At 63.7% G+C, this 70084-nt stretch overlaps 3 protein-coding genes across 3 annotated transcripts; all 3 read right to left on the bottom strand.

The window, feature by feature from the left end:
* Positions 1-23449: 23449 nt before the first annotated feature.
* On the bottom strand, positions 23450-24613 carry LSCM1_07046 (uncharacterized protein; the record flags this gene model as incomplete). The annotated part of the gene is made up of 1 exon (XM_067324436.1): positions 23450-24613. One exon carries the CDS (start codon positions 24611-24613, stop codon positions 23450-23452), a length of 1164 nt encoding a protein of 387 aa, XP_067180640.1.
* A 4597-nt stretch (positions 24614-29210) lies between these two features.
* LSCM1_07045 (uncharacterized protein) lies at positions 29211-33029 on the bottom strand (the record flags this gene model as incomplete). Its single annotated transcript, XM_067324435.1, has 1 exon — positions 29211-33029. One exon carries the CDS (start codon positions 33027-33029, stop codon positions 29211-29213), a length of 3819 nt encoding a protein of 1272 aa, XP_067180639.1.
* A 14193-nt stretch (positions 33030-47222) lies between these two features.
* LSCM1_07044 (uncharacterized protein) lies at positions 47223-48983 on the bottom strand (the record flags this gene model as incomplete). The annotated part of the gene is made up of 1 exon (XM_067324434.1): positions 47223-48983. The coding sequence occupies one exon, from the start codon at positions 48981-48983 to the stop codon at positions 47223-47225; it is 1761 nt and encodes a 586-aa protein (XP_067180638.1).
* Positions 48984-70084: the final 21101 nt, after the last annotated feature.

The following is a 70084-nucleotide window of genomic DNA, read 5'->3' as shown; positions in this document are numbered from 1 at the left end:
CATGGTGGGACCCAATACTTCTTCTGTGGCATCATTGTTGCTGCGGCTACGGCGAGAGCTACCAAGGACCGTGTCGGGCACATCTAAGCCTCCGGGCACGGCGAGCCCCGACGTGCTGTGATGCAGGTGCTGATATGGGCCGGAGGAGGGCGTGGGTGCGGCCATCGTCGATGCCTGCATAATGGCCAGAGGCGGCGGCGGCGGAAGTGGGGGTAAGTTCTTTGCCGTGCCCACTGCTGGCGTGCTGCCGGCATGCCGAGGGCTCTCAACCAACCCGGAGATTGAAGACGGCATGGGCCCAGTGTTGTTCGGTGGTGTGACGGATGGCAGCGGCGGCAGCGGAGGCACGAGTTGCAGACTCTGTGCACCACTCGCTTCAGTGAGGGAGCTGGAGTCCGACAAGCGCGGTGACGACGACGCAGAGGGGCGGGGGGCAGCGTGTGCAGAGTTCGAAGGGGGCTGCTGCCGCGGTGGGTTGTCGCCGCTCGCGCTGCGACTACCACGAGGGCGGTGACGGTGACGCCTTCCCATCGTTGCCGGTGTGGAAACGCCGCCACTGCTGCTGCCGCTGGAGTAGATCACCGACGCCGTCGTACCGGGACTCGTTTTCGACCGCAAGGCGCGTGGCGAGACGTTTCCAGTTTTGTCACTCTCACGAATGTTGATGCGAATTCGTGTGCGGCTGTCCGGCTGCTGCTCTTGCGGTTGCGGCGCGGCCGGCGTCGGAGATGATGGCGGCGGCGGTGGCGGCGCCAGCAGTGCTGGCGGCGGCGGTGGCTTGTCGACAGGGCGGAGCACGTACCGGTTGTTCGCACGCGGCGGCATGTACACGCTATGGCTGGCGCCCCCGGCCGCGGAGGCGGTCGTAAGCATTCTGGTCGGCGTCTGCTGCACGATGCGGCACTCCTCATCCACGAAGTGGTTTTCGTCGGCCTCCTCGCGGCTGCAGAAGATGCACCACAGAAGAATCATCAGCAGGACGAACAGAATGACTAAGAGAACAACACCGACAATCAGCAGCGCTAAATCGTCCCCCGTCCACCGAATGACTGAGGAGTCGCCCGGCTCCGGGGTCCACTGCGTCGCTAAAAGCGGCTGCAGCGCTGTGCGCGCGTCCTGAGGGGCGAAGCAGATAATAAAGACGGTGCTCGGCACCTCAAAGGTCAGGACGAGCTGGCCCGCCGCGCTGCTCTCTGCTGCCTTTGCCTCCGACAGCACGGTGGCGCAGTGGGGGACGGCCCCAAGCGCGTAGCGGTGCACCGTCTCCAACCCAACACCCGCAAACGTCACACTGACCGTCGCCTTCTGCTGCAGTGTGGGTACTGCGCCCACGACACTTGTGACGTACACGAAGTTACCCGTGTACGCCGCGATGCCGGTGAGGGTTGGCTTGTAGACAACTTCTATACTGAAGCTCCGTGGCGCTGCAGCAGCGAGGGTGCCGATGGAGGGACGCACTACATTTGACCCCTGCTCCTGTTGCTGCTGCTGCTGCTGCCGCCACAGCGCCTTCATCGACTTTCCTGACGCGGCTGACGACGGAGGTGGTGGGGCAGTGATGTTCCACGCCAGACTCGAGCCCCACGCCGATGCGCTAGAGCCCGATACGCTCCCTCCATCCGGCAGCAGCACACGGAAATCGCTCTGCACGCCGTTCACTGGCCCCTGCGGGTTCGCGAGAGTCACCGTGCACTGCAACGGCTCGACCGGCGTGTACCACAAGAGCGACCTCGTCCGCGTCGACACACACGTCAGCCGTGATGCCGCGGCCGTTGGCACGCCTATCAGGAGGAACGTCTGGGGGCTGTTCACCATCGCCTTCCAGGCCGGCGCGGCGGGGGCGGTACCCGAAACATCGGTGCTTTCCGTGGCAAAGACGCTGCCGGCGACAGTGATGTTCAGGCCGGTCGTCGGTCTTACCGTGAAGTCGTACTGGCCATTGACGTCCAACGGGTAGGCGCCCAGGTTCACCGCCGCACTCGTGCTCGTGTCGCCGTTGTAGTAGGTCGTCACATTAAGATCCTGCGGCCGGGCCACAATGTTGCTCGGATGGCCACGAATCGTCGCAAAGCCTTGCACAAAGCACATCAGTGTTCCGCCAACGCGCACCATGTTCTCCAGCGGAAGCGGCGTGCCACCGGCGCTGCAGCCCATCGTCGTCAGCGCGCTCGGAGACGTTGCCAGCCGCACCGTTACGGGCGAGTTCTGGACGGGCAATGCCTCGTATGGCGGGATGGGTGAGACCAAAATATCGATGGCGTTCACCAGCCCCGCCGCTGGTGATGATACTGGCGGTGCAGTCACATAAAAGCTGTACGTCGGGAGCCCAGAGACAGCCGTGCCGTTCTGTGTAACCACGCTGGCGGTGCCGGCGTTCAACAGCACCGTGAAGCCGTCCGGCGCACCGCTTGTCAGGGTTGTGATCATGCAGTCGATCATGTCCGTGGAGGACCCCATCGTTCGGTCAAGGATGCCGATGGGGAGGCACGACACCGCCGCCACGTACACCACCGGCCCGCTGCCCGCTGACACCGTCAGCAGGTTCGATGTCGCCACCAGCGTGGCATTGTCTGGCAGCGTCACCACTGCCTTCATGACGTAGCTCCCTGCGGTCGATATCCGCAGCGCCCAGAATGTGAAGTTGGTGAAGTTCACGTGTGAGTAGGAGGCGCCGCCTGAAAGGTAGGCAGCTGGCGCGGGGGTGGCGCCGTCGCTAAGGTACAGCACCATGTGCACAGTGCTGTACGGCGCTGATGTGGCCAAGCCGGATGCGTCGAGTAGCGTGACGGTGGGTTGCACCGTGCACACCAGCAAGACGGTACACCCGCCTGGCTGCACCGTGAAGACGGCTCGCTCCGCTGTCCGCACGCCGATGCTGAGTTCGGCCGGAAATAGGATGGGGGTGCCCGACAGCGACTTGCGGAAGCAGACTCTGTGGATGCCTGGGGCCCTCGGAGTGGCGCTGTAGTCGGCTGTGGTGCTGTCTGCGCTGGCGGATGCCATGGTGGTGTAGGTGGGATCGCTGTCGAGGCACACAGCCGCCACCGTCGGCGAGCCTGTGGTGCCGCCCGTGTACACCAGCGCCGCCATGTCGGACACGGTCAGCCCGCTGCCGGTGAAGCGGATGCTCAGTTCAACACCCACCTCGAGCACGGCACTCGTGACGGCCATGCTGATCACACTTGGCGACACCGTGAAAGGTGTCGGGGTGATGAGAACGGGTGTCCCCCCCGTCACCGACCCGCTCCCGCTGCTGTCGCTCGTCGTGAGGCCGTAGGTCGCGGTGTAGCACAGCACGTAGTCCCCGGCCGCTGTGAAGACCAGGTTGCGCGGCATGGATGTCATACCTGTGCCCTTCGTCAGGCTCGGATTCGTCGAGTTCACCCGAGGTACGTAGGTGTCGTTCGTGCAGATGTCGCTCGGCACCACAGTCGCGGCGGACGCCGACGCTGACATGGCCGAGGAAGGGAGCCCCACGGCCATCACCACGTCCGTAATCGACAAGCCACCGCCCGTGATCACCACCGTGTTGACGTTTGACACCGTCATCGAGGGTGGAAGATGGACTCCCGTCACGGTGCTCGCCAGAACTATCGGTCCAGCTTGGCGGACTGGACCGAAAAGATGCAGAGGCGAAGAGGTCGTCGGCTGCGAAGTGTAGCACAGGGCGTACGGGCCAGATCGCGTTAGGATGTGATCAGTGTTCCATGCGCCGCTCGCGTTGGTGTACGTCAAACTGTACCGCAGCGACATCTCTATCTGCGATTGCGCGCACGCGACCCATACATCCCGCATGGTGAGTGGCGTATCCCCGGCGGCCATGGCAGACAGCCACGCCGCCGCTGTCACCCCTTGCGCTGACGCATCGACGCTGCTCGCAAACGTTAGCGTGACGGCCAAACGACTTGACACGTACACCGGTGCCGGTTGGCCGCTCCAGCTCCCTGGGCTCGCGGCTGTTGCCTCCACCATCGCCACCACGCGCGCACACTCGCGCCCCGCACTGGCGGCACACAAGCCCGTTTGATGCGAGTAGCATACGTAGTAGAACCCAGCGTGAGGAACCGATGCTGTGATGGTGGTCACGGACGTGGCCGCATCGTAGCGCATGCTTGTGAAGTACGCGGCGTCGGCCGGGGGTTGGACGCCGACGCAGTGGGCCGGATCCTCAACCAACACGATCCAGTCCGTCACCGTTGGCAACACGGCCAGATCGAAGCTGAACACTTTCTGCGCCGTCACCAGCAGTGTCATGTCGAGCGGCGGCGGCACACCTGGGCTGAGGGCGATGGTGTTGTTCGACAGCACGGAGACGGCACCGTTGCCAGCACTCCAGTAGCACAGGGAAAGGGGCACTGCCGATGACGATGCCGCAGCGCTCGTCGAGTCGACACGAAATGGGTACGTCCATGGCACACGCAGCTGCGTCATGCCACTGCAGTTCAACACAACTGCCGCCCCGGCTGGGAACGTGGCCGCTATGGACGTGCTCGACAACAGTATCGCGGACACGCTGACGTAGTAGCGCACATCGGCGCAGTTATGGTCGCTGAAGAAGAGAAGGGCCGCACTGTCGGCGCAGGACTGCGAGTCTGCGCCAACCAACGACCACGACATCGACTCCCCAGAGGAGAGCGGCGTGCTGCTGCCGCTGAGCTTCGTCGATGTGGCCCCGCTCGGGCTCGCCGTCCCGGTGATGGTCAGCTCTTCGCCAATGACGTGGTACTGCCCACCACTCAGCTTGTAGCACACTGCGTACGACCCTTTGATTTCGGAGGGCAACACCACCAGCACCTGCTCCGCGTACGTCCCATTCGCGTAGAGTGGGTAAGAGGCTACCCCCGCTGCGGTTGGGGTCTGCTGGCACATCGCGTCGGTGGCCGTGCCCTCCGCACTGACATGGATTAGCTTTACCGCATCCGCCTGTTCCGGCGTCGCCACAAGCCCCCATCCAAGAAACACGAGCGTCAGCAGCTCCGATGGCCTGTGTACGCTCGGCACACGAGCTGGGAAGAGCGTCACATCCTGTGGATTTGACGCGATCATCACGACATCGTAGCCCCACACCGTCACGTACCCGCCTGGCACGCTCGAGATGGCAACCCGGTAGCAAAGAGTGTAGTGGCCGCGCGTGCCGACGTCCAACTGAAACGCGATCGACTGCGGAAGCGTGTCGGTGCGTGAGGGAGCAGCCGTCACGGATGGCGCCGTCTCGGCTGCCGACGGGGCAAGGCAGTTCACGTTTGAGCCAAAGTACAGCACTACGCGATCGTTGACGGAAAGCGAAGACGAGCCTTCCTTAGACGCTGTGAAGTTCAGTGTGAAGAGTTCGCCCTCGAGTGTGGTGACCGGTGTGCGGGTGACGACAGGCGGGTTGCGCTCGTAGATGACGAGGTCGGCGTACACCAGTGTCCATACTGCATCTTGCGCCAGCCGGTAGCACACACTGAACACTCCAGTCGCGCTAGCCGTGAAGTTCAGCGTCGCCATCGACCCATCTCTGCTCACCTCCGTCACTGTCCACCCCTTCGATGTGCCCGGGGTGGCTCTGGTTGGTGCGCTCACACTGAAGACTGCGAAGGTCGAAGGCGGCACCGAGTCCTCGCTGCAATTCAGGGAGTGCGTGATGAGCTTCACCCGGTCGCTGCTGCCAAGACCCATTCCGTAGAAGCGGATAAAGTTCACCCCATTCACCCTAGCCGAGCTCGGCGTCGTATCGAAGCGTGCGGGGTTGGCAGCGAGCACCTTTGCCACACCGTTCGGCACCTCTGACCAGCCGCCCTTGCCGAGCATGTAACAGCTACGCGTGGTCGTCGTCGAGGCGAGCCCTGGATCCTGCGCGTGGAAGATGGTCGTGAAGTGCGTTAGGTCTGGCGTACCTTGCACCACCTCGCCAGAGGTGGTGGCGAGGGCCCAGCAGGAGGCGAGATTGGTCACCTTGGCGCCGCGATCCGCTCCAGGTGCCAGCGCCACCGCTCCAGGCGTCGACGCATCTCGCTCGAACAGCACTTTCATCAGCTGCCCCCGCCGAGGCGCCTTGACGTCAGTGTAGACGTTGGACGGGTTCGCGTTGAAGACGCGGAACGGGTGGCCGCTGTCCACCACGCCGCACGTTGAGAGCTGGTAGCATGCAATGTAGTGCTGCCCGACTGTTGGGTCATAGTTGCCGATGGTGTACGGAGCATAGCTGCCACTGTTCTGCGCCGGTGGGCCGTAGACACCTAGGAATTCGGTAGGGGAGAGGATTCCGGTGCGCAGCGCGACACTGCAGCGGCCATCGAGATAGGCAGAGCTGCTCGGCACTGACAGCAGCGTTACTGCGTCGAAAGTGCCGTTGAATGCGGGGCCTGGGGTGTAGGGCTGCGGCAGTGCGGCGAACGGGAGTAGCGAGGGCGTCACAGAGGGACTGGCAGAGGTGAAGTTCAGAAACAACCGCTGCCCAGCCTGAATGTGATCGTGCGAAAGGTAGACAGTGCTCGGCTGGCGGTCCTGTACGGGAAAGAGCGACTTGCCCGGGCTACTGGTGTAGGTCAAGGGCACGGCGAACTGGTTGCCCGCAGCATCGGTGTAGCACAGTCGTACAGCCGTGGTACTCGTGCGGAAAAAGACGGGCTGCATTTCGTAGGTTGTCTGCTCCACCGTTACACCAGAGAGCGCGGTGCCGTTGGGAGGCTGCACCTCGTCGTCCACCGTCACCGTCGCCAAGGACGTCGTTAGCGAGCCATCCGAGAGAAGACACGGAGACGCGCCATGGATGAAGCGCAAGCTGTCCATCGGTGTAAAAAGGTAACCGGTGATGACGTGCCTCACCGTCACGTCTATTGCCTGCCCGACGTTCCAGCACCCCGCCGCCGCCCCGATCGGGGTCGGGCTCGCCACATTTAGGTCCGTGCACGCCGGGCTCCAGTTTGTGATGGCTTCGAAGCGGTAGCACACTTTGTATGTGCCCGGCAGCGGCGCGAAGAACACTGCTGCGACGCTGCCGCTGCTCGAGTTGGAGGAAGAGTCGGAGGCGACGGGAATGGTAAAGACAGCCGCCGCATCGTTCGCGCACCACTCGCTTTGCGGTACGACCCGCACCGCATCCACCGACGGCGTCGCCAGGGACCCGAAGAGGGCCGTGCCGAGGATTCGGGTCGGGGCGTACAGCATGGCGCGCAGCGAGCCCTCATTACTGGTCGTCGAGCCGCTTGGCCCGCCGTCGTCGCCGTTGGAAGGGATCAGCGCACCTGTGATGGAGCAGCCGTTGATGAGGGCGTCTGCTATCTCCAGGCCTGGCAGCACCGGCGCCCACGTACCGTCCGTCAACTTATAGCAGACGTAGTGGAGGCCGTGACCGGCCTCGCTGTCGGCGAAGGTGACGAGGGTTCGGGTGAGGAAGAGCGACACGTTGGCGCTCAGCACCGTCGCCGGCAGCGTCAGGAAGGCTGTGTCTGGGAGGTAGAACATCTCCATGAGCGTGGGCGGGTCCTGGGCCTCGATGTAGGACGCGACGCAGTTGTACGGGTCACGGACGACCGTGATGCGGTCGTGCGGGCTCACCACGTCGTCGCTTTCCTGGCTCGCCATGGTGAAGGTCAGGCTCAGCGTCTGCATCGCGCGCAAAAATTTCGCCTCGGAGGGGAATGTGATGAGGGCGACGTAGGGCCGAAGCCATAGTGTGTTGTTCGTCGTTGGCGACGATGGCACCACCGTGGAGGCGACGCGGGTGTACGACGTCGACAACTCCGTCAGCGCGCACACCACCAGCGTGGCAGAGCCGAGGGCATAGTCGTGCTGAAAGACATACTGGTACAACAACGGGCTGATCCGTGTCAGGCTGGCCTCTAGCGGGGGAAAGGCGGGCGGGCTGTCACAGAGCGTCAGCTCATCCGTGTACGTGACAAACTTGATAGCGGTGGGCGGGTAGGCCGCCATGGACGCGTTCACCGTCAGGTTGAGTGTGATTCTCTGCCCGACATATGTCGGCTGCGGCGATGGCGTGAAGCTCTGTGGCGACCCGGGTGTGCCAGTGATGTAGCACTCACCGGTATTCGCGTCGATCTGCCCGCACGTGCACACTGTCCCCGCTCGTCCGTTGTGCGTGTAGCAAATAGTGTACCTGTCGGCTGTGATACCAAGCCCAGCCGGCCACAGTACCCAGTACGTCGCGGATGTGCTCGTCGTCGAGTCCAGCTGCGCGGACCCGGGGACAAAGCTTTGAACGTAGCGCTCGTGACAGTTCAGCGCCGTGGTCGCGTAGAAGGCGAGGCGCCAGCTGTCGCTGGTGACGTCGGTTCCAGCTTCCAGGCGGAACGTCACCCGCTGCCGTTGCCCTGAGATGAAGGAGTCCTCCTCCACGCACTGGATGGGGCCTGTCGTGATGCTCAGGGGGCCGGGCACCAGCGCTGGCGAGGCCTGAAAGAGGCGGTAGCACAGGTTCATCTTGTCCACGCGCACGGAGACGTTGGAGGCCGTGACAGCCGTCGTGGGGCTGCTAAGTGACGCATCCCATTCAAAGATGATGCAGCCGCCGCACTTGTACGGGTCCTCGTCGCAGCGCATGTTGGACGGCGCCGCCCACGCGAGGTCTTTGCCGGAGCTTGGCTGAAGAAGACCGAGCTCGTCGTGGAACACGAGGGCGAAGGCCTGACCAACGGTGGTGCTGCCCGAACTGACGTCCCACGACTGCGGCACCGGCTCCTCCACCGTGATGGAGCCGGCGGCGAGCGTGCCACCCACCACTCCCCACACCAGCTCTGTTGCGCTGTAGTAGCACACACGGTACGTACCAGTGACGTTGAAGCTGCGGTAAAGCAGCGGATCTGTTGAGTCGACCAGCGTGAGGACCGTCGTGGCTTCGTCCTTGACGGTGACCGCCATGGCAGCAGGGAAGCCGACAATGCTCTGGGCCACCTCGCACGGCTCGTAGTCCGGCGCCGTGATTTTCACCACATCCGCCGGGCTCGACGACACCAGCAGGACGAACGTCAGCGTAACGCTCTGCCCGACGCGCGGCGGACGAGGGAAGACGTTCATGGAGGACGGGTTCGCCGGGTCAATGTAGATGCTCAATGCATCAACGGTGGTGGCCACGTCAGCCCACGGTGTGTTGGCGGCGGTGAGGACGCACAACCGCGCGTGCCCCGGCACCTGCCACACGGATACGTCCAGTATCGCCGCCGACCATATACTCAGAAAGGGTTCCTGCACGTGCTCCGCAGTAAAGTTGTGACACCACGTTCCTACCCCCGTCTCCTCCACTCTCAGAACCGCGGCACCGATAGGCACCGTCGATGCACCCTCGATCAGATGCAGGTACAGGTGCTGCCCCGCGCGGGGAGTTGCCTGCATCCCGCCTGAGGAAACCAACGACACTGTCAGGGGCTGCGGCGCGTTCAGCGTTAGCGCTTCGCCAACCTCACGCCACACCGACTTGTGCCGGAAGCATACGTAGATGTCAAGCGGGCTCCTCGGCGCAATGAATTGCGTGACCACCACGTACGCTGTGCCGTTGGAGGTGGCGTCGCCGAGGCGCGAGAGGTGGATGCTTGATTTGAACGGGCGCGGCGCAATCGCACACGGCACATCGGTGAAGACGACTGCATCCTCCGCGACACTCAGGCCAGAGCCGACGATGGTGAACTCGATGTACTGCCGCTCGCGCGGCACCTCCCCAAGTGTGACGTTCGTCAAGTAGCCGCTCGGATTGCTCTCTGCCACCATCAGCAGCTGCGGCACCTCTGCCACCGTCCCTCCTGCGCGGACGTAGCAGACGGCCGTGTTGTTGCTGCCCGCGGTCGCGCCGCCTGACATGCTCAGCATGTACGTCGGGTACGCGTCTCCGCGCGGCGCGACAACCATGGACTCGGGATCGTCGCAGACCGTGTCTGTCAGCTTCGTGAACTGTACCACATACGCCTCGTCGCCGCACTGCCCTGCGTCGACATAGGAAAACGTCATGTTCACTTCCAACACGCCCTTTTCGACGGTGCTCGGCTCCGTCGTGAAGACCGCCGGGTCGGCCGCCTTCATCAGCGCTGCCTGCGTCCCATACGGCACGCTCACGTACTCCGCCTGCGGGAACTGGCGGTAGCACAGCAGGTAGGAGAGCGGGAACAGCGTGGCGGCGGTCGGAGGCACACCAGGCCCCAGCGAAGGCACGTGCGCCTCCCACTCACCGATGCCGAGGGACGAGAGGGTGCCCGTCAGCGGACTGGAGTCCACCACCACACCGCTTGGGTCGATCTCCAGGTTGTCCCAGCAGTTGCGGGACTCGTGCACCATCATGACGTGGTCGCTGCTGCTTAGCGGCGCGGCCGAGGTGTAGCTCGAAAAGTTGTAGTACAGCCGCTCGCCTTGGTACTGCACGGCGGGGGGAAGCCGCGCCAACGTGCTTGGCGCGTTTGGCACCGGGGTGACAAAGTATTGGGTGCCCCCAACTTGCGCGTACCCGCTGTCGCTGCGGCGATAGCAAATCGGGTAACTCTGCGTATTGCCGAAGCCGACACGCAGCGAGATGGAAGCCGTGCCGGAGGAGGAGGCGATACCCTCGGTGAGATGCGCCGTCGCGTGCACATCACCGTACGGCACGACAGCCTCTACTTCGTCGAAGCAACTGCACCCAGCGCAGGCAATGTACATCTCGTCCCCTAACTGTGGATCGGCCACGGTCAGCACCGTGGCGCGGCCGCGCATCGGCTTGTTGCTCGACATGACGCTCGATGGACCCCCTTCCAACACGAGAAGCTCCGGCGCTACCTCCACATAGGCGCCGATGGTCGACACCTCGTAGCACACGGTGTAGTGCTGCGCCAATACGGCACTGCCGACCAGCGCGAGAAGGAAGTGACTTGTGGCGTTGCTGCTGACCGACACGAGAGTGCCGGTGGCGACGGCGTTATGCGCAAGGCACGCGTCTCCGGGCCGTACAATCATCACCGCGTCCGTGCTCGTCAGCTTCGTTCCGGTGAACGTCAACGTCGGCCGCGTTCCGACGCGCGGCACGAAGCTGACCGTGTAGGAGACCGGATTCGGTTCCCGGACGTGGATGTCCACCAACCGTGTAAGGTAGCGCCCGGTGCGGCGGTAGCACACGCCGAGGGAGACGACGGTGCCGATGGGCTTCGAGAAGGTCGCCAGCATCGTCGTTGAGTTCACGTACTCGGTGGTGTGCGTGCCGCCAGGCCACTCGGTCGGCGTTAGCGGGTGGTCACACGTCTCCGCACACGACTCGGAGGCGGAGACGATGTACAGGTGGTCTGTCGGCAGCAGCCCAGATCCTTTAATGTGGATCCGCACCGGTTTCGAGCTGGGCAGGACGACCGGCGGGGTGGTGGCGACCTCGTAGGGGTTCTCCATCTTCACCGTCTGCAGCGCGTCTGATATGTTGCGGAAGAGCACGTCGTCCTTCAGCTTGAAGCACCAGCTGTAGTTCACCGTCGCCGCCTGACTCGCGAAGGTAAGGCGCCAGTTGGAGTAACCGCTGCCGTACGTGTCCAGAGTCGCCAGCTGCACTTGGCCGCCCGAGTCCGCCACGAGGGTGTCCACGTCGGTGATGCTGCTGCAGCCGCCGCCAATGGCACTGCTCTGCACATCAGACGGCACCACGACGAGGACATCCGAGTCAGTGAAGGGAACATCCGGATACATCGCTTCGTCGCGCGCCGTCACCTTGAATGCGACTGTCTCGAGCGCGTACATCGGCGACGCGGGGCACACGGTGGCGGTGAGGAGGTCGGGCGGGTAGACAGAGAAAGTGGAGGCTGTGCCATCGTTCTCAGCCACAACGGCGAAGTTCGATGTCGAGCGGGCAGCGCTGGTGGAGGACACGATCGCCTTGCGGTAGCACACGTAGTACACTCCGAGGTACGTGTTCTCCGTCTCTGCGCCCGTTGTCACGTTGAAGACTGTCGCATCGCTTGTGCTCAGCTCCTTGATAGGGGTGAGAGTGACACTGGCGTACGGCCCTGTCGTCGCCTCACACGGTCGCCCTCCCAGCCCCTGGGACACTGGAAAGAGTCGCACCTCGTCTGTGTTGCTGAGGGAGCTGCCAACGCTGCTGGGGAAAGACAGCAGCGCGTACCCGCCAGCGAGTGCGTGCCTCGGCGCGAAGTTGCACGGGTCGCACTTCCCCACCACGAGCGGAGTGTCATGCGTGATGTTCGGCGCCGACGCTGTCGCGTAGGGGCCGAGAAAGACTGTGTAGTTGCCTGCGTACGGCAGAGACACCGTGAAGGTGCTCAGATGACTAACATCCTTCTTGTAGAAAAGCGGTGCCACGTAGCTCGCGTCCACGGCGCACACGACCACCGGCGCCAGCGCAAAGGCGACGCGCTGCACCTCCAGCTCTACCACATCCGTTGTGAAGTAGAACGTAAAAGGTTCGTATGGCCGTGGCTCCACCCAGCTAGTAACGCTCGACGATGTGCTGCTGCGCGAGCCACGCAGCGGCCCTACAAATGGGCCGGCCTCGACCGAGACACCCGAAAAGATGTACGCCGGTGGCGGGGACCGAAGCGGAACCTCCGCCCAGCTCGGTGCCGCCCCCGCAGCCCCTGCAAGCGCGTAGCAGACTGTCACGCTCGCCACGGCGGAGCCGCAGATCTGGTACACGTGCAGGCTGTTATTGCTCTGCGCCTTTACGTAGCTGATAAAACCAATAGAACGGCTGTTGGTTGCGCTCGCTGTGCAATCAAACCCATTGACTCCGGTGCCGCGATCAACCAGCATCAGCTTGTCCATATCCTGAAGTCGCCCTGGGCTGCCGCTGTCACCGCTGTCGTGCACGTAGAGGAGAAGCACCTCCGTCTCGTACGGTGGTGCCACGGAGAGGCTGTAGTGCGTCGGATGCGCTGGGCCGACGGTGAAGTGGTGCACGTCTGTCACCCAAATCCACGTGCTGTTCAGCACGGCGCTCTCGTAGCACAGGATGAACGTTCCGGTTTCGTTCAAGCGGGGACGGTAGTGCGCCACAGTCTCGCTGAAGCTGTCCACCTTGCTGCCCGCTGCGCCGGCAGGCTCACTGGCGTCGGCGTTTGCGGCGCCCGGCGTGCACTGGGTTGGGTAGCTTCCCCCCTCACTGCTCGTGGTGCTGTCGCTGCTGCTCAGCTCATCCTGCGAGACGCGAACAATCTTGATGTGGTCGCTGCTGCTGAGCTCGCTGCCGGTAATCACAATATTCAGGAGTTGGCCGAGGAACGCAGGCGACGGCGTCACCGTATACTTCTGCGCGCCTATCAGACCAACGGAGAAGACGTAGCCGCCTGCAGCGTTCGCGACGGGAAAGTCACGCAGCTGACCGTACGTGAGGAAGCATACAAAGTAGTAGCCAGACGCCAGAAGGGTCGGCATCACACTGGCAAGCGTTGCGTTCGTCGCGGTGAAGCTCGTAAAATGCGTCGTGCCGCCGCTCGGCGGCGTCGCATCCGAGCAGTTTGGCATCGCCATCACGTCAGCCGCGACGTATATTTGCGCGGTGTGATTGGCGCCCGAGACAAAGATGGGGTCGATCGCCACAAAGCTCATCGTGAAGGCGTGCTGAATGGTGAGCAAGCTCGGCACCACGTAGGCGACCGGGCTCGGGTTCGCCACCGTCAGGGCGCTCGGGTACACGGAGGCGATGTTGTGGCCATCGATTTGATAGCAGAGGAGGTACGTACCCGCCTCGCCAAAGCTGTGCTTCGTAAACATGGGGTCTGCCAGGTAAACCTGCAGTGTCCGGTTCACAAGTGGCACGGGTCCCGACGACGTCTCCTTGCTGGAGGCGGGGAGGTAGCAATGGTCATGGTCGATCTCGTCCTTGTCGGCCACGCTGCCGGTGCCCGTGTAGGCCACGAAGAAGAACTGCGTCACGCTCCCCATACCAGAGCCGGCGCCGTAGTCCGCCAACACCACCGTGTGCGGTACCCACACCCGTGGCGTTGTTGGATTCGTCGTGAACGACGACACAGCGGCGGCCGAGACCTCCAGCAGAGCCGGGTGCACAAACAGCCCGCCTACCGCCTCAAAGTCAGCGTACGCCTGCCAGCTCTCCCGATCGCGGCGGCGCATACAGACGTAGTAACGGCCTACTGTGGCGCGGACGCGCAGGTTCAGGTTCGGCACCACAAGACCGGTGCTCTTGTCCACGACGCCGAGAGGCGCGTAACCGAAAGCCGAAGGAATCGCGTCGACCACACCGGCAGCAAGCAGCACACGGCAGGCGCTGTCCTCCGTGATGCGAACCACGTCGTGGATCCAGAGGGATGAAGACGAATCCTGGCCGTTATCCAGCACCACATCCAACGCTACGGTTGTGTTGAAGAGGAGATACACCCGTTCACCCTGCATAACGTTCAGGTTATCCACGAGGGATGTGGCACTGCGAGCAAGGTAGGCGCCGCTCGGTGACTGTGTTGGATACACGAGGAGCGTCGCTGGCGAGCTCACGTACACCGGCTGCCCGTTGTTGTAGGCGGTGTAGCAGACGACGAAGGTCCCTTCGACGAGTACCTTTGATGGAATGGACCACTGCGTGTTGACAGGGTCCACCTTCTGCATGGAGCCTTCAGTGATGACCGTGCGGCGCGTACTGCTGCCACTAACGCTGCCACTGCTGTCCCCAGTCGCACGACACAGGTGAGGGCCCAGCTCCTCACCATCATCCACTGACACGAGAAACGCGACGTCGGATGTGGTGAGGTAGTCCTCCGCTGCCTTGTCCCCGTAGAAGGTAATGTTGATAGGCGCGCTCACCTGGGCCTGCTGCGGCAACGCTGTCCACTTGGTCGGTACCGCCTCCATCACGCGGAGGTTCCGGTCGACAGCCCCGCCGACGAGCGGGGAAGTGGCGAAGGTGCTGCCCTGCTTCTGGTAGCAAATCGTGTAGCTCTTCCCCGCCACCGGCACGGTCACACCGGCCACCTCGTAGGTGGTGGGGAGGGTGAGAGAGACCGTTGTCGACCCGCCGCCGCTCTCTGACACGACGCCGGCCGCCAGCACGGTCGCGTTGGTAAAGCCGCACTCGTACAGGCTGCCATCGATAACCTCCACCACGTCTCCTGCCTTCAGGTCGGCGGAGGCCGGGTCAACGTTACTGCCGCTGATGCGGTTCACCGACGCTTTGAAGAACGTCAGCGCCACCACCTGCCCCGATATCACACTCTTGGGGACGGAGGTGTAGGTGTTGGGCACGGGGTCGTAAACGGTGACCGCGCTACTGCCGGCCATGCCATTACCAACGAGGGGGGGCGTGCTGACGACACGGAACAGTCCAGCCGTGGTGCTCATGCACAGCGCGTAATCCCCTGTCTTGACGTGGAGGCGGCCCTGAAACCAGTCGCCTGGGCCACGGGACGACACCTTTGACAGCGTCAGCGCAATCGGAAACGGTGGAAAGCCGGCCACAACTGACTGAAAGGGCCCATAGTTGCACTCGGCGACGCTTGTGTCGGCCACGATGAGCTGCACGTAGCTCAGTGCCGCCGCAACGGTGCCCTCGTGGTTGAAGCTGGCGCCGACGATGAGCTGCTCCAACTGCGTTAGCGGTATCCGAGACGACGTGAAGTTGGACGGACTTAGCAGGTAGTAGAGTGGTGTGCTGAGTATCAATATGGTCGACACCTCTGGCTCACCAGTGAAGGTGACAGTGGCCACCTCGGTCGACGACCCGGAGCGCCAGTAGCACACGGCATAGCTGCTCGAAGCTTTCGTGACACGCAATACGCCAAGCCACTCTGTCCCCGCCTCGTTCACGTGTACAGCGCCCGCCACGGAAACGGTCACGGCGTCCCCGTCGCAATCGGCTGCGTGGATGGTGACCACGTCTGCTTTGAGAAGACCAGCACCCTGCACTGTGGCCATCACGTACATGTCGATCACCAGCGGGTAGCGATCGAAGTTCACCGTGGACGGGTTCGAGGCCGCCAGCGAAATGCCGGGCGGTGCCGACGACGAGGTTCCCAGAGTGACGGAGGCCCACGAGGTACCGGAGCGCATGTAGCACAGCTTCAGCGGGCACGGCTCCCCGCCCCCTGGGCAAAGGCCCGCGTCAAGGAGTAAACCGGCGCCGAAGCGCTTACTTTCGTTTGAGACGACCCACGACACCCCTGTCGGGGTCAGCTGCAGCGGGTACGGCTCCACACTCGGCTCCAGCCACTTCGATAGCGTGCCGTCGCTCTGCACCTCGCCGTCGCGGAGGTCGTGGCAGCTGTACCCCATCTCCGGCAGCACAAATGCGGCGTCGGCGAGGGAGAGGCCCGCGCCGATGATATCCAGCGTGTAGTTCATGATTTGATTCGTGAAGACGGTGTACCCGCTCGACACGGTCGGGGCATAGCTCGACGGGTTGGCGGAGGCCACTGCAAAGCTTCCAGGGACTCGACGCGACGTGGTGTAGCTGCTGCCGTAGCACACTGTGTAGACGCCCTCCGCGAAGTACTGATTCGGGAACTGCACAGAAGTCGTCGTCAGGCACGAGTCGCTGCTATGGGTCCCCACCACCTCTTCCCAGCAGCTTGCGCGCCTCCCTGGAACAATCCGCAGCAGGGTGCACGTGCTGCACAGTGCGGTGGATCTGCATGTCAGGTTCATGATGACAAACTGCCCGGCGGAGGGAGCGCTCGGCATCGGGGTGACTTGCTGCGGATTCGCCTCCACAACCGTCAGCGTAGAGCGCACAAAGTTGGCAGAGAAGACAACGTCATTGTAGGTTGCGTCGCGCGCGAGGCGGTAGCACACGCGGTACGCTCCCGCGGTATCCACGACGAAGGTGCGCGCAAGGGAGAGCGCACCAGGGCTCAGGACTGGGTCGCCCACGGTCTCCACGGTTGCCTCATCCGCAGGCGACGAGCTGTCGGTAGAGCTGCCATGCAATAGCTCAAAGCAGTGTACGCTGCTGGGCACTAGGCGAAGCGAGTCCTGCAACGTCAGCGCGCACGCCGCCGTCATGCACCGGCGAAGAACCGTAATGGTAATGGGCGCGCCGGCGCGGTTGCGAGGCGCCGCAACGCTCGAGACGGTGTAGTACGTAGGGTTCGCCGTCTCTACGGCTACACGGCCCATGTAGGTATCTGCAGATTGCCCAAAGGCGGTGTAGCAGATGACGTAGATGGCGCCGTAGCCGTAGTTGTTGAAGCCGAGAGGCGCGGTGTAGATGGTGGTGTCCCCTGTCACGCTCACTGTCGACGATGTGAAGGTGATGTTGGACGTGTAGGCAACGCGCATCCCGATCGCACACGCCGTTGGGTCACAGTAGCAGTCCGGGCTCGGGCTCGCCGACTGCGCATACCTGTAAAAGTAGACGGCGTCCTTGCTGACGGAGAGGCTTGTGAGGTTGCTGGTAAAGCTGAGCTGAACCGGCTGCCCAGCGCGCAAGCCCATCGTCTCCGTCGGCATCAACCATGTGAAGGAGGACGGGATCGCTGCGGAAACGCTCACCGAGCCAGCCATCGTGACGTGCGAGTCCCTGCTGCCGACGGACCATGAGTAGCACAGGTACACGCTCTCGCCATCGTGCAGCCTGTCTGCGCGAGTGTAGATCGCTGTGGTCGAGGTGGTGGTGCTGCTGTTTGTGTCCATAGCGGACACCAGAGCCGTCGCCGGGGTCTGGGAGACCGGCGGGCACACTGCCACTAGGGTACCATCGCTTGTCGTGTAGAGAGCCAGCAGCGAGCTCGCCTTCACGGCGTACACGACGTTTGTCCTCGCGTCGAGGCTGACGCCTCTGAAGGTTGTCCGAAGCGTGCTCATCGCCACACGCCACGTGCGGGGCGTGTTCGACACGAGCGTTGGGTTCTGAAGAGTCGTCTCGAAGCCGAAAGAGGTGCTCGTCGCCGACTTCTCGGCAGAGGGCAAGACCGCTACGTACACTCCCGAGCTGCTCGAGGTCGCCACACATATTATGTAGCGCGTCTCTGCTTCATGCACCTGCATGGAGGCGAAGAATGCAGTGCTGCCACTCCCTGTAAGAGAGCTGGTGTAATCGGCGGCAAGCTGCTCGTTTGCGCACGCAGCACGCAGGATCGTGCCGCACGGTACCGTCACGCACCTGTCCGGAGCCTGCACCACCTTGATGGCCACCGGCGTGGTGCTTGGGGAGAGCGGCTGACCGCTTGTGGTGGTCAGGCGCACCGTCGCCGTTTCACCAACACTGAGGAGGGTGCCGACAGTGGTGTTGCCGCTGCCACTCGTTTCCAGGTTTGTAATGCTGTATCGCACTGGAAAGGCAGCGATGTAAATGTTTGACGCCGCGCAGGTTGACGACACGGCAGACCTGCTGTCGCTGCTGCGCGCCACCACCCACACACGTGACCCCTGCTGACGGTAGCAGACGACGATGCACGTCTCGGCCGAGCCGACGAGGGTGTATGCGTACATCACTTTGGGCGTAATCTCTATCACCGAGTAGATGCTGGCGGCGGTCGAGGTGGAGCTGCTGTCACCGCACGTCCCGCCCGGCAAGACCAGCTGCACTTCATCGTCAGCGGATAGGCCCGTGCCTGTGAAGATCAGCTTCACAGACTCGCCAGCAAACATGGGGTACGGCGTTACGGCATACGTTGGGTTTCGCGCCTGCAGTGCTACACTGCCGTTGATGTGCGCGAAGTTCCGCTGGTCACTGTTGCCGCTTTTCAGGTAGCACACGCTCAGCGTCATGGCTGCGTTCGCGTCTTCGGGGTCGACCGTGACAGTACACGTGGTGGCTGTGCTGCCGTCTCCCATCATGTCGCAGGTGAAGTACATGTTGCCGCTTCCTGCCTCTGAGCCGCTGCTGTAGCTCGACGAGCCCCCGCTGCTGTCTCGGTCGCACGGGCTTCTGCTGCTGCTGGAGGAGAGGTACGCCCTGTCTGCGGACCCGCCGAGGCCGCTTCCCTCAAAGGCCAGGGTCAGGGTCTCGCCGACGGTGGGACTTGTGACCGGGCTGGTGATAGTAAATCCGGTCGGCTGCAGCACGTCGATTGTGAAGTCCGCCGCCTGCTTCGAGGCGGAGAGGTAAGCGCTGGACCACAGGCCGCTGCTGGCGCGCCGGTAGCAGACGCGGCCCACCGCCGGGGTCTTGACGAGGTCCGGCGCCACAAATGACACCTGCGCCGAGAAGGTGCCGTTGGGCGCGGCCGTCACCTGCAGAGACCCAAGCTCAAGGTTGGGTAGCAGCGCCGCCGTAGAGAGGGTGCAGCTGTCGGAGCTGCGAATAACTTTGACGGCGTCCTGCACGCTCAAGCCAGTGCTGGTGAAGTAGATGAGGCCGCTTTCGCGCGCCTGTGGATGCTCTGGCGCGCGCGTGTACACGCCTGGGTCCGCGCTGCCGAAGTGGAGCGTGTAGCTGCTGATGGTCGGTGAGGCGGACGTCACGACGGTAAAGGACATCGCCGTCACCGGGCTGCCGCAGTAGGCAGAGGCGCTATAGCAGTACGGCACGCATATGTAGTAGCCCTCCTCGTTAGGGGTGTAGGGCACTGTGAAGCTGCCGGTCACGTTCCCGGTGGGCTGGCCTTGCAGACTCGAGAGAGCGATGACGCTGGCTGGAGCCGCGCCGGCCGCCCCTACCGTGGCACACGCCGTCACCAGCGCGTTCAGGTCGGTGCAGTCACTCTGGACGGTACTGCCGCTCACCGAGATGTCCCCGCACGGCACAAGCAGGGTCGTATACCGTCCCGTCAGGCCCTCGTTGATCGGGCGGCCGCTCTGCGCAGCCTGTACAATGGACAGACTCACAGGACCTTCGCCACCGCTGGCGATCGCGGGGTTCATGCTAAAACTTGCGTAGATGGGAGGCCACACCGTCAGTGCATCGCTCAGACCCGGTGCGACGTAGCTGCGCCGGAGAACCGTCGCTGAATGCCCTGCGCGTGAGAGGTAGCACGGGTAGTATGCCGCGTCTACGGCGAACATTGTCGACGCCACGGCAAAGATGATCTGGCCAGTAAAACCGCCGCTGCCGGTGGCTGTGACAGCGTAGTAGCCGGGAGTGCTCTCAGTAGGGGTGCTGCTGTACACGCAACGCGCCACGTCGGACGACAGAACAAAGAAAACCAAGTCGCCGGTGGTGATGCTCGGCTCCTGCGCTAAAGGGTTGGACTCCAAGTGCAGCTGCACCGTTTGGTACAGGGAAGGATCTTGCACATTGGCTGTGGTGAACGTCATGGCCGCGCACACGGGTGACATGGCCGTAAGCGCCGCCCCAATGCACGCGAGGCGCAGCAAAAGCAGTCCGCACTTTCCTCCCCAGTTCGCAGCGGGGCTTCTACACCGCCGAGGCCTGTCGCCATAGAGTGTTGGCGCCATTGCCGCGCTGAGTTTCAAGGTTGCTCTGCGCTCACCTGCTGACTTCAGCTCTGAGACGCTCCTGACGATGGTGGCGGGCCGCCGAAATCCCTCCTAATGCCGCTCCTCTGCCGTCCTGGGCTGCGCACAGGTCTCTTTCACTGATACAATGACAAACAGACCGAGAGAGAGAGAGGTAAACAAGAAAGAGCGCGTGTATATATGCAGGTGTGTCTCTCTGTCTGTGTGTGGGCAACTGTTGCGGGAGGGAGGGGCGTGCGTGCGTGAGTGACCGTTTTCTCTATCGTTGCCGTCCTTTTTCGGAATGCTCAACAAAAGATACTTTTAGAGAGAGGTAAAAAAAAAAGAGGTGACCGCCCGCCCCCCTTTTTTGTTCCGCCGCTGTCGTCTCCCCCGAGACTCACTGACAGTCGCCGTTAAAGCGCAGGGAGCGATAGACAGGGAGTCGCAACCAACTGTATCGAAAGCGGTGCGCTAAAAAAAATAATATGCGGGGGATTCCTCGAAAAAAAATATATATGTGTGTGTACGGAATGAAAACTAAAAGAGAATAGCGATTCGGGCGGAGTCACACACGCACGCACTCTCTCTCGATCCTGTAGAAGTTATGATGAACAGAGGGTGAAAACGACAGCGAACAGATCGGATGGTGATATTTAAACAGCTCCCCTCCCCTCGTCCCCCCTCGCTGCGCTGGCGTACGCACGTGCGTACGAGTGGGTATGTGTGACCTGTACGGTAACCGCGCCTGGATGCACATGCACAGATATGTAGGAGGTCCAGCGTAGGGTGGTTGGGGATATATATGTGCGTGTGTGTGTGTGTGTGTGAAGCCAGCGCCCCTGATGAGCTGCGAGGATACCACACACACACACACACACACTTAAACCAACGAGGGCAAAAAATAGAAACACCAATAGTGATCGCACCAAAAAAAAGGTGGAGCGTTCCCCCCTCCCCGATGCGCGTGATGGATGACCTGTTATCGCCTCGTTGTGTGTTCCAATGTGCTCTGGAAGCTATCGATGTAAGGAATATATATGTATATGTATAGATGTGTGCGTGCGTGCGCGCTACCGCTCGACTAAGGGATGATTTCTAACTGACACCGTTACAGGAAGGCCTCACACACACACAGACACAGACAGAGGGAGGGAGACTGAGGCTCCGAAGAGAAGCCTCGTGTGCGAGTCGTCTGACACACTTTCCTACGAGCACACTGTCTTTGTTTTTCTTTGCCAGCATATATATGTATATACATATACACACATATATATATATATACGTGTGTGTGTGTGAGGGCCGGTGTTTGTCGGTGGGCGGATGCGTGGGTGAATCAAAGAAGAGGGGGAGGAGAGGTGGTGGGTGGAAGAGGGCGGAGGAGGCAGCGGCGGGTTTACACACCCACACACCGTTACGCACATGGATTCGGCCTCACGCAGAGGGGCGAGCGAGGAGAGGAGAGGAGAGGGGGGGGGAAGGGAGGAATGACGCCAAAAGATGGGCAGCAGAATACACCGCCATGCGTGGCTCCCCACTCGCCCAAAACTGGCGCGTTTACTCTTGCCGTGTGTGTGTGTGGGCGGGGGGGGAACCACCGGTCTGCGATTCCCTTCCACCATGCGCCCCTCTCTGTCTGTCTGGAGGAAGTGGTGACGCCCTCTCCATACGGATTCTGTCGCTTCCAAGTCATCCATGGGGATGGTGATACGCTTCACGGATGGGTGCACAGACGCAGTCCCCCTCCCCTCACCCCACACCCCCACAGGACCCTTTCTTCTTCTTGTCACCTTACAAATATCTCTGCCGTGGTGGGCAATCAGGAGAAAAGAAAAAAAGGGAGGGAAGGGGGGGTGACGCGGTGAGATGGGGCGCGGAGAAGACGCAAACACTGACAATGACTCCATCCATCGAGACGTACAGTGAGCAGAGGAACTCATTGTGTGTGTGTGCGCGCGTCTGTGTCTGTGTGTAGCTGTTTAAGTAGAGGGAATCAGCGGTTGGGGAGGCGTATAAGGGGAGCTGCGGAGGGCATCGATTCATGCACTCGCCTCCTCCTCCTCGTCCTCCCCGTCACCTGATAGCTTTGGTCACCCCTGCACTCCTTCGCTCCTGTCGCACACGTTCCGAAACACACCGACACAGTGACTTAGAGAGCACATAGGCGACAGACGGACGAGGGGCCCGCGGAAACAGACACAGAGAGAGAGAGGGGGGGAACAAAGACCGAGGGAGAAGACGGGCGTGTACACCGATGGCCGACCACGCGCAGGGACGGGGCAGGCCAAGTGGCACGAACAGAGAAAAAAATGCTTCTGGATGGCCTCCCCGCTTTCCCTCTCCCTCCTCTCCAGGTCGTTTTTCCTTCATGGGCGTGATTACGCAAAGGCGCGCCGCTGGAAAGAAGTGGAAAGGGGAAGGGGAAGGGTGGTGGCGGTGGTGAGAGGGCAGGAGGGGTATGTACATGCGCAACAGTCGCAACAGAAAAATCCAACGTGAATAGAGAGGGAAAGAGACAGAGAGCACAAGGGGGAGAGAGGAGGAGGAGGGGGGTAAGGGACAGCCGCGCATCTCTGCACGCACAGGAACACAGGCGAACTCTGCATGGCCAAAGAACAAAAAAACCAACAGCGAACACGGAGCGCCGAGGGCGATGACTGTGTTCCCATCATCACCTTTCCGGCTGATGAGACCACCTTTTGATCCCTCTCTTTCGATTCTGCGCCCCAAGTCGCCGAGGAGGACGACAGCGGCGGCAACAGCGTTGGCACGCGAACGAGTCCACGCAGAACACTCAAGGCGGGGGGGAAAGAGGAGAGGAGGTCCATCATAGAAGACAACGAGGGCTGCCGTATTGCTGAAGAGTGGGCGGGGGGGGCACATGAAAACATGCTGACACGGTCAGACTGGGATACCCGTGCGTGGGCGTATATGTTGTCAGCTTGCAGACGGCGATAATGTGTTCTCCCTCATCCTCCTCCCTCCATCTCTCCTTCCCGGTGCCGAGCACCTGTCTCGTCTCGCCCTGCACCCCCCCTCTCTCTCTTCCTCCCCCTCTTTCACCCACAGCTGGCGCCACGCTGCACGTCGCGCGTGCTCCTTTCGGGGAAACGGCTGCGCTTGCCGGCTCGAGCCGGGGCGAAAAGCCGCCAAGAAGCAAATTGAGGCAGCGGCGGGGGAAAGGGGGGCAGAGGGGAGGCCTGCATCAGTGGTGGCCGCCGCCATTCTTTGAGTCGCTGCCGCTGCGCATCGTCACCGGAGGCGTCTCCTGCGCCAGGGACGGATTGTAGTCGACGATGTCGGCCCAGAAGGCGCGGCGAAGCTCCGGGACGCCCATCGGGGTGTTCTCGTGCGCCCACAGGAAGGGGCAGGGACAGACCGGCTCATCCTCCTCGTCGTGCAGATGGGACAGGTACGGATGGGCGAGCATGTCCGCCGCGGTCGGGCGCTTGCTCGGGTCTAGCGTCCACATCTTTGCAAGGAAGTCCATGCCCTCCTTGTTCCCAGCCAGACCAGGGACGAGTTTCGGAATGTTAAGAGACCCCTCCGGCAGCTCGTTCAGTTTATCAAGCGCCTCGCGGTGCTCGACGATGCTGGCCGGCGGCTTGCCGATGTGCTGCGCGATCATACGCAGCTGGTCCATGGTGTTTCGACCTGGAAAGACGGGCTTGCGGTTGTACATCTCGGCAAAGATGCACCCCACCGACCAGATGTCCACCGCGGTGGAGTAGTTTGTATTCTCTAGCAGCAGCTCTGGCGGGCGGTACCAGCGCGTGATCACGTAATCGGTCAGCTCCGAGTACGGCACGTCGACGCTGCGGCTCAGCCCGAAGTCAATGATTTTTAGCTCACAAGAGATGTTCGTGACGAGGTTCGCCGGCTTCAAGTCGCGGTGCGCGACGTTTGCGCTGTGTAGGTACTTGAGGCCGCGCAGGATCTGGTAGACAAAGTACTGCATGTGTGACTCCTCGAGCACCTGGCGCGAGCGCAGCACCACGTTCATGTCTACATCCATGAGCGGGGTGACAACGTACACGTCTTCGAAGCTGTTGTACTCGCGCTTCAGCGGCGGTAAAATATTCACCACATTGAGCAGGTTTTCGTGGTGAAAGAAGCGCATCATGTCAATCTCGCGCAGCACTCGCTTGCCGTCCTCCACATCGCGGAACACATCCCGGCACTTCTTGATCGACACCTTTTCACCTGTCTCGCTATCCAAGCAGCTGCATGCAATACCGTAAGCACCCATACCGAGGATCTTCAGCAGTGTGTACTTGGCCGGGACCTCGAATGGGGAGCCGCTCACGTTGTAAACCTTGAAGTCCCCCACAATCTTGGGGACGCTCAGCTCCTGGTTGCTCTTGTGCATGTTGTCTACCGCGGTGCTGGTGCTTGCGCACGGCCGTGCGACTGCTTTCGCTTACCGTGGTGTGACGGGAGGCGTCGCGGAAAAAGAAAGGGGGTCGGAAGCTGGTGATGACGGTGGTGGCTGAAACCGTTGGCGCTTGGCGATGGAGCTCGAGATGAGGATCGCTTGATGACTGGATGCTGAAGAAGGAAAGTTCGAGGAACGGGGGAAGAAAATCGGTTACGGTGGTTGCAATCACCATCAACGAGGGGGGAGGAGAGAGAGAGGGGAGGGGAGGGGTGGTGTGCTGATGCTGTTCGACGAACAAGCAACAGCCACCACAAAGGGAAGAGATACGTGTACTTCAAATTACACGCAGTGCGTGTCTGTGTGGGCTGTGTGCGCGTTAGGGGGAAGAAAGAAAAGAGGGGAGGGGAGGTAGAGAAAAAAGCGGCGGACCACGCACACACATCTACACTGTCGAGGAAGATGACGCCAAGCGCGGTCTGTGTCTGGATGGTCTTTCCTCTTAACTAATACGGCGTGTGACTTGTCCCAATCCTTTTCTGTGTGTATCACACCTCGTCGAGTTTCCGCAACTCCGCAACTCCGCACCTCCGCGCGCGCGCACGCACACACGCGAAAAAAAGAAGAGAGCAAAAAAAACCAAATGTTGGTGTCTCACCCCACAGCCCCCTTCCAAGAAACCAAAAGAAAAAAGGATGGGCAGAGGGAGTGCGAGGGTGGCGGTGTGTGTGTGTGTGTGTGTAACGAACGGGCGCGGAATGAAGGTGGGGAGGAAGGCAGTGGTGATGTCTGGCTATGACTGCTGTACCTCTACACCACACGTACACAAGCGCAGACACCCGACTCGATGCCGCGCGAATAAACACGTTAGAGAGGGAGAGAACACACGCCAAAAAAATGAGCGACACACCGCTAAATCCGAAACCAAAGCAATCAAAGACGGGTGCGACACCAAATCAAGCACACAACTATATATGTATATGTATATGTATATATGTGTGCGCGCGAATGTATGTGTATATGCAGGGTCGTGTGTATCACCGACGTTGTGGTGCCCTTGCCCTTTCACGCCCCGCAGAGAAGCGCTTCTTCCTTTATCCTGCCTCCCCTCCCGCACGTCCCTGTGCCACGTCGCTGCGCGTGTGGCTCCCCACCACCCCCACCCACTCTCTGCCGCACGGCTTGCCGCGGTACGTTGTGACGGCTTTCGATGAAAAAGGCACAGCAGGTGTTGCAGCGATGGGGATGGTGGTGGTGATGGTGGAGGCGCTAATACGCACACACACACACACACACAGACAGATGGAGAGAGGCAGACAGAGAAAGAGAGGGAGATGGACGCTGTCGAGTCTGCGTGCGTTTCCGAGTGCGGTCTGTAAGGGGCGACACACTTTTTTCCTCTTTCGGCTTCTTTTGCGGGTGGCAGGTGGGCGCGTCGAGTGTCTGTGTGTGTGGACGGCGGACAATGCTGAAGGAATGGAGGAGGAGGAGGAGGTCAAGAGAGCGAGGGAGTGACGTCGAGACCATGATCCGATCAGCATCGTCGCTGTAGGCGCTCCGACTCCTGCTGAGAGTGCATGTGCATGAGTGTGTGTGCGTGCGTGTTTGGCGCTTTCACGATGGACATATGAGCGGCAGGGATGGCGCCCACATCTGACACAGGGGCCTCCCGTCAGCGAATACACTCCATGTGTCTGTGAGTGCGGGAGCGATGGCGCGGCGCCGCCCCCGCACGTGCAGACACTCGCCTCGCTTCCCCCGGTGCGGTTCCATTCGCCTCCTCAAATTTGGCCCCAGAATAGCGGCTGCCTTCCCCCCCTCCCCCGAGGCGGGCTTCCCTCGCCGGGCTGCGTGCAGCGGGCCGTGCATCGTTTATGGCAAGCGTGTGTAACTGATCTCCTCTTGGAGTGCATGAGTGTGAAGATCCCTTGCGGGAAGCAGCGAGGGCGGACGTGCTGCCGGCGTGAAGATCAGGCCGCAGCTGCAACGAGATGAACGAAAAAAAGAAGGAAAAGGCCGCATCAGCGTCGCGCACTGCTCCGCGTTCCGCTGCATTCGCATTGGCGGAGGCGGCGCCTACAGCCATTCAGTGTCGCGTCGGTGCGGGAAGGGCCGTGCGCCGCGTCGGCGTGATGTGCCCGTGCTGCGTACTTGCCTACAGCCCCGTCAGCGATGAGCCGCACGGCAAGCAGCGCCACCGCATCGAGAGGAGTCGCCGTGCCCCATTGCAGCACCCCCCCCCAAACCGGTGAGCCGGCATCATCGCGAATCGCGCCGACAGCCGCGCAGTCGCCGCAGGAGACGCTCGAGATGGCCCCATCGTCCAGTATCGCCCTGCTTCCGTGCACCGTTACGTGGCGGTCTTTTCCTCCACGAAGCTAACCGACCTCGCCCTGCCGTCGCACGCGGCCCCGTCAACCCCACAATACTGGGCAAGGAGGGGTGGGCGGCGGCGGAGTAGGGCCCTCGGCTCTGGCGTGGCTGGAACTGACGCTGAGCCGGCCAGCTGTCTCCACCGCCCCCGGCTGCGCTTCTCGGCATGCGCCTGTAAGCTGCATGCCGCCCATCCCCACATCAAGCTCAGCATTCGCGGCAGGTCTCGAGGCGTGGGGGAGGGGTGGCCGGAGAGCACCGGTAGCCGCCATACGCATCGCCTCAGGGCTCGCTCAAAGCCCTGCCGGCACAACGCTGTTCACGTCCCTCACTCCCCGCCTGCACTGCACAGAGCGCTCGGCCGGTCTACTTGCCCCCCCACCGTGGCCACAAGATGAGTCGTCTCCGAATGTGACCGCATTTTTTACCTACCACGGACAGGGGCGGAGCCCGCAGCACCCTGCGCTGCCTGCCGCCTCGATTGCTGCAGCGTCCACTCCTGCAACACGGCCGCGGGGTTCTGTGACGCGGGTAGGCCGCGTGGGCACGCGCATTAGAGTCCCTGCAGCTGGGCCGCCTCATGCCTTCGTTGCAGCCGCCGAGCAGTGCAAACGGAGGGGCTGCTTCTTCCCTCACGCTGCGCTCTGACTACGCAAACCGTGCCGAAGTGTCCCTTATTAGGAAAGAAGGGGAGGGGGAGGTGGCTGCGGGACGGGGCCCTCGAGATGATGGGCGTACTCCTCGAACACCCGCGCCCACTCCCCATCAGCAGCCTGGTGGCTTCCCCATCCGCGATCAGAATCCGCACGCCCGTAGGACGCCCTCCTCTCCTCCCGTCCCAAAAGCCTATGGGGCGCGACTGACTACCGGTGCTATCCTCGTCCAGTGTCGCCAACGCGGGGCTGCAGGAGGCTCGGGAAACACACACGAGAAGCCCACACAGAGCCTCTATTTTTTTTTTTGGAGACGACCCCATCGTTACGCAGCGGAAGGGGGGATCGCTTCGGAGTTATGAGGAGCATAGCTGCATGCGGCGTATCCCCCGTCTGGCATGGACCCTACACCGCGAGCGATGGATAGGCCGGACGTGGGATCTGTGCAATGTGGCATGGCGCATTTGAGCACATCCCAAAGGTTTTACCGCGGTGACTGGCGCACGGACGTAGCGAGAGGAGGAGGGGGGGCGAGGAGAGCATGAGTGCCGGTGCCTGCTGTCAAGATGTCGTACACTGCACACACCTTTACCAGAGAACATACACACACATATATATATATGTGTGTGTGTATGTGTGTGTACTTGTGCGTGTGGGTGATTGTTACCCGATGCTGAAGAGGAGAGGTGAGAGGGAGGTCGGTGGGTAGGCGAAGGGTGAAGAGCGGATAGAGAGAGAGGCGGCGACTCCATCGGACTGGTGTCAGCATGCCGCTCACACAACTACCCACCCGAGTTGAGCTTATCGAACATGCGGCTGAGGTGTGGTGCAATGCGTAAGAGAACGCGACGTTGCCGCTGTCCCCCTTCCCGCGCGACGCCTGTGGCTATCATGGAGGAGGGCGAAGAGGCGTAAGGCGAGTGCTTCTGTGTGGTTTCAGATCGGCTTCGTGCATGCACGTCGGCACGCTCATGACGACGGAGGGAGTGAAGAAACGGCACGATGCCGTCGTGTGCGGGCGTTGGCGGCCACACACACACACGCACAAGGGGGAGTGCACCGAGATCGACGTGGTCCTGACCAGCGTGGGATGGGCAGGGTCAGCAGGGTGGTTGGGTAGCAGTGAGTGGAGGTTACAGCAGAAAGAAACAAAAATGCAGCAGAAGCGAAAGGAAGGGCACATGAGGGGAGGCACGGCGCGTAGATGGGCGGTGGCGATGGCCGAACAACCGCAAAGCGAGGCGGGCACTGACTCCTCCCGCCGGGCACACACACACACACACAAAAGGTGAAATCCACTGCTGAGGCTGACGTCACGAGGCGACAGAAGAAACCGCACGACGGAAGAACGCCATAGCAGGGGAAGACGTGCCTTGTAGGAGAGGGCAGAGACCGCAGTCTCCCTTCCACGACGCTACGAAGTGACAAGAGCAGCCACAGCAACAAAAACGCATGCGGTACTTCGGAGGGTGAGCGCGCGCGCGCCCGTGTCTGGGGCCGCGTCGCCCTAGACTGCAGACCCCCCCCGCTACGGACGTCTCTACGCGAGGTCGCCTCTGTGACTTTCACCTGCTCTCGCACGCGTCCCGTTCCAGTGCTTCGTAGAAACGCTTCACCTCCGGTGAGGCGGTCACCGCTATCGAATCGAAATGAAGGATGGTGAGTTGGTCCAGCGACGGGGCTCGACTCAGCGCAACGTAGGCCTGCCCAGGTGTGCGCATGTTGGCCATGTCGACCTGCACTGAGTGCAGCGTGAGGCCCTGTGACTTGTGAACTGTGAGTGCCCACGCGTGTCGAAGGGGTATCTGTGTGCGGCACGAGGTGCTCATGGCAGAGACGGGAGCATTGTCATGTGCACCCCATCCTGCTCTCTCACCACTACCCGAAACATCGTCACGACCTCCGTCCACAGCGCACGCCGATGCCCCGCTCAGATCTTGCGTAATGGGAGACACAAGCGCGTAGACAACGGCTGGGCGCTGCTGCTGCTGCTGCTGCGAGGCGGAAGTGCCGACTGCAGGTAAACCGGCAGGCAGCTCAAACCGCACAACAGGCAATCGCTCTAGTGCGAGCTCCGCCTCGGTAAGGTCGTGCAGACAGCGTTGCGATAGCCTCGGCTGCCAGGCCTTGCTTGAAGGCCAACTTGACGACTGCGAGAGATCTGCAGCTTCTGAGGACGGCGACGACCCTGGCGGCGTTTCGCGGTACACGACGCGGCGCCAATACGCGTAGTGATAGGAAGGAAAGAATGCGCTGTACGGAATGCGCCGCGGCTGCTGCTGTGCCTGGTCTTCTGCGGAGCCGCAAAACGCACTCAGATAAGGGTGCGAGACCTTGCCGACCCCCACATCCGCACGGCAGCTGGTTGCGACCGCGCGGCTGTCGCGATGGCTCGGCGGTGGCGGAGCTTTGCGACTGCCGTTCCGCCATCGAAGTTGCCTGCGCATACGCCACCACAGAGATTCAACGTCGGCCGCCTGAGAGGTCTCTACGCAGGTCAGCACATCAGAGCCGCTGCCGAACCCGCCGCGGCGAAGCAGCTGCTGTACCCACGAGGGCGGTGGTGGCGGGCCGACCGGGCCAGCGGTGACGGGTGGCGTAGACGCGGCAGGGAGCGCGAGCTCTGCTGTCGTGTGTGCCGCAGCACTGTTGCGCCGGGACTTACATCCAGCAAAGTAGTCCGTTACGGCAAGCAGCTCGAGCGGGTGCAGGAAGCCTGTCACGATTCCAACGGAGCCGTTCACGAGACGGTAGCGCGACGCCACGTTGCTCTGCAGCAACACGCGGGTGCCAACCTTTAACGGCAGTATCCGCACGAGCTGTGTGTCGTTCAGCGCGTCCGAAACGTAAGAGGACGCGACATCGACGGTGGAGGGTAACCGATGAGTGCCGAACGTGGCCTCTGCTGTTTGCGTGTCGTAAGCGCGGTACGTGTAGCACCGTGGCCACTCGGTGCTACACGCAGCCGGCGCACACGGCCCTTTCGCAGTGCTGACGTGCATCAGAGGATGCTCGGGCGGCAACCGAGCATAGAAGTGGGCGTTGCGCGCGTCTACCTCGCTATTTGTGGCACAGAGGCGTATGCTTGTCGGTGCGGGGACGCCTGCTGCTGTGGCTGCTGTCGACTCCACCGCCAAACTGCTTGCAGATGCGCCGGCTTGCCCGCAGGTTTCGTTCGAGCTATGCACGCAGCGGGATGCCAAGGCGCGATATCCACTCATCGACAGAGCACCCCAACGCACCTCGTCGAGAACCTGGCGAAACAAAGCGTCAGAGGCCTGCCGGTGGGAACGCTCCAGCACGACAACGCGTAGACCGAGTTTCCTCCACGCTACTGTCTGGAAGCAGAAAGCGCAGGCCGCGGCATGGTCGAGGCTCTCTTCCGGATAGAACACCTGCGAGGGGCGCGACGCTGGCGCCGTGCACCTTCTCGCCTCAGCTGTCGTGGAAACTGATCCGCTCTTCACGCTTCGCACCCCTGCCGGAGACCCGGATGCCGCATCTCCGGGAGACGCAGGAAGAGAAGAGAGATACGCATCGAGGTCGTCGACCTCAAAAAGCTTCGACACGCGCGCCGCAGCAGCGGCGGTTGGCGCGGCGGCCCCTCTGCCTTCCCGCGCCATGGGCAGAGAAGAGGAGGGCGAGGCGAAGAGAGACGCAACCGGTGCCAAGGCCCCTAAAGGGCCGTCTACATAACCGGTGGGGTGAGACGGTTCGGTAGCACCGCGGCCGCTACTACCGCGACTGCGGAGGACGACTGGAGGCCCCGCGCGGCTGGCGATCGGTGGTAATTGAAAGAAGTCGCCGCACAAGATCACCTGAATGCCACCAAAGGGGAGGCTCGCGCACCGACGCACTCGACGGGCGATGTAGTCGAGCGTCTCGAAGAGAGAGGCTTCCAACATGCTGACCTCATCAATGAGGAGGACGCGGCATCGACGCCAGCGCTGCGCTGCCTTTGAGTTCTTCTGCACCTTGCGAAACAGCTGCTCCGGGGTTCCACGGCCAAGTCCAATGCCGGCAAACGTGTTGATCGTCATGCCGTGAATCTGTACCGCTGCCAGGCCCGTTGTGGCAGTGACAAAGACGTTGCTAAACGGGGGCGCGGCACCGACAGCCGAAGAGGGGTACGGCTTTGACTTCGAAGCAGATTTGATGGCGCACGCAGGTTCTGACGTGCGAAGGTGCGAGCTTCTGCACTGCGATGGTGAAGGGGACGGCGCTGGGTCACGTTGCTTCCACTGCGTCTTCTCTCCCGCCATCGCCCGCTCTGTTGAGCTTTCCCCATACGCGACCGCGCGCAGGGTTTCTTCCCAATCGTGAGCCTCGCAATGCCGCAACGCTGCAATGATCGCACGCACCGTCTGCGATTTGCCCGTTCCAGCGCCACCAGTCACGAAGATGTTGCAACCACGCAGGGCCAAGTCGAGCGCTTTCGCTTGCTTGGGATCCAACATCACAGACGATGACTGATTTGGCTGGTCGTGCGGCCCCTTCCCACTATCCACGCGCGGATCGAAACCGCTTCCGCTAGCCCCGCTGGAGGCCGTCTCAAGCGACGCCGAGGGACGCTCTGCGGCGAGGACATTCGATGTGGTGCACCTGGGCGTGATGCGCCTTCGCACGGCCCGAGATGCGGTCCGACCGACCGCCGATTCCTCCGCTGCTTGCGCAGACGGAAGTTTGTCGTGCTCTGAAGCGGAGTCGAGCAAACGACAGAGAGCCCCCTCTTCGCCTTCCGTATTGTCGGCTCCAGCGCACAGCTCTGTCTCTTGATGCACCGCTGCACCACGTGCCGTGAAGTAGGCTCCCTGCGCAGAGCCGGTACCTTGCGCGTGCGCTGCGGCGTGGGGCGCTCCTCGAATGATCTGAATGCCATCAGTGGCGCGCCTGGTGTCTCCGCGGAGGCTTCTCAGGGGTTTCTTCCACTGCCGCTGCCCCGGTACCTTCTTCGAGACGCGCCTCTCGCTGCGGAGGGAGAGGGAGGCGCGCTGTACACCATACGGAGAGGATAGCGGGGGGAGGTCGCCATTGCCGAAACCGCAGCTGATGCGGCGCCTCCGAACCAGACTGGGCTCTGCAACGACGTTGTATGCGGTCGGGACCCATGCGCGCTTTTTATCCTTCGCACCTCCGGTTGGGGGTACCCTTCGAAGCACCCTCGCCGTGAAGCGCTGCCATCGCCGAGCGAGCTGGGGGAGAGGCCGAGAACACGATGCACCATGCAGGCGCGGGGCCGAGGGCGCTATACAGGAGCCTTTGTGCGGAGCGATCCTTCCACGAAAGGACGCCGTGCACCCACGAGAGGCCCATTGAGAGGGAGTCACGCTGCACAACACAACACACGAGACCGCACGGCAGAGAGAAAGAGAGGGGCCCTCCATTCCTTACTCCTCATATCTCCATTGATGCGTCGTCTCGCGTCCGCCCAGTGCACGCCTGACGCCAATGCTGCTGTCAACTCCCGGCGCGACAAGGTTTTCACTTCGGTGAGCCGAGAAACAAGAAAAAAAAGTGCGAAGAGAAGGTGTACGCGCGCAGAGGAACGGCGCCGTAAGCAATGTAAGAGCGTGCGGGGCTCCTCTGACCTGCCGTTGGTGTGGTGACCTGAGCACTGTAAGCAGAACGAAAAAAAAGGTAGCGTGACAATGATCGGCGCACGCCCAGGAAGCACGGCTAAGAGCCCCTCTGCGACGATGCACACGCGCGCCCCCGCCTTCCACGCTCACTGCGCCACTCCCTCTTCCAACCAGAGCGCCTAAAGTAAGTGCACAAGCAAAACTGAGGGTGCAGCGCCTCTTGTCTCCCACCCCGTGCACGCAAAGCGGAAGCCCCAATGACAGCGCCGCCAGTAAGCGCCCTCAGCCTGCCGCTTTCCCTCTCTTGCCTTCAAAGACTTCGCTCTCCTGCGCACCAGAACGAGCCCGCAGGTGTGCGCCACCCTTCCCATGCAGCACACTCCCTCAAGCAGGAGGAAGTGAAGGATGGGCGCACAAAGCAGACATCGGTATTTGCGCGCTCGAGGACAGTAAGTGCGCGTGGGCCACAAGTGAAAGGGGGAAGGTGAGGGGGGAGGGGGGAAGGGGAGGGATGCAGCGGTGCGATCGTGACATGGCAACAGGGGGAGGGGGGAGGAAAGCGGCGTCCTTCCCTGTGCCTTGGCGCCACTGAGGAGGCGGCCGCGCCAGCCGAGTGAGGTCGCGCCACCTCACGCCTTCGCTGTACGCCTCTCGCGGGGCCAGCCCGGAGGATACCGCTGACTCCGCGATGCGCAGGGTGGCAGAGGCGCACGGCTGGAACCACAGAGACACCGGGAGGATGCACGCGCACGGCATAGGGGAGGAGCATGAGAAGAAGAGGAGAGGAGAGGGGGACAGGGGCCGCCCTCGGCAAGTGCGCTGTCTCGATTTGTTCTCGCAGTTCTGCTGTCCGCGGCAGTGCTCCGTCCGGCAGGCGCCTCCCCGTCACTGGGCGAGCACACACACCGCCGCCCTCAGCCTGGCGTGGCACAGCAGCACCCACGCGCGCGCGCGTCAAGCACCCGCGGACGGCTGCCGCCCCTACACTAGCACCGCCACGAGGCCAGCAGCACGCCCCACGGCGCTGCCGCGCACGACGCGGAGTGGCCCTTCCAATGCGAGCGCGCGGGGGAGACGGGCCGCGGCCACCGTGCCAGGTAGAAGGGACAGTCAAGGCGAGGTGGGAGGGGGGCGGCTGTCACTCGGTCAGGGGCAGCGACCGCGTGCCAGCCGCAGCTCTCCAGGCCGCACCGCACGCGACAGCGCCTCCGCACCGGCGCCGGGGCCACGGCGGCAGCGGCGTGGCACATTCTCTGCAGCCCACAGAATAGTGAAGAAGAGGTCTCAGCATACATGCATATATAAGCTGTTCGTAAATTGATATATGTATATGTCTGTGTGCGTGTGTGTGTGACTCAGTGCGTGAGTGGGGGCACGCAATGACCACCCATCCACTCCCACTGAGACACACACGCACACAGGCAGACAGTCGCTCGCACGGGAGGAAACGAAAAGGGCGAAGGGAACACAAATGGGCAAAGCGCTAAGCGAAGTCGGTCACAGAGGAGTGCACGGCAGCGAGCTCGACGCCAACACACACACAGACGAAGGGCGACTGCGTAGAAGAGAGACACAGAAGGGGGAGGGGAGGGCCGGATGGCGTAGGCAGCGGAGGCTGCGAGGGAGCGCACGGGCGGCCGAGCGAGGGGAGGGACAGCACCGCCCTCCTCGCCTCCCTCCTCAGCACACACACGCACACACAGCCCCGGCACCGCCCTTCCACGCATGCCACCCCGTCCCCCCTCCGAGTGAGGATAAGCGCCCAACGTAAGGAAAGCACAAACAGAGATGAGAAGAGAACAGCACACACAACGGGTGAGGGCGACAGCGCACACACACACCCAAAAGAGAGGCAGAAAAGGGGAGAGGCAATGCAGCAAATATGTGTATTCGTATATATATTTATATATGAGTGTATATATGTGTGTATGTCTGCCTGTGCGTGCGTGTGCATGCGTGTGTGGATGCGCGCACTGACCACCCGTCCACTCCCACTGAGACACACACAGACACGCACACAGGCAGACAGAGTCGCTCGCACGAAAGGAAACGAAAAGGGCGAAGGGAACACAAATGGGCAAAGCGAAGAGGAGAGGAGAGCGCACACACACACAAAAGACAAAAGAGCCGATCACACGCCCCTCCCGACAGCCGTGCAGCCGCCGTCGAGGGCCCCCCTCCCGCACACACACACACACACGCGGGGGGGACCACAGAGGCGCTGCCACAGCATGCCGATGAGAGGGGCTCCCCACGCACACGCACACGCACGGCATGGGGAGGGGGACAGAAGTGAAGAGGAGAGAAGAAACACGCACACACATACAGAGAAGATGGTGAGAGCAGTTTTGGAAGCGCGCCGGCCTGACTGCCGTGCCGCCCACGCGCAGGCGAACGTGTGTGCAGAGGGAAGCGGAGAGAGGGAGGGAGACGGCCGCATAGGGCCGCGCACGTTTGCTGCACGCCGTCCGCAGAGGCCGCGAGCACAGGGGCGAGGCGGGGGCGACAGCGACAGCAATCGGGCCTGTGCGGGCAGAGGGGGAGGTGCGTTGAGGGCAGCGCCGGACACCCTGCTGATCACGCGTGTCGTGGCGACCGTCATCAGCAGAGGGGCATCCTGCTCACCCGCGTAACGCCCCACATAGCCGGCAGGGGGCGCTAAAGAGAGGAGGACGAGGCGGGCGTCTCCTGCCACAGCCCGCAGCACAGTGGCCGTGCCTGAACGCGTGCTGCACGTCGGTATCGGTAGCCGCAGAGTAAGGGGAGCATCGGTGCATCCACGGACGCGCCTCTAGGCGCTACCGCCTCGAGCCAGCGGGTGGTCTCCACTCGCGACAGGAGTGCGGCAAGCAGCCACCACAACAGCGTCAGCCGTGTCGGGGGCGGTGCAGCCATCCGTCGCGGCTACAGCTGAAGCGCCGCAGTGTCCCCAGCGCCGCTGCCCGTCCCCTCTCCAGCGTCGGAGGCGACGGCGGCGAGGTTGTTCCCCTGGCACACCTCCACGAAAGGCGGGCAGTCCAAGTAGCCTCCCGCCTCAAATCGATCGGTCAACGGACTCAGAGGGACTCGGCGGCCGTCCCGGCAGGGGACGTTCCGGTCGCTGCCGGCCACCCGTATTTTGTACGTCTTGGTCGGTGGGTCGCACAGCACGCTGGCACAGAGGCCGCTGAATTTATTCACGGGGATTCGGACGTTCTTCGGTTTGAACGCGCCATCGATGCAGCGTGAGAGCTCCGAGAAGACGTTGAACAGCTTCAAAGGACCGGGCGCCTTTGCTGGGTCCTGCGTGCAAAGGGCATTGCCAAGACCGTTCACAAATGGGCAGAAGTCCATGAAGTTCAGGCGGCCGCCGAGGTTTGGCCGATCGAAGTACTGATACTGCAGCGGTAACGCGCCCGTGTAGGTGATGATCTGGCACTGGCCGAGAGCGAGACGGTCGGTGGGGCACCGCAGCTCCGGCGCACTGTCGTTGCAGAACATCTCCGGCCACTTGGTGATGTTCCTCTCCATGCACTTCTCGGTGAACAAGTCGCAGCCGGCCCCCCTGCCCCACTTCATCTCCTCCCCGAGGCCGAAGTTCGCCCTGTAGTAGCCGAGGTCGTTGAGAGCACCCAGGGTCAGGTTCGTGTAGTACCCGGCAATAGTGATGGGCCCCATGAGCTCGTCCTTCATGCTCCGCATCTTCCAGTGTGAGCCCACCGTGTTCGACGGCCCCAAGTTCTCCAGCTCCACATGCTGCAGATCCCTGCAGCCGTAATGCTCCTGCGCCCTCTGCACCACCGTGGGGCCTTTCAGCACCGGCACTGGGGAGCCTCTGCCACGGCCTCCTGGAACCATCACAATGAGATGTTTTTCCTGGAAAAACAACTTACCGAAGCCGAGCGCGTGTGTCAGCTCGTGTGTCACGACACGTTTCATGTGCCGGCTGCCGGGTGTCGTGATGCGGGCAGGGGCGACGTTCATGACACCGACGGCAGGGCGGCCATCCGGTAAGGTCTGGCACACTGCGGCAAACGCCTCGATGTCGCCTGCCGCTGGGGTAGCGCCGACGTACAGCACGAAGTCGTAGCCCGGTATGCCCTCCGCCTGGTGCTCCGGTGGCACCTTGAAGGTGCTGCACACAGGCCCCACCATTACACCTACCCGCAGTATCTCCCGTACCAGCTGATCCACGTGCAGCCTGTCACTGTGCATCTTCACGGCCGCATCCAGGTAAGCATTGAGGGCATTTCGCTTCTGCTCCGTCAGGATGTCCTCCTCCTTACAGATGGCCACGCCCCCACTGTGGTTGGTGACGACCTGCCCCACCTCCCTGCAGTAATAGAAGGGGTCTGTGAGGCCGTAAGTAGAGACAAAGATGCGTACAGGCCCCCAGCCACGGGCACGCAGGGGGCTCGTCGGCATGCTGTTCGCCGCCGCGAGGCCGGCGGCGCCCGCGTCGTTGCTGGGGGCGAGGGACACGCGAGGCAGGCCCATCGCCGACAAGGCGGCAGGGCCGCTGCCCTGCTGCGCCGCCGACCTCAGCACGAGGTCCTGCACAGCGTCGTGGATGCAGCGGTGCCCAGCGGCCTGCGCGCACACGGCAGCCGCCGACACCGCGATGGCGACGGCGGCTGCCGCGAGGCACACCAGGCGCGCGGCGGCGTGGGCGATGCTGGCCGACATGTGGAAGGCTGCGGGGGTGCGGGGGAGGGCGGGAGGCAGTGGTGTGCGCTGGTGCGTGTGCGATACCTGTGTGTGTGTCTGTGCGAGTGGGGGAGGGAGGGCGCAGGGGCGAGAGAGGGGGAGGTGCCGGTGTACGCATGTGGGGGTCGGTCAGGGGCGGGCGTGCGAAGCATCGGGCAGGGGGGCACACCATGCCGAGGGATGGGGGCGCACGCACACGCGCTGCTGGTGTGCCGCACGTGCCGATGGATGGGGAGCCGTGCCACGAGGCAGCCGCAAAGGCGCCGCGCCGAGGAGCTCGCAAGGCGCAGGGCAACGAGGGGCTCGCGGCCACACTCGAGTGGGCGATGGGCAGCTCTCGGCAAGTGCGCTGTATCGAATCGCTTTCTCGTTTTCGCTGTTCGGCGGGCGCCTCCCTGTTACTCGGCGAGTACTCACATCGCCGTCCTCAGCGTTGCATGGCACAGCAGCACCCACGCGCGCGCGCGTCAAGCACCCGCGGACGGCTGCCGCCCCTACACTAGCACCGCCACGAGGCCAGCAGCACGCCCCACGGCGCTGCCGCGCACGACGCGGAGTGGCCCTTCCAATGCGAGCGCGCGGGGGAGACGGGCCGCGGCCACCGTGCCAGGTAGAAGGGACAGTCAAGGCGAGGTGGGAGGGGGGCGGCTGTCACTCGGTCAGGGGCAGCGACCGCGTGCCAGCCGCAGCTCTCCAGGCCGCACCGCACGCGACAGCGCCTCCGCACCGGCGCCGGGGCCACGGCGGCAGCGGCGTGGCACATTCTCTGCAGCCCACAGAATAGTGAAGAAGAGGTCTCAGCATACATGCATATATAAGCTGTTCGTAAATTGATATATGTATATGTCTGTGTGCATGTGTGTGTGACTGAGTGCGTGAGTCGGGGCACGCACTGACCACCCATCCACTCCCACTGAGACACACACGCACACAGGCAGACAGTCGCTCGCACGGGAGGAAACGAAAAGGGCGAAGGGAACACAAATGGGCAAAGCGCTAAGCGAAGTCGGTCACAGAGGAGTGCACGGCAGCGAGCTCGACGTCAACACACACACAGACGAAGGGCGACTGCGTAGAAGAGAGACACAGAAGGGGGAGGGGAGGGCCGGATGGCGTAGGCAGCGGAGGCTGCGAGGGAGCGCACGGGCGGCCGAGCGAGGGGAGGGACAGCACCGCCCTCCTCGCCTCCCTCCTCAGCACACACACGCACACACAGCCCCGGCACCGCCCTTCCACGCATGCCACCCCGTCCCCCCTCCGAGTGAGGATAAGCGCCCAACGTAAGGAAAGCACAAACAGAGATGAGAAGAGAACAGCACACAAAACAGATGGGGTGTGAGGGCGGCACAGCGAGGGCAGCCGTGGTATAAAAGCAGAAAAAGAGAAGGCAAAAACAGAATGAATGGGGGAGAGTGGGGGAGGGGGAGGGGGGAGGAGTGCGCACGTCCACCCCGCACGGCTTCACCTTCCCGTCTCCCGCGCTGCTGCTGCTGTTGCTCTTGCGGCGCACGTAGGCTGCGCGCGCAGCAGGGCGCAGCGTGTGGTCGCGGGGAGGGGGGCGTGAGTGGGGCGAGGGCAGGGGCGCGGGCGTGTGTGCAGGCGTGGGTGCCGGCGCGCAAGGCGCCATGCGTGATGCAGAGGGGCAGACACAACACCCGGCCACCGCCGTGCTCGCGGCCACCCGCCACAGAGGACGCCGCTCAGGGGGACGCGCAAAGAAAGGAGGGGGAGGGGAGGCCGCGGTCGGTGAAGCCCAGCGCAGGGCGCACACTCCAGAGCGGGAATACAGACATAAGGCACTTTCCGACCCTACCAGCAGCGCGGGAAGGGCTCCGCGAGTGTATAGCGCAGTGCGGAAGAGAGCCTGAGAAGAGAAAGTAAAGGAGGGGTGGGGGGAGGAGGGGCCACCGCCGTCAGCGCTGCCGCCGATCACTCACGCGCACGCGACGGCGAGCAGCACTGCAAGCAACAGCGCCGTCGCAGCGGCGAGCGCGCCACGACGGCCAGCAGCGGCGTTGCCGTTCTCGATGACGCCTTGCGCATTGCCCTGGCACACCTCCACGTACGGCGGGCACATGATGTAGCTGCCGTCCTCGAAGGTGCCGCTGATGGGGGCCAGCTGAATGCGTGTGCCAGGCGTGCAGTTGAGGTAGTCGCTGCTGCCGTGCACCTGGACGCTGTACGTGCGCGTGGCCGCGTCGCACTTCACGTTGGCGCACATGGCGGCATACAAATTCGCGGCCCCCTCGCTTTCCTTCACCTTTATCGCGCCGTCAATGCAGCGTGCCGCGTCAGAGAAGACGTTGAAGGCACGCAGGCCCGCCACCACCGCAGAGGCGTTCTGCCCGCAGCTGCCGTCGGCCACGGATACCACGACGGGGCAGTAGTCCATGAAGGCGGAGTGGCCGGCCAGGGTCGTGTTGGTGAAGTACTGCCAGTACGTTGGCATAACGTAGCGGCTGCGAAGAGAGCATGCCCCGAGGCCGAGCCGGCTGCTGGGGCACCGCAACGTGCTGTCGGATTCGTTGCAGAACATCTCCGGCCACCGCGTGACGTTCTTCTCCATGCACTTCTTCGTGAGGAAGTCGCAGCCGACCTTCTCGGCCCACGGCATCGCCTCCGCCTTGCTGAAGTCCGGCCGGTAGAAGCCGAGGTCCTGGAAGATGGCCATCGTCAGGGCGGTGTAGTAGCCAGCAGTGGTGTTGGACGCCATGAGCTCGTCCTGCGCGTTGCGCATCTTAATGTGCGACTCAGCATAGAGTGGGCCGCGTTGGTCCTCCAGCTCCAGGTGCTCCAGGGTGTCGCAGCCGTACTGCTCGCGCGCCTTCGCCACCACCGTGCTGCTGTTGATCACAGGAACATCGAAGTTCTTGCCGCGAACGTTGCGTACGTACTTCATGATGTAAAAATCGCGAAAAAAGGTATAGCTGAAGCCGAGCGCGTGCGCCATCTCGTGCGCCATTGTGCGAGTCAATAGATGACGCTGGCCCGACGCAATGTACGCCGCAGGGATGTTCATGACGCCCACGACAGGCTGCTCGTCGGAGAAAGCTTGGCAGATAACAGCCCACGCGAGAGTCCCCGGCTCGCTCGGCACCGAGGCCACGTAGAGCACGAAGTCGGTGTTGCTGACGCCCTGCGTGACGTGCGCCGGCGGCACCTTGAAGGTTCCACAGACCTCGCCTACCATGCCGGTGACCTTCCAGCTGCCCTGCACCTGCCGCACGCTCAGCCGCTCCGTGTGCAGCTGCACCGCCTGCGGGATGAGGTAGTTGACGAGGATGTCGCGCTTCTCGTCCGTCAGGACGTCGTCCTCAGTGCAGGTGACATTTTCGCCCTCGTGGTTGTTGACGCGCTGCCCGGCGTGAGCGCAGTGGTACCGAGGGTCGGTGAGTTCCTCGGTGGAGACGGTGACGCGCAGCTTGCCCCAGTCCTTGGCGCGCACGACGCCGGCAGCGCCGCTCGCGGCGTCGACGGTGGCGTAGGGCAGGCCCAGCGCCGACACCGCGCCGGGGGCCGTGCGCTGGCCCGCAACGGAGCGCAGCACGCTGGCCTGCATCTTGTCGTGGATGCAGTGGTGCCGGGTCGCACCGGCGTGCGCCCACGCGACGGTGGTACCGACAGCGACAGTGACGGCGACGCCGGCAGCGGCTAGGCGCGCCAGGAGCGAGGCGCCGCTGTGGCGCCGGTGCGTGCTGCTGCTGTCTCGGGACATGGCTGTGCCGGCGCGGTGACGAGGGTGAGGGTTTGTGCGCGTGGGTGTGGGTGGGCGGGAGGGGTGGGGGGATGGAGCGCGCCAGGTGGTCTAGGGATGGAAGGGGAGGGGGTTCGAGGGGGGTGGTGGTGGAGGTGGGGGGAGGCTGATGAGCATAAGGGCGTGCGCGCATGCAGGTGCGCTGGCGCACGTCGGGCGCGGCGCAGGCCGTGTGGTGGGCGTAGCGGACCACTTGCGGCCAGCGCGGTGGCGGAAGCCCCTCCACCGGCGGAGCCGTCTGCTGCGCGCACGCGGGAGCTGGGGAGGGGAGAGGCCGGAGGAGGAGGGCACCGGAGAGCACACAACAGAGGACGGCGGCCGCCGACAGGGGAGGAGAGAGGGCGGCTGCGAGCGGATGAGGTCGAGTGAAGGCCTTCTCGTCGGTGGGGGGAGGGGGAAAGGGGCGGTAGTGCGCTGCGGAGACGCCGTTACACGGACGTGCCGGTGCGCTGCCCACGCTGGGGGAAGGGGATAGGAAGTGAGGAGAGGAGGGCGAGACTGCAAAAACTAAAGAGAAGAAGAAAAGGGAGAGGAGGGCGCAGGGGCATTTTGTCCTGTGCACAGGCCTCAACGAGAGGAAAGGACACGCACCTGCGCGGATGTCGGCGTCTGCTGTGGCCGCGGCGTCTCACGAGAGGCGTTGTGGGGAAGAGAAGAAGACAGACGAAGACAACAAAGGGAGGTTGAGCGCCATCGGCTGCACGCCGCCAGCAGAGGCCGCGAGTGCCGAGACGAATTACGAAGCAACCGGAAGAGGCAGTCGCGCCTGTGCGGGCGGAGAACGAGACGCGTAGCGAGCATCGCCGGCCCCCCTGCCCGCCACGTGCGTCACTGCAGCCGTGACTCGTAGAGAGAGGAGGGGCCATCGCGCTCACCCGCCTCACACCCGCACACCAGGGCATGGGGAGGGAGGGGAAGGGGGAGAGAGAGGGGGGCGACGCATGCCACAGCCCCCAGCACACGCACCCATGGCCGCATCAGGGGGTAAGCGCCGGCCAGAATAGCGCCGCGAGACCGTGCCTGAGCGGCATCGTGTGTGTCGGCGCCCATGGCCGCAGAGACAGGCGCGGGCGGTCCCGCCTCGCGCCAGGAGCCCAGCGAGCGGCCACCACAACAGTGGGCAGCTGACAAGGAGCAGCAGCGGTGCTGCGGGCGCTGCAGCCATCCGTCGCTGCTACAGCTGAAGCGCCGCACTGCCCCCCGTGCCGTTGCTCGCCTCCTCTGCAGCGTCGGAGCCGACGACGGCCTCGATGTTCCCCTGGCACACCTCGATGTACAGCGGGCACGTTACGGTGGCTCCCTGTACGAATGTAGTGCCGAGCGGGTCGATAAGAACTTTGTCGCCTGGCCGGCACATGAAGAAATTGAGGCTGCTAACCACCCGCAGCTTGTACGTCTTGGCATTCTTGTCACACAGCACGGCAGCACAGAGGCCCTGGAAGACAGGGACGGGGATGCGTGTGTTCTTCGGTCTGAAACTCCCATCGATGCAGCGTGACCTCTCCGAGAATTCGTTGAAGGCCTTTAACACGGGAGACGCCTTCTGTGGGTCCTGAGTGCAGGCGGCACCCGTGATCGGTGTTCTATATGGGCAGAAGTCCATATACGGTGAGCTGCCGCCGAGGTTTGGCCGATCGAAGTACTGATAATAATCGGGCAGCGGGAGATTATAGCGCCGTATCTGACATTGGGCAAGAGATAGACGGTCACTAGTGCACCGCACCTCCGGCGTACTGTCGTTGCAGAACATCCCCGGCCACTTGGTGATGTTCCTCTCCATGCACTTCTCGGTGAACAAGTCGCAGCCGGCGTTCCTGCCCCACTTCATCTCCTCCCCGAGGCCGAAGTTCGCCCTGTAGTAGTCGAGGTCGTTGAGAGCACCCAGGGGCAGGTTCGTGTAGTACCCGCCACCGGTGATGGGCGCCATGAGATCATCCTTGTAGTTACGCATCTTGAAGTGCGCGCCGACCGTGTTCGGCGGCCCCCTGTCCTCCAGCTCCACATGCTCCAGAGTGGAGCAGCCAAAGTGCTCACCCGCCTTCTGCCTCGCCATGGGGCCTGTCAGCACCGGCACTTGGAATCTCCGGCCACGGCCTCCTTCAGCGGTGCCATCAATGTGTGCCCTGTCAAAGCCATATTTCGTGAAGCCGAGCGTGCGCAGCATCTCGTGCAGCGCCATCCGCACCTTAACGTGGTCACCGGGTGTCGTGATGCTGAAAGTGGGAACGTTCATGACACCGATGACGGGGCGGCCGTTGTTTGGTAAGGCCTCGCACACAGTCCCCCACGCCCCGACATCGCCTTCCGTCGGTGTCGAACCGACATACATCACGAGGTCGGCGTTAGGTACGCCCTGCGTGTGGTGCTCATAGGGCACCTTAAAGGTGCTGCAGACTGGGGGGTTCAATAAACGCACCAAAATCGATTGCGTCAGCCGCTTCACCATCACCCTCTCAGCGTGCAGCTTCACGGCCGTATTCAGGTAACTGAGGAGCGTCTCGCACTTGGCGCCCGTCAGGATGTCCTGCGCTCTGCAGGTGACGTAGCCTCCACTGTGGTTGGTGACGACGTCCCCGACGTTCCTGCAGTGGTAGGTGGGGTCGGTGAGGTCCTCAGTGAAGACACGTATGCGTATGGACCCCCAGCCACGGGCACGCGGGGGGCTCGTCGGCATGCTGTTCGCCGCCGCGAGGCCGGCGGCGCCCGCGTCGTTGCTGGGGGCGAGGGACACGCGAGGCAGGCCCATCGCCGACAAGGCGGCAGGGCCGCTGCCCTGCTGCGCCGCCGACCTCAGCACGAGGTCCTGCACAGCGTCGTGGATGCAGCGGTGCCCAGCGGCCTGCACGCACACGGCAGCCGCCGACACCGCGATGGCGACGGCTGCTGCCGCGAGGCACACCAGGCGCGCGGCGGCGTGGGCGATGCTGGCCGACATGTGGAGGGCTGCGGGGGTGCGGGGGAGGGCGGGAGGCAGTGGTGTGCGCTGGTGCGTGTGCGATACCTGTGTGTGTGTCTGTGCGAGTGGGGGAGGGAGGGCGCAGGGGCGAGAGAGGGGGAGGTGCCGGTGTACGCATGTGGGGGTCGGTCAGGGGCGGGCGTGCGAAGCATCGGGCAGGGGGGCACACCATGCCGAGGGATGGGGGCGCACGCACACGCGCTGCTGGTGTGCCGCACGTGCCGATGGAAGGGGAGCCGTGCCACGAGGCAGCCGCAAAGGCGCCGCGCCGAGGAGCTCGCAAGGCGCAGGGCAACGAGGGGCTCGCGGCCACACTCGAGTGGGCGATGGGCAGCCGGTGGCGCAGGCATCACGGACGAGCCGCCCCTACGTGCAGTCAGCGCAGCAGTAGCAGACCGAGGCGCCTCTGCCGCCCTCCTCGGGCCCTCACACACATAATGGCGAGCGCGCTCCCCTCATGCAGTCGAGGTGATCAGGCGCTCCACCAAGCGCTGAGGGCGGCACGGCTGGAGGTACGCTGCATCGGTTCGTTTTCTCTTCTCCGCTGTCCGCGGCAGCGCTCCGTCCGGCAGGCGCCTCCCCGTCACTGGGCGAGCACACACACCGCCGCCCTCAGCCTGGCGTGGCACAGCAGCACCCACGCGCGCGCGCGTCAAGCACCCGCGGACGGCTGCCGCCCCTACACTAGCACCGCCACGAGGCCAGCAGCACGCCCCACGGCGCTGCCGCGCACGACGCGGAGTGGCCCTTCCAATGCGAGCGCGCGGGGGAGACGGGCCGCGGCCACCATGCCAGGTAGAAGGGACAGTCAAGGCGAGGTGGGGAGGGCGGCTGTCACTCGGTGAGGGGCAGCGACCGCGTGCCAGCCGCAGCTCTCCAGGCCGCACCGCACGCGACAGCGCCTCCGCACCGGCGCCGGGGCCACGGCGGCAGCGGCGTGGCACATTCTCTGCAGCCCACAGAATAGTGAAGAAGAGGTCTCAGCATACATGCATATATAAGCTGTTCGTAAATTGATATATGTATATGTCTGTGTGCGTGTGTGCGTGACTGAGTGCGTGAGTGGGGGCACGCACTGACCACCCATCCACTCCCACTGAGACACACACGCACACAGGCAGACAGTCGCTCGCACGGGAGGAAACGAAAAGGGCGAAGGGAACACAAATGGGCAAAGCGCTAAGCGAAGTCGGTCACAGAGGAGTGCACGGCAGCGAGCTCGACGTCAACACACACACAGACGAAGGGCGACTGCGTAGAAGAGAGACACAGAAGGGGGAGGGGAGGGCCGGATGGCGTAGGCAGCGGAGGCTGCGAGGGAGCGCACGGGCGGCCGAGCGAGGGGAGGGACAGCACCGCCCTCCTCGCCTCCCTCCTCAGCGCACACACGCACACACAGCCCCGGCACCGCCCTTCCACGCATGCCACCCCGTCCCCCCTCCGAGTGAGGATAAGCGCCCAACGTAAGGAAAGCACAAACAGAGATGAGAAGAGAACAGCACACACAACGGGTGAGGGCGACAGCGCACACACACACCCAAAAGAGAGGCAGAAAAGGGGAGAGGCAATGCAGCAAATATGTGTATTCGTATATATATTTATATATGAGTGTATATATGTGTGTATGCCTGCCTGTGCGTGCGTGTGCATGCGTGTGTGGATGCGCGCACTGACCACCCGTCCACTCCCACTGAGACACACACAGACACGCACACAGGCAGACAGAGTCGCTCGCACGAAAGGAAACGAAAAGGGCGAAGGGAACACAAATGGGCAAAGCGAAGAGGAGAGGAGAGCGCACACACACACAAAAGACAAAAGAGCCGATCGCACGCCCCTCCCGACAGCCGTGCAGCCGCCGTCGAGGGCCCCCTCCGCACACACACACACACACACACACGCGGGGGGACCACAGAGGCGCTGCCACAGCATGCCGATGAGAGGGCTCCCCACGCACACGCACACGCACGGCATGGGGAGGGGGACAGAAGTGAAGAGGAGAGAAGAAACACGCACACACATACAGAGAAGATGGTGAGAGCAGTTTTGGAAGCGCGCCGGCCTGACTGCCGTGCCGCCCACGCGCAGGCGAACGTGTGTGCAGAGGGAAGCGGAGAGAGGGAGGGAGACGGCCGCATAGGGCCGCGCACGTTTGCTGCACGCCGTCCGCAGAGGCCGCGAGCACAGGGGCGAGGCGGGGGCGACAGCGACAGCAATCGGGCCTGTGCGGGCAGAGGGGGAGGTGCATTGAGGGCAGCGCCGGACACCCTGCTGATCACGCGTGTCGTGGCGACCGTCATCAGCAGAGGGGCATCCTGCTCACCCGCGTAACGCCCCACATAGCCGGCAGGGGGCGCTAAAGAGAGGAGGACGAGGCGGGCGTCTTCTGCCACAGCCCGCAGCACAGTGGCCGTGCCTGAACGCGTGCTGCACGTCGGTATCGGTAGCCGCAGAGTAAGGGGAGCATCGGTGCATCCACGGACGCGCCTCTAGGCGCTACCGCCTCGAGCCAGCGGGTGGTCTCCACTCGCGACAGGAGTGCGGCAAGCAGCCACCACAACAGCGTCAGCCGTGTCGGGGGCGGTGCAGCCATCCGTCGCGGCTACAGCTGAAGCGCCGCAGTGTCCCCAGCGCCGCTGCCCGTCCCCTCTCCAGCGTCGGAGGCGACGGCGGCGAGGTTGTTCCCCTGGCACACCTCCACGAAAGGCGGGCAGTCCAAGTAGCCTCCCGCCTCAAATTGATCGGTCAACGGGCCAAGAAGGATTCTCTGCCGGTCCCGGCAGGGGACGTTCCGGTCGCTGCCGGCCACCCGTATTTTGTACGTCTTGGTTGGTGGGTCGCACAGCACGCTGGCGCAGAGGCCGCTGAATTTATTCACGGGGATTCGGACGTTCTTCGGTTTGAACGCGCCATCGATGCAGCGTGAGAGCTCCGAGAAGACGTTGAACAGCTTCAAAGGACCGGGCGCCTTTGCTGGGTCCTGCGTGCAAAGGGCATTGCCAAGACCGTTCACAAATGGGCAGAAGTCCATGAAGTTCAGGCGGCCGCCGAGGTTTGGCCGATCGAAGTACTGATACTGCAGCGGTAACGCGCCCGTGTAGGTGATGATCTGGCACTGGCCGAGAGCGAGACGGTCGGTGGGGCACCGCAGCTCCGGCGCACTGTCGTTGCAGAACATCTCCGGCCACTTGGTGATGTTCCTCTCCATGCACTTCTCGGTGAACAAGTCGCAGCCGGCCCCCCTGCCCCACTTCATCTCCTCCCCGAGGCCGAAGTTCGCCCTGTAGTAGCCGAGGTCGTTGAGAGCACCCAGGGTCAGGTTCGTGTAGTACCCGGCAATAGTGATGGGCCCCATGAGCTCGTCCTTCATGCTCCGCATCTTCCAGTGTGAGCCCACCGTGTTCGACGGCCCCAAGTTCTCCAGCTCCACATGCTGCAGATCCCTGCAGCCGTAATGCTCCTGCGCCCTCTGCACCACCGTGGGGCCTTTCAGCACCGGCACTGGGGAGCCTCTGCCACGGCCTCCTGGAACCATCACAATGAGATGTTTTTCCTGGAAAAACAACTTACCGAAGCCGAGCGCGTGTGTCAGCTCGTGTGTCACGACACGTTTCATGTGCCGGCTGCCGGGTGTCGTGATGCGGGCAGGGGCGACGTTCATGACACCGACGGCAGGGCGGCCATCCGGTAAGGTCTGGCACACTGCGGCAAACGCCTCGATGTCGCCTGCCGCTGGGGTAGCGCCGACGTACAGCACGAAGTCGTAGCCCGGTATGCCCTCCGCCTGGTGCTCCGGTGGCACCTTGAAGGTGCTGCACACAGGCCCCACCATTACACCTACCCGCAGTATCTCCCGTACCAGCTGATCCACGTGCAGCCTGTCACTGTGCATCTTCACGGCCGCATCCAGGTAAGCATTGAGGGCATTTCGCTTCTGCTCCGTCAGGATGTCCTCCTCCTTACAGATGGCCACGCCCCCACTGTGGTTGGTGACGACCTGCCCCACCTCCCTGCAGTAATAGAAGGGGTCTGTGAGGCCGTAAGTAGAGACAAAGATGCGTACGGGCCCCCAGCCACGGGCACGCGGGGGGCTCGTCGGCATGCTGTTCGCCGCCGCGAGGCCGGCGGCGCCCGCGTCGTTGCTGGGGGCGAGGGACACGCGAGGCAGGCCCATCGCCGACAAGGCGGCAGGGCCGCTGCCCTGCTGCGCCGCCGACCTCAGCACGAGGTCCTGCACAGCGTCGTGGATGCAGCGGTGCCCAGCGGCCTGCGCGCACACGGCAGCCGCCGACACCGCGATGGCGACGGCGGCTGCCGCGAGGCACACCAGGCGCGCGGCGGCGTGGGCGATGCTGGCCGACATGTGGAAGGCTGCGGGGGTGCGGGGGAGGGCGGGAGGCAGTGGTGTGCGCTGGTGCGTGTGCGATAGCTGTGCGTGTGTGTCTGTGCGAGTGGGGGAGGGAGGGCGCAGGGGCGAGAGAGGGGGAGGTGCCGGTGTACGCATGTGGGGGTCGGTCAGGGGCGGGCGTGCGAAGCATCGGGCAGGGGGGCACACCATGCCGAGGGATGGGGGCGCACGCACACGCGCTGCTGGTGTGCCGCACGTGCCGATGGATGGGGAGCCGTGCCACGAGGCAGCCGCAAAGGCGCCGCGCCGAGGAGCTCGCAAGGCGCAGGGCAACGAGGGGCTCGCGGCCACACTCGAGTGGGCGATGGGCAGCTCTCGGCAAGTGCGCTGTATCGAATCGCTTTCTCGTTTTCGCTGTTCGGCAGGCGCCTCCCCGTCACTGGGCGAGCACACACACCGCCGCCCTCAGCCTGGCGTGGCACAGCAGCACCCACGCGCGCGCGCGTCAAGCACCCGCGGACGGCTGCCGCCCCTACACTAGCACCGCCACGAGGCCAGCAGCACGCCCCACGGCGCTGCCGCGCACGACGCGGAGTGGCCCTTCCAATGCGAGCGCGCGGGGGAGACGGGCCGCGGCCACCATGCCAGGTAGAAGGGACAGTCAAGGCGAGGTGGGGAGGGCGGCTGTCACTCGGTGAGGGGCAGCGACCGCGTGCCAGCCGCAGCTCTCCAGGCCGCACCGCACGCGACAGCGCCTCCGCACCGGCGCCGGGGCCACGGCGGCAGCGGCGTGGCACATTCTCTGCAGCCCACAGAATAGTGAAGAAGAGGTCTCAGCATACATGCATATATAAGCTGTTCGTAAATTGATATATGTATATGTCTGTGTGCGTGTGTGTGTGACTCAGTGCGTGAGTGGGGGCACGCACTGACCACCCATCCACTCCCACTGAGACACACACGCACACAGGCAGACAGTCGCTCGCACGGGAGGAAACGAAAAGGGCGAAGGGAACACAAATGGGCAAAGCGCTAAGCGAAGTCGGTCACAGAGGAGTGCACGGCAGCGAGCTCGACGTCAACACACACACAGACGAAGGGCGACTGCGTAGAAGAGAGACACAGAAGGGGGAGGGGAGGGCCGGATGGCGTAGGCAGCGGAGGCTGCGAGGGAGCGCACGGGCGGCCGAGCGAGGGGAGGGACAGCACCGCCCTCCTCGCCTCCCTCCTCAGCACACACACGCACACACAGCCCCGGCACCGCCCTTCCACGCATGCCACCCCGTCCCCCCTCCGAGTGAGGATAAGCGCCCAACGTAAGGAAAGCACAAACAGAGATGAGAAGAGAACAGCACACACAACGGGTGAGGGCGACAGCGCACACACACACCCAAAAGAGAGGCAGAAAAGGGGAGAGGCAATGCAGCAAATATGTGTATTCGTATATATATTTATATATGAGTGTATATATGTGTGTATGCCTGCCTGTGCGTGCGTGTGCATGCGTGTGTGGATGCGCGCACTGACCACCCGTCCACTCCCACTGAGACACACACAGACACGCACACAGACAGACAGAGTCGCTCGCACGAAAGGAAACGAAAAGGGCGAAGGGAACACAAATGGGCAAAGCGAAGAGGAGAGGAGAGCGCACACACACACAAAAGACAAAAGAGCCGATCGCACGCCCCTCCCGACAGCCGTGCAGCCGCCGTCGAGGGCCCCCCTCCCGCACACACACACACACACACACACGCGGGGGGGACCACAGAGGCGCTGCCACAGCATGCCGATGAGAGGGGCTCCCCACGCACACGCACACGCACGGCATGGGGAGGGGGACAGAAGTGAAGAGGAGAGAAGAAACACGCACACACATACAGAGAAGATGGTGAGAGCAGTTTTGGAAGCGCGCCGGCCTGACTGCCGTGCCGCCCACGCGCAGGCGAACGTGTGTGCAGAGGGAAGCGGAGAGAGGGAGGGAGACGGCCGCATAGGGCCGCGCACGTTTGCTGCACGCCGTCCGCAGAGGCCGCGAGCACAAGGGAAATGTGGAGCACGTGCGGTTGGTGGGGGAGTTGTGCCGATGGCGCCGCCGGACACCCTGCTGATCACGCGTGTCGTGGCAACCGCGATTAGCAGAGGGTCATGGTGGTACCCTCGCAGAAGACCACTGGAAGACGGAAGGCGGCGCCAAAAAGACGGGAGCGATGCGGTCGACTAGGGCCCTAGTCCCTAGCACATGCACGATGGCCGGTGACTTTGGCATGCCTCCGTTACGTGGGAGGCCGCCACTGCCAAGCCTTTCAGCCTCTGGGCCGTGTGCTGCCTGGGCAAAGGTGATGGTATGAGCAACTCGGCAGAACACCAGCGTCGGCGTTGTCGTCGGCGCTCTGGCCATGCGCCGCTGCTACAGCTGATACGCGGCAGTGTCCCCAGCGCCGTGGCTTTTCGCGCCTAAGCGACAGAGTCGACGGCAGCGTGGATGTTCCCCTGGCACACCTCCGCGTACAGCGGGCAGTCCAAGTAGCCTCCGGGCTCAAATCTTCTACTGAGGCGGCGGAGATCAACTTGCTGGCCTGGCGTGCAGAGGACTTGCCTGGTGTTCCCGGCCACCCGTATTTTGTATGTCTTCGCCTGCGGGTTGCACAGCACGTCCGCACAGAGGCCGCTGAATTTCCTGGCAGGTATGGTGGTGCCAACTGGTCGAAAGTTTCCATCGAGGCAGCGTGCTTCATCTGAGAAGACGTTGAACTGTGTGAAGGCGGGGTCTGCCTTCGTCGGGTCCTGAGCGCAGAGCCCATTGGTAAAGCCGTTCACAAATGGGCAGAAGTCCATGAAGTTTATGCGGCCGCCGACTGTCAGCTTATCGAAGTACTGATACTGCGGAGGCAACGCGACACGGAAGGTGGTGATCTGGCAGTGACCAATGGCGAGACGGTCGGTGGGGCACCGCAGCTCCAGCGCGCTCTCGTTGCAGAACATCCCCGGCCACTTGGTGATGTTCCTCTCCATGCACTTCTCGGTGAACAAGTCGCAGCCGGCGTTCCTGCCCCACTTCATCTCCTCCCCGAGGCCGTAGTTCGCCCTGTAGAAGCCGAGGTCCTCGAGGGCGCCCAGGGTCAGGTTCGTGTAGTACCCAGTAAAGGGCATGGGCCCCATGAGCTCGTCCTTCATGCTCCGCATCTTGAAGTGCGAGCCAGCCGTGTTCGACGGCCCCATGTCCTCCATCTCTACATGCCGCAGAGTGGAGCAGCCGTAATGCTCCTGCGCCCTCTGCACCACCGTGGGGCCTGTCAGCACCGGCACTGGGAATGTCCGGCCACGGCCTCCTGGAACCATCCCAAGCCGACCTTTACTCATGAAAAGGTTTCTTGTGAAGCCGAGCGCGTGTGTCATCTCGTGCGCCACAATGCGCACCACTTGCTGACTGTCGCGTGAGGTGATGCGGGCAGGCGGAACGTTCATGACACTCACAATTGGGCGGCCATCCGCTATGGTCTCACACACCGCGGCCCACGCCCCGATATCGCCTGCCGTCGGTGCTGCGCCGACGTAGATCACCACGTCGGCGTTTCTCACACCCTCCGCCTGGTGCTCCGGTGGCACCTTGAAGGTGCTGCAGATGTCCCCAACCATGACACCCACTTTCAACGGCTGCATCAGCTGATCCACCTGCAGCCTGTCGCCGTGCATCTTCACGGCTACCTCCAGGTAATGCCTGAGTGTGTCTCGCTTCCGATCCGTCAGGATGTCCTCCGGCTTGCACATGACCACCCCACCACTGTGATTGTTCACAAACTGCCCGACCTCCCTGCAGTGGTAGAAGGGATCCGTGAGGTCCTCGGTGGAGACGTGTATGCGTACAGGCCCCCAGCCACGGGCACGCGGGGGGCTCGTCGGCATGCTGTTCGCCGCCGCGAGGCCGGCGGCGCCCGCGTCGTTGCTGGGGGCGAGGGACACGCGAGGCAGGCCCATCGCCGACAAGGCGGCAGGGCCGCTGCCCTGCTGCGCCGCCGACCTCAGCACGAGGTCCTGCACAGCGTCGTGGATGCAGCGGTGCCCAGCGGCCTGCGCGCACACGGCAGCCGCCGACACCGCGATGGCGACGGCTGCTGCCGCGAGGCACACCAGGCGCGCGGCGGCGTGGGCGATGCTGGCCGACATGTGGAGGGCTGCGGGGGTGCGGGGGAGGGCGGGAGGCAGTGGTGTGCGCTGGTGTGTGTGCGATACCTGTGTGTGTGTCTGTGCGAGTGGGGGAGGGAGGGCGCAGGGGCGAGAGAGGGGGAGGTGCCGGTGTACGCATGTGGGGGTCGGTCAGGGGCGGGCGTGCGAAGCATCGGGCAGGGGGGCACACCATGCCGAGGGATGGGGGCGCACGCACACGCGCTGCTGGTGTGCCGCACGTGCCGATGGAAGGGGAGCCGTGCCACGAGGCAGCCGCAAAGGCGCCGCGCCGAGGAGCTCGCAAGGCGCAGGGCAACGAGGGGCTCGCGGCCACACTCGAGTGGGCGATGGGCAGCTCTCGGCAAGTGCGCTGTATCGAATCGCTTTCTCGTTTTCGCTGTTCGGCGGGCGCCTCCCTGTTACTCGGCGAGTACTCACATCGCCGTCCTCAGCGTTGCATGGCACAGCAACGCGAAGAGGGGCCTGGAGGAGACGGGCCGTGGAGGACACCAGCAGCAGAGAGGGGGGGGCGAGACGGCTCACACCAGCACATCCGCCGCCCTTGCTGCCGGATGCCCCCACTTCCACACCCCCACACCGAGTAGCCGCTCAGGCTGGAGGGACGCCTGTTCGTGTGTGCTCCACGCCCCCACACGCCTCAGGCATGCCGAGCCCCTCGTCGACGTTTCAGAGAGAGAAGGGGTGCGATGGGGAGTGGAGGAGGGGGGTGACTCGGGGAGCTGCGCATGCCGCGTGCCCACCGCCCTTGGCCAGTCCGCGCGGCGGCTATCGCGGCGGCGGCGTGGCACATCGTGTACAGGCACAAAGAGAGAGAAGCGAAGAGATCTGAGCTTGTTGGTCAACCTTTACGCATGCGTGTGGTGTGCGTGCGTGTGGGCACCCGCCGCCCGCACAGACACACAGAGACACACACGCAGACACACAGTCGCTGGCACGAGAGGATCGAAGAGGGCGGAGAAAACACAAACGAGCAGAACGCACACAACGCGAAGGCGAAGAGTACACACACACACACAAATGACACACAAAAACAGAGGAAAAGAGAGACGATCGCACTCCCCCGCCCGACAGCGATGCGGCAGCCGTCGAGGCCGACACAGACGCACAGACGGAGGGGGGCCGAGGAGAGCGCCACCGCCAACGAAGCGACAAAAAAGATTCACACGCCCTCCCACGCGCACCGGCAACGCGGGAAGACGGCCTCCACCGGGACGCGCTTTTCCCCGTTTCCTTGTTGGCTTGAACCCCCTCGGCGGCAGCACGCCACCCGGCCAGCACCTCTCCGTCGCGTCACGAGCCCGCACATCACCATCCTGGGCCGGCAGCGGCGCGACACCAAGACGCCTGCGGGGAGCACCGAGGATACTGTTTGTCGCGCCCACACGCCCTCACACGGCTTCAGCCACAACAGCAACACCGTGCCGCGGCCGACAGCGCGCCTCACTGCGCTGTCGCGCAAGGCGGGCCGCGGCAAAAGCCCTGCACGGTGCACCGCAAGCGAGGGTGGTTGGGAGGGGCAGCAGCAGAGAGGGGGGGGCGAGACGGCTCACACCGGCACATCCGCCGCCCTTGCTGCCGGATGCCCCCACTTCCACACCCCCACACCGAGTAGCCGCTCAGGCTGGAGGGACGCCTGTTCGTGTGTGCTCCACGCCCCCACACGCCTCAGGCATGCCGAGCCCCTCGTCGACGTTTCAGAGAGAGAAGGGGTGCGATGGGGAGTGGAGGAGGGGGTGACTCGGGAGCTGCGCATGCCGCGTGCCCACCGCCCTTGGCCAGTCCGCGCGGCGGCTATCGCGGCGGCGGCGTGGCACGTCGTGTACAGGCACAAAGAGAGAGAAGCGAAGAGATCTGAGCTTGTTGGTCAACCTTTACGCATGCGTGTGGTGTGCGTGCGTGTGGGCACCCGCCGCCCGCACAGACACACAGAGACACACACGCAGACACACAGTCGCTGGCACGAGAGGATCGAAGAGGGCGGAGAAAACACAAACGAGCAGAACGCACACAACGCGAAGGCGAAGAGTACACACACACACACAAATGACACACAAAAACAGAGGAAAAGAGAGACGATCGCACTCCCCCGCCCGACAGCGATGCGGCAGCCGTCGAGGCCGACACAGACGCACAGACGGAGGGGGGCCGAGGAGAGCGCCACCGCCAACGAAGCGACAAAAAAGATTCACACGCCCTCCCACGCGCACCGGCAACGCGGGAAGACGGCCTCCACCGGGACGCGCTTTTCCCCGTTTCCTTGTTGGCTTGAACCCCCTCGGCGGCAGCACGCCACCCGGCCAGCACCTCTCCGTCGCGTCACGAGCCCGCACATCACCATCCTGGGCCGGCAGCGGCGCGACACCAAGACGCCTGCGGGGAGCACCGAGGATACTGTTTGTCGCGCCCACACGCCCTCACACGGCTTCAGCCACAACAGCAACACCGTGCCGCGGCCGACAGCGCGCCTCACTGCGCTGTCGCGCAAGGCGGGCCGCGGCAAAAGCCCTGCACGGTGCACCGCAAGCGAGGGTGGTTGGGAGGGGCAGCAGCAGAGAGGGGGGGGCGAGACGGCTCACACCGGCACATCCGCCGCCCTTGCTGCCGGATGCCCCCACTTCCACACCCCCACACCGAGTAGCCGCTCAGGCTGGAGGGACGCCTGTTCGTGTGTGCTCCACGCCCCCACACGCCTCAGGCATGCCGAGCCCCTCGTCGACGTTTCAGAGAGAGAAGGGGTGCGATGGGGAGTGGAGGAGGGGGTGACTCGGGAGCTGCGCATGCCGCGTGCCCACCGCCCTTGGCCAGTCCGCGCGGCGGCTATCGCGGCGGCGGCGTGGCACGTCGTGTACAGGCACAAAGAGAGAGAAGCGAAGAGATCTGAGCTTGTTGGTCAACCTTTACGCATGCGTGTGGTGTGCGTGCGTGTGGGCACCCGCCGCCCGCACAGACACACAGAGACACACACGCAGACACACAGTCGCTGGCACGAGAGGATCGAAGAGGGCGGAGAAAACACAAACGAGCAGAACGCACACAACGCGAAGGCGAAGAGTACACACACACACACAAATGACACACAAAAACAGAGGAAAAGAGAGACGATCGCACTCCCCCGCCCGACAGCGATGCGGCAGCCGTCGAGGCCGACACAGACGCACAGACGGAGGGGGGCCGAGGAGAGCGCCACCGCCAACGAAGCGACAAAAAAGATTCACACGCCCTCCCACGCGCACCGGCAACGCGGGAAGACGGCCTCCACCGGGACGCGCTTTTCCCCGTTTCCTTGTTGGCTTGAACCCCCTCGGCGGCAGCACGCCACCCGGCCAGCACCTCTCCGTCGCGTCACGAGCCCGCACATCACCATCCTGGGCCGGCAGCGGCGCGACACCAAGACGCCTGCGGGGAGCACCGAGGATACTGTTTGTCGCGCCCACACGCCCTCACACGGCTTCAGCCACAACAGCAACACCGTGCCGCGGCCGACAGCGCGCCTCACTGCGCTGTCGCGCAAGGCGGGCCGCGGCAAAAGCCCTGCACGGTGCACCGCAAGCGAGGGTGGTTGGGAGGGGCAGCAGCAGAGAGGGGGGGGCGAGACGGCTCACACCGGCACATCCGCCGCCCTTGCTGCCGGATGCCCCCACTTCCACACCCCCACACCGAGTAGCCGCTCAGGCTGGAGGGACGCCTGTTCGTGTGTGCTCCACGCCCCCACACGCCTCAGGCATGCCGAGCCCCTCGTCGACGTTTCAGAGAGAGAAGGGGTGCGATGGGGAGTGGAGGAGGGGGGTGACTCGGGGAGCTGCGCATGCCGCGTGCCCACCGCCCTTGGCCAGTCCGCGCGGCGGCTATCGCGGCGGCGGCGTGGCACGTCGTGTACAGGCACAAAGAGAGAGAAGCGAAGAGATCTGAGCTTGTTGGTCAACCTTTACGCATGCGTGTGGTGTGCGTGCGTGTGGGCACCCGCCGCCCGCACAGACACACAGAGACACACACGCAGACACACAGTCGCTGGCACGAGAGGATCGAAGAGGGCGGAGAAAACACAAACGAGCAGAACGCACACAACGCGAAGGCGAAGAGTACACACACACACACAAATGACACACAAAAACAGAGGAAAAGAGAGACGATCGCACTCCCCCGCCCGACAGCGATGCGGCAGCCGTCGAGGCCGACACAGACGCACAGACGGAGGGGGGCCGAGGAGAGCGCCACCGCCACGCTCACATGCCGCGAGGGGCCGAGAGGTGCAGTCACAGCCAACGAAGCGACAAAAAAGATTCACACGCCCGCGCACACGCACGAAGAAGAGAGGAGGAAGAGGGGGGAGAGAGAGAGAAGGGGAATGAGCATACAGATGGGCTGGACCAGCGTGGGGCTCACAGACACGCGCCATTGCTCCGCCGTCCGCTACGACCGCCCGTCAGTTAAGTTGATGCGTTATGACAACAGAGCCAGAGAAAAAAGGGCGCACGTGAGATCGCACACGTGTGCCGCACACTGTCAGCAGAGGGGTGAGCACAGCGGCGAGCTGGAGACAAGAGGCGAAACATTACAGCCTGTGCGGCTGGAGAGTGAGAGGCGTCGAGGGGAGCACCGGCACACGGCTGATGACGTGTGCCATGGTAACTCGCATCAACAGGGGCCGTCGCACTCAGCCGCATGACGTGCGCGCGAGGGCGCACGGGATACGATAGAAAAAAACGACGGCTAAAAGAGGGGAAAGGGGCAGTCGAACGCGTGCCACAGCCCTCATCACCCACGCGCCGGATCGGGAGAAAGAGAGGAGGCAAGAGAAGCCAGAGGGCGCTGCGCGCTCCGCCGTACGTCGGCACCGATGAGCGCTGAGGCGGGCGCGGGCTACACAGACGCGGCGCCGGTGCCTGCTCGCACGCTGTTGCCGAGCTTCCCCGCCTCGACGTAGCGGGCGGTCTCGACCCGTCTCATGAGTCCAAAGAGCTCGCAGCAGTACATCCGTCAGCCGACAGGGAGCGGCAGCCGCCACACGTTTGCCGCTAGAGACAGCGTCAGCGGTGCAGTAACCGATGCAGCCGGCCGTCGCGGCTACAGCTGAAGCGCCGCACTGTCCCCAGCGTCGTTGCTCGTCCCCTCCGCAGCATCGGAGCCGATGGCAGCCAGGAGGTTCGCCGCGCACACCTCGATGAACGCCGGGCACACAAGGCGGCCGCCCGCCTCAAATTCTGTACTCAGAAGGGTGAGATCGATTACCGCGCCCGGTGTGCAGGGGACGTGTCTGTTGCTGCCAGCCACCTGTATTTTGTACTCCTTCCTATTCCTGTCGCAGTCCACATCGGCACAGAGGCCACGGAAGAATTTGACAGGGATGCGTGTACCCTTCGGTCTGAAGTTCCCACTGATGCAACGTGAGTTGAGCGTGTACATGTTGAAGGCCTTATACGGCCCTGGGACCTTCGATGGGTCTTGAATGCAGGAGGCACTCGCATAGGAGGTGACATATGGGCAGTAGTCCATAAAGCTCATGCCGCCGCCCACATTGGGCAACTGAAAAAAGTACTGATATGGCGTGGGTAACGAGATGCGGTGGGTGACAATACCACACGTTCCGAGAGCGAGACGGTCGCTGGGGCAGCGCAGCTCCGACTGAGTCTCGTTGCAGAACATCCCCGGCCACTGCGTGACGTTGTTCTCCATGCACTTCTCGGTGAGGAAGTTGCAGCCGGCATTCAGGGCCCACGGCATCGATTCCGCCTTGCTGAAGTCTGCCTTATAGTAGCCAAGGCTGTCGAAGACAGCCAGGGTCAGGTTTGTGTAGAGCCCGGCACCTGTCACGGGCGCCATGAGGTCCTCCAGCGCGTTGCGCATCTTGAGGTGCGAGCTACCCGACACTGACGACCCCATATTCTCCAGCTCCAGATGCTTCACAGTTGGGCAGCCATAGTGAGCGCGCGTCATCGCGGTCGCCATAGCGTGGACGATCGCTGGAACTTTGATTCCCCTGCCGCGGCCGCCATCAACAAGTTGATATATGTGCGCGTGCTCAAAAACGGTATGCGTGAAGCCGAGCGCGTGTGCCACCTCGTGCAGCACGGTACGCTTCTTATGCCTGTCATTGCGTGTCGTGACGCTGGTAGCAGGAATGTTAATGACACCGACGGCGGGGCGGCCATTTTCGAAGGTTAGGCACACTGAGGCCCACGCCTCAACATCGCCCTCCGTCGGTGCCGAGCCGACGTAGAGCACAAAGTCTCTGCCGGTGATACCTGGCGTGCGGTGCTCCTGGGGGACTATGAATGTGCTGCAGATGGACCCTGCCATTTCACCTACCTCCCACGTTTGCGCCATCCACATCACCTGCAGCCGGTCACTGTGCGTCCTCGCAGCCCAGTTTACGTAAGCGTTGAGAAGAATGTCTTTCTTCTCGGGCGTCAGAACGTCCGCCTCTGTGCAAAAGACCATTTCGCCGAGGTGATTGTTGACCTCCTGACCGGGACGTGTGCAGTAATGGGTGGGGTCCGTGAGGTCCTTGGAGGAGATGAGGATGCGTACGGGCCCCCAGCCACGGGCACGCGGGGGGCTCGTCGGCATGCTGTTCGCCGCCGCGAGGCCGGCGGCGCCCGCGTCGTTGCTGGGGGCGAGGGACACGCGAGGCAGGCCCATCGCCGACAAGGCGGCAGGGCCGCTGCCCTGCTGCGCCGCCGACCTCAGCACGAGGTCCTGCACAGCGTCGTGGATGCAGCGGTGCCCAGCGGCCTGCACGCACACGGCAGCCGCCGACACCGCGATGGCGACGGCGGCTGCCGCGAGGCACACCAGGCGCGCGGCGGCGTGGGCGATGCTGGCCGACATGTGGAAGGCTGCGGGGGTGCAGGGGAGGGCGGGAGGCAGTGGTGTGCGCTGGTGCGTGTGCGATACCTGTGTGTGTGTCTGTGCGAGTGGGGGAGGGAGGGCGCAGGGGCGAGAGAGGGGGAGGTGCCGGTGTACGCATGTGGGGGTCGGTCAGGGGCGGGCGTGCGAAGCATCGGGCAGGGGGGCACACCATGCCGAGGGATGGGGGCGCACGCACACGCGCTGCTGGTGTGCCGCACGTGCCGATGGAAGGGGAGCCGTGCCACGAGGCAGCCGCAAAGGCGCCGCGCCGAGGAGCTCGCAAGGCGCAGGGCAACGAGGGGCTCGCGGCCACACTCGAGTGGGCGATGGGCAGCCGGTGGCGCAGGCATGACGGACGAGCCGCCCCTACGTGCAGTCAGCGCAGCAGTAGCAGACAGAGGCGCCTCTGCCGCCGCTCCTCGGACCCTCACACACATAATGGCGAGCGCGCTCCCCTCATGCAGTCGAGGTGATCAGGCGCTCCACCAAGCGCTGAGGGCGGCACGGCTGGAGGTACGCTGCATCGGTTCGTTTTCTCTTCTCCGCTGTCCGCGGCAGCGCTCCGTCCGGCAGGCGCCTCCCCGTCACTGGGCGAGCACACACACCGCCGCCCTCAGCCTGGCGTGGCACAGCAGCACCCACGCGCGCGCGCGTCAAGCACCCGCGGACGGCTGCCGCCCCTACACTAGCACCGCCACGAGGCCAGCAGCACGCCCCACGGCGCTGCCGCGCACGACGCGGAGTGGCCCTTCCAATGCGAGCGCGCGGGGGAGACGGGCCGCGGCCACCATGCCAGGTAGAAGGGACAGTCAAGGCGAGGTGGGGAGGGCGGCTGTCACTCGGTGAGGGGCAGCGACCGCGTGCCAGCCGCAGCTCTCCAGGCCGCACCGCACGCGACAGCGCCTCCGCACCGGCGCCGGGGCCACGGCGGCAGCGGCGTGGCACATTCTCTGCAGCCCACAGAATAGTGAAGAAGAGATTCGCGCATACATGCATATATAAACTGTTCGTAAATTGATATATGTATATGTCTGTGTGCGTGTGTGCGTGACTGAGTGCGTGAGTCGGGGCACGCAATGACCACCCATCCACTCCCACTGAGACACACACGCACACAGGCAGACAGTCGCTCGCACGGGAGGAAACGAAAAGGGCGAAGGGAACACAAATGGGCAAAGCGCTAAGCGAAGTCGGTCACAGAGGAGTGCACGGCAGCGAGCTCGACGCCAACACACACACAGACGAAGGGCGACTGCGTAGAAGAGAGACACAGAAGGGGGAGGGGAGGGCCGGATGGCGTAGGCAGCGGAGGCTGCGAGGGAGCGCACGGGCGGCCGAGCGAGGGGAGGGACAGCACCGCCCTCCTCGCCTCCCTCCTCAGCACACACACGCACACACAGCCCCGGCACCGCCCTTCCACGCATGCCACCCCGTCCCCCCTCCGAGTGAGGATAAGCGCCCAACGTAAGGAAAGCACAAACAGAGATGAGAAGAGAACAGCACACACAACGGGTGAGGGCGACAGCGCACACACACACCCAAAAGAGAGGCAGAAAAGGGGAGAGGCAATGCAGCAAATATGTGTATTCGTATATATATTTATATATGAGTGTATATATGTGTGTATGTCTGCCTGTGCGTGCGTGTGCATGCGTGTGTGGATGCGCGCACTGACCACCCGTCCACTCCCACTGAGACACACACAGACACGCACACAGGCAGACAGAGTCGCTCGCACGAAAGGAAACGAAAAGGGCGAAGGGAACACAAATGGGCAAAGCGAAGAGGAGAGGAGAGCGCACACACACACAAAAGACAAAAGAGCCGATCACACGCCCCTCCCGACAGCCGTGCAGCCGCCGTCGAGGGCCCCCCTCCCGCACACACACACACACACACACACACGCGGGGGGGACCACAGAGGCGCTGCCACAGCATGCCGATGAGAGGGGCTCCCCACGCACACGCACACGCACGGCATGGGGAGGGGGACAGAAGTGAAGAGGAGAGAAGAAACACGCACACACATACAGAGAAGATGGTGAGAGCAGTTTTGGAAGCGCGCCGGCCTGACTGCCGTGCCGCCCACGCGCAGGCGAACGTGTGTGCAGAGGGAAGCGGAGAGAGGGAGGGAGACGGCCGCATAGGGCCGCGCACGTTTGCTGCACGCCGTCCGCAGAGGCCGCGAGCACAGGGGCGAGGCGGGGGCGACAGCGACAGCAATCGGGCCTGTGCGGGCAGAGGGGGAGGTGCATTGAGGGCAGCGCCGGACACCCTGCTGATCACGCGTGTCGTGGCGACCGTCATCAGCAGAGGGGCATCCTGCTCACCCGCGTAACGCCCCACATAGCCGGCAGGGGGCGCTAAAGAGAGGAGGACGAGGCGGGCGTCTTCTGCCACAGCCCGCAGCACAGTGGCCGTGCCTGAACGCGTGCTGCACGTCGGTATCGGTAGCCGCAGAGTAAGGGGAGCATCGGTGCATCCACGGACGCGCCTCTAGGCGCTACCGCCTCGAGCCAGCGGGTGGTCTCCACTCGCGACAGGAGTGCGGCAAGCAGCCACCACAACAGCGTCAGCCGTGTCGGGGGCGGTACAGCCATCCGTCGCGGCTACAGCTGAAGCGCCGCAGTGTCCCCAGCGCCGCTGCCCGTCCCTTCTCCAGCGTCGGAGGCGACGGCGGCGAGGTTGTTCCCCTGGCACACCTCCACGAAAGGCGGGCAGTCCAAGTAGCCTCCCGCCTCAAATCGATCGGTCAACGGACTCAGAGGGACTCGGCGGCCGTCCCGGCAGGGGACGTTCCGGTCGCTGCCGGCCACCCGTATTTTGTACGTCTTGGTTGGTGGGTCGCACAGCACGCTGGCGCAGAGGCCGCTGAATTTATTCACGGGGATTCGGACGTTCTTCGGTTTGAACGCGCCATCGATGCAGCGTGAGAGCTCCGAGAAGACGTTGAACAGCTTCAAAGGACCGGGCGCCTTTGCTGGGTCCTGCGTGCAAAGGGCATTGCCAAGACCGTTCACAAATGGGCAGAAGTCCATGAAGTTCAGGCGGCCGCCGAGGTTTGGCCGATCGAAGTACTGATACTGCAGCGGTAACGCGCCCGTGTAGGTGATGATCTGGCACTGGCCGAGAGCGAGACGGTCGGTGGGGCACCGCAGCTCCGGCGCACTGTCGTTGCAGAACATCTCCGGCCACTTGGTGATGTTCCTCTCCATGCACTTCTCGGTGAACAAGTCGCAGCCGGCCCCCCTGCCCCACTTCATCTCCTCCCCGAGGCCGAAGTTCGCCCTGTAGTAGCCGAGGTCGTTGAGAGCACCCAGGGTCAGGTTCGTGTAGTACCCGGCAATAGTGATGGGCCCCATGAGCTCGTCCTTCATGCTCCGCATCTTCCAGTGTGAGCCCACCGTGTTCGACGGCCCCAAGTTCTCCAGCTCCACATGCTGCAGATCCCTGCAGCCGTAATGCTCCTGCGCCCTCTGCACCACCGTGGGGCCTTTCAGCACCGGCACTGGGGAGCCTCTGCCACGGCCTCCTGGAACCATCACAATGAGATGTTTTTCCTGGAAAAACAACTTACCGAAGCCGAGCGCGTGTGTCAGCTCGTGTGTCACGACACGTTTCATGTGCCGGCTGCCGGGTGTCGTGATGCGGGCAGGGGCGACGTTCATGACACCGACGGCAGGGCGGCCATCCGGTAAGGTCTGGCACACTGCGGCAAACGCCTCGATGTCGCCTGCCGCTGGGGTAGCGCCGACGTACAGCACGAAGTCGTAGCCCGGTATGCCCTCCGCCTGGTGCTCCGGTGGCACCTTGAAGGTGCTGCACACAGGCCCCACCATTACACCTACCCGCAGTATCTCCCGTACCAGCTGATCCACGTGCAGCCTGTCACTGTGCATCTTCACGGCCGCATCCAGGTAAGCATTGAGGGCATTTCGCTTCTGCTCCGTCAGGATGTCCTCCTCCTTACAGATGGCCACGCCCCCACTGTGGTTGGTGACGACCTGCCCCACCTCCCTGCAGTAATAGAAGGGGTCTGTGAGGCCGTAAGTAGAGACAAAGATGCGTACAGGCCCCCAGCCACGGGCACGCGGGGGGCTCGTCGGCATGCTGTTCGCCGCCGCGAGGCCGGCGGCGCCCACGTCGTTGCTGGGGGCGAGGGACACGCGAGGCAGGCCCATCGCCGACAAGGCGGCAGGGCCGCTGCCCTGCTGCGCCGCCGACCTCAGCACGAGGTCCTGCACAGCGTCGTGGATGCAGCGGTGCCCAGCGGCCTGCACGCACACGGCAGCCGCCGACACCGCGATGGCGACGGCTGCTGCCGCGAGGCACACCAGGCGCGCGGCGGCGTGGGCGATGCTGGCCGACATGTGGAGGGCTGCGGGGGTGCAGGGGAGGGCGGGAGGCAGTGGTGTGCGCTGGTGCGTGTGCGATACCTGTGCGTGTGTGTCTGTGCGAGTGGGGGAGGGAGGGCGCAGGGGCGAGAGAGGGGGAGGTGCCGGTGTACGCATGTGGGGGTCGGTCAGGGGCGGGCGTGCGAAGCATCGGGCAGGGGGGCACACCATGCCGAGGGATGGGGGCGCACGCACACGCGCTGCTGGTGTGCCGCACGTGCCGATGGATGGGGAGCCGTGCCACGAGGCAGCCGCAAAGGCGCCGCGCCGAGGAGCTCGCAAGGCGCAGGGCAACGAGGGGCTCGCGGCCACACTCGAGTGGGCGATGGGCAGCTCTCGGCAAGTGCGCTGTATCGAATCGCTTTCTCGTTTTCGCTGTTCGGCGGGCGCCTCCCTGTTACTCGGCGAGCACTCACATCGCCGTCCTCAGCGTTGCATGGCACAGCAGCACCCACGCGCGCGCGCGTCAAGCACCCGCGGACGGCTGCCGCCCCTACACTAGCACCGCCACGAGGCCAGCAGCACGCCCCACGGCGCTGCCGCGCACGACGCGGAGTGGCCCTTCCAATGCGAGCGCGCGGGGGAGACGGGCCGCGGCCACCGTGCCAGGTAGAAGGGACAGTCAAGGCGAGGTGGGGAGGGCGGCTGTCACTCGGTGAGGGGCAGCGACCGCGTGCCAGCCGCAGCTCTCCAGGCCGCACCGCACACGACAGCGCCTCCGCACCGGCGCCGGGGCCACGGCGGCAGCGGCGTGGCACATTCTCTGCAGCCCACAGAATAGTGAAGAAGAGGTCTCAGCATACATGCATATATAAGCTGTTCGTAAATTGATATATGTATATGTCTGTGTGCGTGTGTGCGTGACTGAGTGCGTGAGTGGGGGCACGCAATGACCACCCATCCACTCCCACTGAGACACACACGCACACAGGCAGACAGTCGCTCGCACGGGAGGAAACGAAAAGGGCGAAGGGAACACAAATGGGCAAAGCGCTAAGCGAAGTCGGTCACAGAGGAGTGCACGGCAGCGAGCTCGACGCCAACACACACACAGACGAAGGGCGACTGCGTAGAAGAGAGACACAGAAGGGGGAGGGGAGGGCCGGATGGCGTAGGCAGCGGAGGCTGCGAGGGAGCGCACGGGCGGCCGAGCGAGGGGAGGGACAGCACCGCCCTCCTCGCCTCCCTCCTCAGCACACACACGCACACACAGCCCCGGCACCGCCCTTCCACGCATGCCACCCCGTCCCCCCTCCGAGTGAGGATAAGCGCCCAACGTAAGGAAAGCACAAACAGAGATGAGAAGAGAACAGCACACACAACGGGTGAGGGCGACAGCGCACACACACACCCAAAAGAGAGGCAGAAAAGGGGAGAGGCAATGCAGCAAATATGTGTATTCGTATATATATTTATATATGAGTGTATATATGTGTGTATGCCTGCCTGTGCGTGCGTGTGCATGCGTGTGTGGATGCGCGCACTGACCACCCGTCCACTCCCACTGAGACACACACAGACACGCACACACAGGCAGACAGAGTCGCTCGCACGAAAGGAAACGAAAAGGGCGAAGGGAACACAAATGGGCAAAGCGAAGAGGAGAGGAGAGCGCACACACACACAAAAGACAAAAGAGCCGATCGCACGCCCCTCCCGACAGCCGTGCAGCCGCCGTCGAGGGCCCCCCTCCCGCACACACACACACACACACGCGGGGGGGACCACAGAGGCGCTGCCACAGCATGCCGATGAGAGGGGCTCCCCACGCACACGCACACGCACGGCATGGGGAGGGGGACAGAAGTGAAGAGAAGAAACACACACACATACAGAGAAGATGGTGAGAGCAGTTTTGGAAGCGCGCCGGCCTGACTGCCGTGCCGCCCACGCGCAGGCGAACGTGTGTGCAGAGGGAAGCGGAGAGAGGGAGGGAGACGGCCGCATAGGGCCGCGCACGTTTGCTGCACGCCGTCCGCAGAGGCCGCGAGCACAGGGGCGAGGCGGGGGCGACAGCGACAGCAATCGGGCCTGTGCGGGCAGAGGGGGAGGTGCATTGAGGGCAGCGCCGGACACCCTGCTGATCACGCGTGTCGTGGCGACCGTCATCAGCAGAGGGGCATCCTGCTCACCCGCGTAACGCCCCACATAGCCGGCAGGGGGCGCTAAAGAGAGGAGGACGAGGCGGGCGTCTTCTGCCACAGCCCGCAGCACAGTGGCCGTGCCTGAACGCGTGCTGCACGTCGGTATCGGTAGCCGCAGAGTAAGGGGAGCATCGGTGCATCCACGGACGCGCCCCTAGGCGCTACCGCCTCGAGCCAGCGGGTGGTCTCCACTCGCGACAGGAGTGCGGCAAGCAGCCACCACAACAGCGTCAGCCGTGTCGGGGGCGGTGCAGCCATCCGTCGCGGCTACAGCTGAAGCGCCGCAGTGTCCCCAGCGCCGCTGCCCGTCCCCTCTCCAGCGTCGGAGGCGACGGCGGCGAGGTTGTTCCCCTGGCACACCTCCACGAAAGGCGGGCAGTCCAAGTAGCCTCCCGCCTCAAATCGATCGGTCAACGGACTCAGAGGGACTCGGCGGCCGTCCCGGCAGGGGACGTTCCGGTCGCTGCCGGCCACCCGTATTTTGTACGTTTTGGTCGGTGGGTCGCACAGCACGCTGGCGCAGAGGCCGCTGAATTTATTCACGGGGATTCGGACGTTCTTCGGTTTGAACGCGCCATCGATGCAGCGTGAGAGCTCCGAGAAGACGTTGAACAGCTTCAAAGGACCGGGCGCCTTTGCTGGGTCCTGCGTGCAAAGGGCATTGCCAAGACCGTTCACAAATGGGCAGAAGTCCATGAAGTTCAGGCGGCCGCCGAGGTTTGGCCGATCGAAGTACTGATACTGCAGCGGTAACGCGCCCGTGTAGGTGATGATCTGGCACTGGCCGAGAGCGAGACGGTCGGTGGGGCACCGCAGCTCCGGCGCACTGTCGTTGCAGAACATCTCCGGCCACTTGGTGATGTTCCTCTCCATGCACTTCTCGGTGAACAAGTCGCAGCCGGCCCCCCTGCCCCACTTCATCTCCTCCCCGAGGCCGAAGTTCGCCCTGTAGTAGCCGAGGTCGTTGAGAGCACCCAGGGTCAGGTTCGTGTAGTACCCGGCAATAGTGATGGGCCCCATGAGCTCGTCCTTCATGCTCCGCATCTTCCAGTGTGAGCCCACCGTGTTCGACGGCCCCAAGTTCTCCAGCTCCACATGCTGCAGATCCCTGCAGCCGTAATGCTCCTGCGCCCTCTGCACCACCGTGGGGCCTTTCAGCACCGGCACTGGGGAGCCTCTGCCACGGCCTCCTGGAACCATCACAATGAGATGTTTTTCCTGGAAAAACAACTTACCGAAGCCGAGCGCGTGTGTCAGCTCGTGTGTCACGACACGTTTCATGTGCCGGCTGCCGGGTGTCGTGATGCGGGCAGGGGCGACGTTCATGACACCGACGGCAGGGCGGCCATCCGGTAAGGTCTGGCACACTGCGGCAAACGCCTCGATGTCGCCTGCCGCTGGGGTAGCGCCGACGTACAGCACGAAGTCGTAGCCCGGTATGCCCTCCGCCTGGTGCTCCGGTGGCACCTTGAAGGTGCTGCACACAGGCCCCACCATTACACCTACCCGCAGTATCTCCCGTACCAGCTGATCCACGTGCAGCCTGTCACTGTGCATCTTCACGGCCGCATCCAGGTAAGCATTGAGGGCATTTCGCTTCTGCTCCGTCAGGATGTCCTCCTCCTTACAGATGGCCACGCCCCCACTGTGGTTGGTGACGACCTGCCCCACCTCCCTGCAGTAATAGAAGGGGTCTGTGAGGCCGTAAGTAGAGACAAAGATGCGTACGGGCCCCCAGCCACGGGCACGCAGGGGGCTCGTCGGCATGCTGTTCGCCGCCGCGAGGCCGGCGGCGCCCGCGTCGTTGCTGGGGGCGAGGGACACGCGAGGCAGGCCCATCGCCGACAAGGCGGCAGGGCCGCTGCCCTGCTGCGCCGCCGACCTCAGCACGAGGTCCTGCACAGCGTCGTGGATGCAGCGGTGCCCAGCGGCCTGCACGCACACGGCAGCCGCCGACACCGCGATGGCGACGGCTGCTGCCGCGAGGCACACCAGGCGCGCGGCGGCGTGGGCGATGCTGGCCGACATGTGGAGGGCTGCGGGGGTGCGGGGGAGGGCGGGAGGCAGTGGTGTGCGCTGGTGTGTGTGCGATACCTGTGTGTGTGTCTGTGCGAGTGGGGGAGGGAGGGCGCAGGGGCGAGAGAGGGGGAGGTGCCGGTGTACGCATGTGGGGGTCGGTCAGGGGCGGGCGTGCGAAGCATCGGGCAGGGGGGGCACACCATGCCGAGGGATGGGGGCGCACGCACACGCGCTGCTGGTGTGCCGCACGTGCCGATGGATGGGGAGCCGTGCCACGAGGCAGCCGCAAAGGCGCCGCGCCGAGGAGCTCGCAAGGCGCAGGGCAACGAGGGGCTCGCGGCCACACTCGAGTGGGCGATGGGCAGCTCTCGGCAAGTGCGCTGTATCGAATCGCTTTCTCGTTTTCGCTGTTCGGCAGGCGCCTCCCCGTCACTGGGCGAGCACACACACCGCCGCCCTCAGCCTGGCGTGGCACAGCAGCACCCACGCGCGCGCGCGTCAAGCACCCGCGGACGGCTGCCGCCCCTACACTAGCACCGCCACGAGGCCAGCAGCACGCCCCACGGCGCTGCCGCGCACGACGCGGAGTGGCCCTTCCAATGCGAGCGCGCGGGGGAGACGGGCCGCGGCCACCATGCCAGGTAGAAGGGACAGTCAAGGCGAGGTGGGGAGGGCGGCTGTCACTCGGTGAGGGGCAGCGACCGCGTGCCAGCCGCAGCTCTCCAGGCCGCACCGCACGCGACAGCGCCTCCGCACCGGCGCCGGGGCCACGGCGGCAGCGGCGTGGCACATTCTCTGCAGCCCACAGAATAGTGAAGAAGAGGTCTCAGCATACATGCATATATAAGCTGTTCGTAAATTGATATATGTATATGTCTGTGTGCGTGTGTGTGTGACTGAGTGCGTGAGTGGGGGCACGCACTGACCGCCCATCCACTCCCACTGAGACACACACGCACACAGGCAGACAGTCGCTCGCACGGGAGGAAACGAAAAGGGCGAAGGGAACACAAATGGGCAAAGCGCTAAGCGAAGTCGGTCACAGAGGAGTGCACGGCAGCGAGCTCGACGTCAACACACACACAGACGAAGGGCGACTGCGTAGAAGAGAGACACAGAAGGGGGAGGGGAGGGCTGGATGGCGTAGGCAGCGGAGGCTGCGAGGGAGCGCACGGGCGGCCGAGCGAGGGGAGGGACAGCACCGCCCTCCTCGCCTCCCTCCTCAGCACACACACGCACACACAGCCCCGGCACCGCCCTTCCACGCATGCCACCCCGTCCCCCCTCCGAGCGAGGATAAGCGCCCAACGTAAGGAAAGCACAAACAGAGATGAGAAGAGAACAGCACACACAACGGGTGAGGGCGACAGCGCACACACACACCCAAAAGAGAGGCAGAAAAGGGGAGAGGCAATGCAGCAAATATGTGTATTCGTATATATATTTATATATGAGTGTATATATGTGTGTATGCCTGCCTGTGCGTGCGTGTGCATGCGTGTGTGGATGCGCGCACTGACCA

Source organism: Leishmania martiniquensis, chromosome 10 (genome assembly GCF_017916325.1).
Source record: "Leishmania martiniquensis isolate LSCM1 chromosome 10, whole genome shotgun sequence".
Lineage (NCBI taxonomy): Eukaryota > Euglenozoa > Kinetoplastea > Trypanosomatida > Trypanosomatidae > Leishmania > Leishmania martiniquensis.
The sequence above is the reverse complement of the archived record's forward strand: the minus strand, read 5'-3'. Positions and strand labels throughout refer to the sequence as shown.